General features: G+C 33.8%; 4 protein-coding genes, 1 non-coding gene and 1 pseudogene across 5 annotated transcripts; 5 read left to right on the top strand and 1 right to left on the bottom strand.

The window, feature by feature from the left end:
- The first annotated feature begins 20947 nt into the window (after nucleotides 1-20947).
- On the top strand, nucleotides 20948-21448 carry LOC18050838. The gene has a single exon (XM_006447332.2). The coding sequence runs from the start codon at nucleotides 21014-21016 to the stop codon at nucleotides 21275-21277; it is 264 nt and encodes an 87-aa protein (XP_006447395.1). The 5' UTR covers nucleotides 20948-21013; the 3' UTR covers nucleotides 21278-21448.
- Nucleotides 21449-23669: 2221 nt separating this feature from the next.
- Nucleotides 23670-24494, top strand: LOC18050837. The gene has a single exon (XM_006447331.2). The coding sequence runs from the start codon at nucleotides 23825-23827 to the stop codon at nucleotides 24095-24097; it is 273 nt and encodes a 90-aa protein (XP_006447394.1). The 5' UTR covers nucleotides 23670-23824; the 3' UTR covers nucleotides 24098-24494.
- Nucleotides 24495-29011: 4517 nt separating this feature from the next.
- Nucleotides 29012-29115, bottom strand: LOC112101309. The gene has a single exon (XR_002907435.1). It is a non-coding gene; the product is annotated as a small nucleolar RNA R71 (small nucleolar RNA).
- A 10232-nt stretch (nucleotides 29116-39347) lies between these two features.
- LOC18050836 lies at nucleotides 39348-39728 on the top strand. Its single transcript, XM_006447330.2, has one exon. It carries the CDS (start codon nucleotides 39348-39350, stop codon nucleotides 39726-39728), a length of 381 nt encoding a protein of 126 aa, XP_006447393.2.
- Nucleotides 39729-60022: 20294 nt separating this feature from the next.
- LOC18050835 lies at nucleotides 60023-60695 on the top strand (annotated as a pseudogene).
- Nucleotides 60696-64110: 3415 nt separating this feature from the next.
- Nucleotides 64111-64606, top strand: LOC18050834. The gene has a single exon (XM_006447328.2). It carries the CDS (start codon nucleotides 64208-64210, stop codon nucleotides 64493-64495), a length of 288 nt encoding a protein of 95 aa, XP_006447391.1. The 5' UTR covers nucleotides 64111-64207; the 3' UTR covers nucleotides 64496-64606.
- The last annotated feature ends 4279 nt before the right edge of the window (nucleotides 64607-68885 follow it).

Here is a 68885-nt window from a genome sequence, read left to right as displayed (position 1 = left end):
GGATGGATGTTGATGGCTGGCTTATGGTCACAACATGTGGGTGTTCATATGTTAGAGAGGATTGATAGAAAATAAGAAGAACAGCAGAAGTCGTAGTTGCTTGTGGTGGCAGTGAAGGTGGCTATTGGCAGTTAGGGTTTTGTTGATTTCTATTTTTTTTAAAATTGATGGAATTAATGGATGATGGAGGAAAAATTTGTGTATGGAGGGTGGTTGGCGGTCGGGAAAGCTCTGTTTGGTATAGAGACAAGCTCTAATACCACTTGATGCAGTGTGGAAGCAATGCTATATGTCGTTCTAATGTACGTTCTTGGAACTCAAGAAAGAATAACTCTCAAAGAGAGGAAACATCAAATTAATGACAAAGATAAACCCAAAGAGATTAATTTAAAATATTATTAATGAAAAGCTTAAATATGTTATAATAAATTATGAATAATAAGCTTACATATATTAGTAACCAACTTAATCTTAATTCTTCTCAACTAAGAAAAATAATCTAAAATCTTCATTAGATTTGAATTACAAATATGACTCAAATGAGCTAAATAAATCAAGATAAATCGGGATGAAATATTGAATCATGAGTTGACTCAATATTGTAATTTTTAATATATTCTATCCTATATGCTTCCTATATCATCAGGGGTCTCAATTTTGCATGTTTTCATACTCTATTATTATATATATTAGTATTTTAAAACTATATCAATCTCTTTCATCAACGCTTAGAAATTAAAATAGATAGGCTCCATTACTTAAATATTAATATATTCACTTTTCTATTACTTGCACCGAATAATTAAGTTAAAATAAAATTTTTATAATTAAAACTCTACTAAGTTATAAGTTTTCTGAACAATTAAATTAGGTTGGTCCCAACATTATGATTCCAAAGGAGTTAATTGTACATCAGAATGAGTGCAACTCAAAAGTTATTGAATTATTGAATTATGTGTTACTGACAATCAATTTTGACTCTCAACTTGCATGCAATTAATATGTGTCGACTTTTCAAAATGAGTGCGTGCTAACGTGCTTGGGAAGATCTTTATAACTCGACTTTCCAAAATTCCTGAAGTTAAAGTTTCGAAACGATCTGGCCACCGCAATTCTCACTCGTTTCATAATCATCTCAGCCTTGCCCCACAAATATGGTGATCAAGGCCGGATGAATCAGCATGTCATAAAATATTCATTGGTTCAAGAAATGCTTATCTCACTGTCTATGTTTTGATTGCCATACCAAAAACTGTAAGGCTTGTTCACCTCAACATCAGGCTGGAATGTACTTATTTCGTAACTCATTAGTAGATTTAGTAGTTTGGGCGTAACAAAGTTTATGTACGTAGCAGCAATTGAAAAAGCTGACAGCAATCGCCTGCAGAAAGAGAATAAAGGGTAAAAAAAAAAAAAAGAGAAGAAAAAAAGCAACTTGCAAGCATTGTTATGTGTCAATCTTATCTGATTGACTCAAACGTGTCCCATGTTATCCATCTATTCACATGGGTTGTGCCTTTCTTGTCCAATGTTTATGGAAGGAATGTGCTAGTATCTTTCAAATATCTTCAGTATGCTCTTTAACTTATTACTAGTATTATTTCTTGACTACAAAGTAAGAGTAAGCCATAATGGCAAGGAACGGGCAGATGAATATTTTTTGGTAAAGAAAGTCGGGGCTGTCTTGTAAAGTCTCCAGAAAAAAATATTGAGAAAGATAATTAAAGCTTGGTTTTCTCTGATTAAAGCTTGGTTTTCTCTGTCTTACACTATTGAATTAAAATGCATTTGTTTGACCGAATCTGGCCACTAACATGTACTAGAGTAGACATTCCTGTGAAATTGCATGTTACTGGTGAACCCACTTGAATTAATTAAAGCCTTGATTGACTATAAATAGGATAGCTAGATTGTAATACGTGTTCATTGTTCAAAATTTTATATTCAAGTCTCCAATTAGAGCAATGTGACCAAGTTTATTTAATTTCATTGTCCTTGTACAACTCCGGAGTAATCGAACCGGGTTAAAAGGTAGCAGAATTTAATAAATTTCTGTGGAATGGATTTTGCCAAGTGGATAAATAAGCTCTTTTGATTGATAAATTCATGTCTAGGAGATGCTGCTTTCGGGAGATGTTTTCTGAAACCAGGAATCAACTTGACAAAACCACCATCTTTTTCCGAGTTGTTCATTCACTATATATAGAAGTACTATTTTTTCAAGTTATTACAGAGCTTCAGACTCTTTACTAGTATCTTCTTTCTCATTTCTTCACTCAAACGTAGCCAATTAAACACGCATAAAATCTGAAGAAAAGCACCTAAATTGGTTTCTGAAACTGGAAATGATAAGGAACATAAGCAGGGAACTCTTCCAGGGCATCAGGGACCAAGCTCCTAAAAGTGATTCAGCAATCAAATCCGCCAATGACTCAGCTTGTTCTTCTAAGCAAATGAAGATATTTTCAGGTACTTCTAATCCCAGAAATTATAGCCGAGTTGCTAAAGGCAGTGAGGAAAACAAGCTTAAACAAGCTGAGGAGTCATTCAGGACTGTGATGTATCTTAGTTGCTGGGGTCCTAACTGATGTCTAATCTCAGTTTCCTTTGAAAAGTTTTAGTGCCATTAGACTAAAGCTTCATTTTCATAAGGGGACGCAGCTTATTGTACATAAATATGCGATTAATAATGTATATGATCTTGAGATTTTAGTTACCTTGTGATGTACTCCATCTGCATTAATGTGAGAACTTAAACAGAACGAGTCAATAAGTACCTAATGCTCAAGTCCTTTCCAGCAAAGCACATTCCCTTGGTTAAAATTACCAAACATACCATAATACCTGGAGTTTGTTCGGTTTGAGGCCATATCATGAATCATAGGAAGCCCAACATTGCTCATTAATACAAGTGATATTGCCAAGTATTGACTAGTTTAAAATTTCATTCGTCCCACATAATTCGCTGCAGTTAGAAAGCATCGAGCAGCTAAGTTAAATTCTACTACATGACTATATTTCTTCATTGTCTTTGAGACAGAAGTAGCAACACACTTTTAGCTTACGTGTGTTTAAAATCCACAAGACAAAAGGACAAAGCTTTTGCCTAAGCCAATCAGGCAATCACTGCAGGAACACGAGCACTGATCTTCCCTATATATACCTCGAAACTTGCAACTCCATTGTACAAGTGATGTATTATCTTATCAAGAATCATGAAGCAAAAGAAGAGAAGAGAAGAGAAAAATTTGAAGGCAATTATATTTGTTCAAAATGAGTGCAAAAGGCAAAGCTTGGATGGTGGCAGCAAGTGTTGGAGCTGTTGAGGCTTTGAAAGACCAAGGCTTCGTTAGAAGGAATTACTCTCTGAGATTTCTTAAGCAACGTGCTGAGACCAATCTCAGATCGATGGTTCAAGCCAATAAACTTTCTTTATCCTCCGCTATGGCTTTGAGTAAAGTAAGAGATGATAAAATGAACGAATCTGTAGAGTCCCTTAGAAAAGTCATGTACTCGAGCTGCTAGGGTGCTAGTTGACACAAGTTGAAGCTAGAGTTAAATTGGATTCTTCTTAAAGCTTATAGGCATCAACATGATTTTATCTACTATGTATTGATATACCAGTATAAAATCCTAGGGTTCGAGATTGTAATTTTCTGTGACGAAGCTTTAGAACATGATGAGAAATTTGTCCTCAATAGAATCTGAAAATTGTAAATATTATTCTGACCTAGAAAGTTTCCTAATTTGGAAATACGTATTTGATCGGGTGATGGGATTGTTTTCCTTTCTTTGTGTGTTAATTCACATACATTTTTTCATTTGTTAATGGCTTGCTCTTATTAATCGCATTTAGTTCACTGATTATAAATGGGGTGTTTGTTTCAAGGCAAGGAACTGGACCAGCTTCCAATTTATCAATCTGTATGGGATCCAAATACTCAAATTAAGGGGTTTAGTTCAAAATTTTAATTTAATTTGAGGTATTTAATTTTTTGCCGTTCACTTAAATATGCCTAAAGTATCAAAAATTCAAATTCTATTATTTTTTAAATATTAAAAAAATAGTCATAATAAATTATTTATTTTAAATGATAGACCTCATCGTAGCCACGTGTACAATTGAGTTGTCATGGGTGACAACTCATAAATTTACTATATGTTATATTATATATAACATAGTCTAAAAATTATATGGCTATCCCTAAAACTACTAAATAGTATATATTCTTACTATTAAACTATGAGTATGTTGTTATATAAAAAAATATGCTTAAATTATTTTTATTTAATTCTTTTATAAAGGGTTTGAGACACATTTAAAAGAAAAAAATTATGGCCTAGAAGGGGTTGAAACCCTCATTGACTTTAGTTGGTCCGCTCATTTGCCCTTAACTCTAGGCCTTATCAAAGCATGCCATAATTTCTAGTATTTTAAAGATTGTGGGACTTCTCATTCCGAGAATCGATAATCAATTTACTTGATTGACTACTTTATGCATATCAGAACAAACAATTTGTGCACAAGCGTTGATCATGAATCTTTCTGAACATTATTTTAAGAAAATAGCTACAGGATAAGAGATCGCTTGAGCTTATATTGAGTCCAGTGAGGACTATAAGTTGAAACTTTATAGAAATGATGAAGAATGCTGTTTGGAAGCAGAGAAAATGAAAGAAAACTTTTCTTTGTTTCAAATCTTATTTTTGCTAATGAGAGTACAGCTTTCCAAATGTTTATAGGCTTTTCTAAACATTATAAATTGTAACAGTAAACTAATCAATTAAATTAAACTGATATAATTAATTAGATATGGAACATGTCTAACAAATTTATGCTGAGTTGTCAAGTTGCAACACTGGATCTACTGATGTGGCTTTAACTTTTCTTCTTTTTAAGATAGTGAGCTGCCTTAACAGCTCCCGTCACATTCAAGGAGCATAAATGTACGATTAGTTTAGTTATGCCTCTTAAGTTTGGCGCTTAAGTAATTGAAATGAATATAATAAATGACAAAGGCTTATTCATGTTGTGTGTGCTGTCCACTCTTCATTTGAGACTGTAACAAATGAATTTTTTAAACATCATTTATTCCCTTGGGCATAAGGCTTTAGAAGCCCATTATTTAAAGCCCATTATCCTTAATTTACTAAAAAAAACCAAGCCCACCATTAAATTTATATAAACATAAAGCAAAAGATAAATAAATAAATAAATTACCATTTTTTCAAAGAAAAGCTCATGGCCAAGAGAACCAAAAATGGGGAATTTTTAAGTTTTAGGATTTTGGCAAAAATTAAGGCTTGGGCCTTGTAAATCTTGATTTAAGGAACTTTTATTGGAGTTGTTTTTAACCCTAAATTCGTTTGGGAAGATCCATTGAAGGAGAATTTGAAAGTGGAAACTACAGAGAGAGAGAGAGAGGGAGAATGTGTTTGGAGTGAGAAAGGTGTAATTCAAGTAAATAAGATGTCACTAAAGGGAGTAAGATTTCTATCACTCTATCTTTATTTATGTTAAATTTCATGGGAATGAAGTTAATTTCAAGATTTGTATACTTTATTCAAAGCTATGGATTCCAAAAACGAGGTAAAGTTGGTCCCAAGCGAATTTGTGTAATACTGTAATTGTTGGATTGTTTTAGGAACACAAGCATACCAACAAGACATTGTAGAGCCAAAAACTCATAGCCCTCATTGTTTTCCTGATTTAGTATGTATATAATTTATAATTATGTATTATGTTTAGGTAATTTATGGTTATTAATTAGATTATTGATAATGTGGATGATTTATTAGCATTATAAGATATGAAAATTTAATTATTGAGGTGGAGTATGGAAGTTTAAGCGTAAAGAGAGATTTAAGGATGGAGGGTATTCTATTAATTTTGGGTTGCAAATATGGATTTAAGAGTTGTAGATTTCGTGATAAATATCACTAGTGAAATTACGCCATATAATGCTAGTCTTGAGTTTTCTCATAGTTGTAAAGTAACTATGATGTTTCATTGATTTAGGAGGAGCCACGAACATGAGTCAATCTGCAGATGTCGACGAAAGCCAAGCTTGAGCGTTGTCGTACTAAGTGGAATATACTAAATTTATATTTTATATTTTCTTATGAATATAATTTTAGAAAAGTAAATCATGTTTACAAAGAATGTTTAATGCTTAGACTGAGTTTTCTAGAAATATATTTATTTGCATGTTGATGTGTTTCTTATAGGATATGATAAATTATTTTCTTTAATAGTTTTGATTATAAATGTATAAGAATATTTTATGAAAAGGAATATATTTTTAAAGTATATTTAAAATGCTTATGTATATGCGAATAAAAGTTTGTTTTCAAAATTATTAGACAATACCCTTCTTCCCAACAAACAGGGATAAGTATAAAGATACAGTTACACTTAGATACAATTATAGATATTCACAGGGCTTTGGGCCAAGTTCTTGGGTGGTTTCGCCCTTTGTGGTTTCTTTTATGTATGTAGTATGATGAGATAGCAAATCAACAGTCTATCCGTTATAGTTTCGGGCATGATAGTATACTTTCAATATGTTATTGCACTGCCTCTATGAGTTTCAGGTATGACAAGATTATTTCGTTGGGTACTTATTTAATTATGCATATATGTTCTCTTGATATGAATTTCAGGATTATTATGCACATGATTATGTATTCCTTTTTAATGATAGTTATTTGATTTAAAGTTTAAATATTTTTACTATACGCGGTCATATTTTTATACATATTATGATTAAAATTGTATATTACAATAGCATACTTAATTTGAAGTATACTTTCAAAACCTATTATCTACTCGCTCATCTCATTTTACTATACTTTCCCCCAACATAAGATTATAGTACCAGTTGACCCTGACATTATAGTTATTTTAAGTTTTGGCCATGTGATTGTGTTAGGAGACATAGATGATATTATTAAGATATTTTGATCATTTATTTTACATTGCATGATGATATTATGAAATAATGATTATGGATGTTTAAGTTGCATTAGCTACAATATATTCTTTTAATACACTGGGGATATTGGGTGATATTTGGACGAGACATTTAAGTATACCAGTTACTATGATGTGTGGTATTATGGTTGATGAGGCTGATTGACACGAGTCAACAACTTAAAAGTGGTTGATTCTCCTAAGTGTAAGGGTGCCTATTTATAATATAACCTAATGAGTTCTGGTTAAATCACATGGAATTTCAAAATCTGGCTATTAATTACTAAATAAAAGTAATTGCAAAAAAAGAAGTTAACAAGGAATAATCTAAATTAAACAAGTCCTAAGGTTACAGGACCCACTCTTGGTACTCAAATGATGGTTATAATACTCTTTTCATATTTATATTTTGCATTTGCTTTACCAGTTTGAAAATTATGTGACTTAGTTCTCAATTAATCACTCTATGAATTAATATAAGGATTAAGTACATCATATACCATACCTATTTTGGAGAGCTATCACCACCATATTGGTGTGTCGACATTATATTTAAATTCTCACATAGATCCAAGGAGATCTAGATCTACTAATTAACAAGAAATGAGAATAACTTGTAGAGATTACAACTTATAAACATGAAACTAAAAAAACTAAACTTAAAACTTACTTGAGAGAGTAATTAATTATACAATATGAATCCTTGAGTTTCACCCTTTAACTTGGCTTAGAAAATTAATTACTTGTGTTGGCAAGCAAAACACTCATTTTATTTAATAAACTAGTAAAATATAATATAAGGAAATTGAAAACACAAGAGAAGACAAAAGAAAAATCTCTGCTTATTAACTGCACTTTCCCCTAAAATTCACTCTAGATTTACACTAAATTTCTCTACAAAACTCCCACCTAAAAAATCCACCACCAATTTTGTACAGATTTCTCAAGATAAATTTTTGAGAGCTCTTGCCTATTTTGAGTTGATCAAGTGTGAGCATTTACAAAACATTTTTTTGTGAGCTTGCAACCACAACCTCTACATGAAATTTACTAATACAATCCAAGGGTCTAAAACTACAACCATTATGGATAATTGGATTCAATATAATCAATAGCCAATGCCCATTTTTCAAGGTGATTAATCTACCAAATTAATGAGTGTTAAATCTAGTGCAACAAGGTGCACATGAGTTCAGACACGTGGCATAATCTCAGCTATTCAGAATTAATATTGGATTAGAGGGTTAAAGATAACACTAGATAATTTATATTTAGTAAAAGTTAAAATTATCATTTTTCACTTATAGTTTTGAAAATACTAACAATTTCATACATTTACAGATCTAATCTTTAACCCCATTTTATGAAGTGCCTACTTTTATTTGTTTTTAAACATGATTTTTGTATTTTGTTGGTAAATTCTTAGATTTATGATGCTTGGATTGGGAAAATGAACGTGAACAACTGAGGTCATGCCATATGTCTGAACTCACATGCACCTTGTTAAACTAGATTTAACACTCATCAATTTGGTAGATCAATCACTTGACAAATGAGCCAAATGGAAGGTCCAACTTTGATTTCTTTTGTAGCCATAGATTATGTTAAAGGAAAGGGCTACTTCTCCCGACTTGTGCCCCGACTCAAGCTGCAAATTGAAACTCACCGTTTTAATTAAAATGAAAACGCACTGTTTGGAATTAATCACTGCACTGAATTTTATTCTCATAAGTTACTGTTTGGCCTGGGCACAAAAATTATTTTTGTTATGATTTATTTTCAAATTGTTGCAGAGTGCTTTTGTTTTAATGCTCTTTTTTCCTTTCATTTTCTTCTCTTGTTTTTTTGTTTCGTAGTTTCATCATTCAATTAATCACAATGTCATCTAGCACAAGTGAAATTCGAAACTCACTGTAATTGTATAGCATATGTGGTAATCAGATGGAGTTATTAACATCACGTACAACAAAGAATCCAAATCGCAAATCTTGGCTTTCTAAAGGATGTAAGAATTTTCAATGGGCAGAAGATCGTAAACCAAGTGAAAAGAAAATTGACTTGTTAGTGGAGGATGTTTGGAAGTTGCATTGGAGATTGAGTGTTTATCCGTTAAATTTCAATTATTTCATAAACAAATCGAGCATATACAAGAATGTGAAATGCAAAGACAATTGTATGACGACGAACTTCGAAGGAGACAGACACCAAGATATAATTATATTAAAATACTTGTGATTGTTGTGATATGTTATATATTCAAGTGTTATTTTTAAGTTGTTTTAATTTGTACTATGTAACAAGAAAATACTCGTAGACATGTAATAATGTTTTCTTTCGAAATATAAGTTTATGATTTATTTCACTTTATTATGTTAGAAATTCTATTTATTTAAATTGTTGCTGCAACAACATAAATATAAACTGAATTTATAGATGTTAATTAACTCAATAACTAAATTCAACAACTGAATATCCTGTTTGGATTCAAACAATGACAAAAACAAAACAATACATTAAAATGCAAGCTAGCTTTGATGATGTGCTTGGATCATTAGTCGAAAACTCCGTCCAATTAAAATCCTCAAAATCTTATTGTAGTAATTGTTGGAAGTTTACATGATGAACTCCTCCATAATTTATCAAAGGCTAATAGTAAGGGGGGGAAATGCATGTTGTGGGAGTGTCTGTTGGGGTAGTTGTTGTACAAAAAATAAAAAAAAACACAAATTAATAAACAACTAACAATGAAACAACACTAACAACAGGTAGATAAAAAAAAATTACCATAGCCATATTGCTCTCTTGTGTTGGGATTATAATAGTTGTCTCAAAAGATAAATCGTGTGCTTTTAAGTCCTACGAAAGTAAGCAAGCCACATTTAAAGTTTGTATTAAATTAATTAAAAATAAATTTATATTAAAATAATTTGTATTAAATTAATTAAAAATGAATGTAATATAATTACCTCTGCAATTGTACTCAATGAAGTATTATTCGACTTATGTTTTAGCTTTTTAAATTGCTTTTCCTTTCTTTGAGAAAGTGGATGACCTTTACGATGAGATACTATTGGATCCTGTATGATTTCTGTACAACTTCCTGCCCCACCAACAGTAGTTGTATCTTCGCTTTCACAACGAACATTCAGAGATACATCCTTTATTATTTTTTCGATCCAAGTCAAAACATTTTTATGACTTTCTTCATTTTTTGAAGCTACATCAACAACATCATAAAAAGCAGCACACTTGTCTTTATATCGCTAATGTTCAATACTCAAACTCCTCACATCATAACTGACTTTCACTCAACTATAGCATCTCTGCATATCTTTCCTCCATCTCCGTATGATATACTTCTTAGGAAGTAATTTTATACGGTTACGTATCAACACTACAATGGCATGTCTGCGAACAATCCCTTTACATTCAAACACTGAACATGCACAAGGAATTTCACCTTTATCTTTTTTAAAAATAATTTTAAAAGTCTTCTCTTTACTCTTTCTATAATTTTTGATAACTTCATATTCTGATCCCCCACAACTGAAAACCTCATAATACATCTTATCCATGAGCTCCTATTGAAATTCTTGAAACTTGAAAATAATGTATACTTCCTCAACTTATTTTTCCATTGCGAAACTGATACGACATGGCATCCGTTGGCTGAAGCACCCAACATCTACTTGCCATTCTTTTTCAATTTTACTTTCATTGCTTTCTCATATTTCTCCACAAACTGCTTCAAAGTTGTTTTTGAGTTAACATACCTATCAAAGAAAACATTTATACTCTCATTACATTGGGAAGTTGATATGCCAACCCAAAAAGTAGTTTTAACAAAACATGGAACCCAACGATATCTTTCTCATATAAACCATTTAACCACTGATTATCACCAAGATCATATTTATCTAACATGTCATGCCAAGCTTCCTCAAATTTAATAGGAGTCTGTGAATCATAAACAACAACATCCAATGAAACTCTAATGGTATGATATTTTGCATACCTTCCCAACTTCTCAGGCACCTTCTTCAGAATATGCCACAAACACCATCAATACCTAATATTTGAAAAAATAATCTTAATTACATTTTTCATAGCTTTGTTTTGGTCTGTGATGATTCCAAGAGGAGGAGAGCTGGACATACATGATAGTCATGTGTCAAATAACCATATAAATGTCTTTGTGTCCTCATGCGAAATCAACCCACATCCTAATAAAATAGAATGACCGTGATGATTAACTCCAACAAAAGAAGCAAATGACATGTCATATTTATTTATAAGGTATGTGGTGTCAAATGTAACAATATCTCTAAAGTCTTTGTAGGTTGCTCTGCTTCTTGGATCTGCCCAAAATACATTTTTTAACCGACTCTCCTCATCCAAGTCAAGACTGAAGAAAAATCCATCATTTTTTGCTTGTATTTTCTTAAAATATTTCTGAATTGCAGTAGCATCCCCTTCTCCAAGCCTTAATCACCTCACTTTATCAATATGATTTCTAGCATCTTTTTCTAAGAATGAGACATTTTCAAAGCCACCAGCCTCAACAACAATAGACTTGAAACTTTGAGTCATTTTAATTCCTACTTCTTCATTTATTTCAAGATGTTTTTTCACATAAGGACTAATGGTACAGTCGCATCGATAATACCTACTCTTGCTTGGACTTACGGCATGGTTGTGTTCAAGGAATAAATTTCCAATTACCCATTTTCCAGTAACAAATTCCACGTCCTCCAATTTTAGCATTGCATCCAACTTTCCAATTAGGTTAAAGCCGCAAAACATGTTTGGATTTGCTTTTTGACTTGCCGTTTCGCCCAGACGTAAATGTCACATATCTTATATTCCCATCATCCCTCTTTGTACAAGATCTCCGCATAACTAGAAACCCCTCTTGTTGGCCATAAGTTTTGTAATATTCAAACATTTCATCCGGACTATTGAAACACATCCTAACCTTGGGCTCAACAACGTTTTCCACCAATTTTTCATTATTTCCTTTAAAATCAGCCTCCTGTAAATCTTGCAATTCCTCCACTTCATCAACCTCAGCCATTATTGTTGCAAATTATAATAATTCAGAATATTATTAATTAATAATCCCAAATTCATTAAGTTTAGAAACAAATTGAAATAGAAACTTAACATTATTAATTAATTATCCCAAATTCGTTAAATTAGAAACAATAATATATATACAAATGCTCACAATTCAACTCACAAATCAAAATGAAACAACTCAAGATTCATTAAATTTAGAAACAATTTCAGAATGTTATTAACTAGTTATCCCAAATTCATTAAATTTATAAACAATAATATAGAAACAAATGCTAATATAGATACAAATGCTCATGATTCAGCTCACAATCATTAAATTTAGGAACAATAATATACAAACAAATGCTTACATTTCAAAATGGGATAGGTCAATCTTCAATTCAAAATGAACCAGCTCAAGATTCAAGTAAAACAAACGTTGAGGAACCAATACGTTACCTTATGCCAAAACCCATGTACAAATTGAAGCTTACTTTGAAGAATCAGTTGGAGTTTTGCAATTTAGGGGTTTTGCACTCAACTTTGAGGAACCAGTTGGGGGCTTTGCAATTTAAGAGTTATGTACTTAAGGTTTTGTAACTAGAGTGTTGTGGTTGAAAGAAAATCGTAGGACAAAGCATGTGCTCGCACTCGTGTGCTTGAAACGGATTGAAAGAGAACGGTGAACGACGTCGTGTGCTTTGAAACAGATTGAAAGAGAACGATGTCATGTGCTTTGAAACAGATTGAAGAAGAGCGATGTCGTTTGGATTGAAACAAATTGCTCAACACAGCGCTGGCAACTGAAATTAAAAGGAAAAGATCAAGACAAAACGACTTCATTTTTGTGGAATTTTTGGGTTTGACTTGGGGGAAATAACAATGATGTATGTTAAATCCAACTATCCATAATGGTTGTAGTTTTATGCCTTGGATTGTATTAGTAAAGTTCATTTAAAGGTTGTGGGTGCAAGCTCACAGAAAATATTATGTAAATGCCCATACCTGATTAACTCAAAATTTGTCCAAATAAAGGCAAAAGCTCTCACAAATTTTTGTAAAAATTTTCTAGAAATATTTGAGAAATGGGTTTTAAAATGAAATTAGGCGTAAATCTAGAGTAAATTTTAGGGAAAAATCTCTTCTCTTCTCCTTTATTTTCAATTTTCTTATGTTGTATATTATAAATTTGCTAAATAAAATGTGTCTTTTACTTATTCAAGTAAGTGGCTAGTTTTCCAAGCTAAGGTGAAAGGTGAAGCTCAATAATTCAAATCATAAATTTAATTACTCTCTAAAATGAGTTTTAATTTTATTGTTTTTAATAACATGTTTATGATTTGTATTTTCTACCAATCATTTTCGTTCCATAGTTAATTGTAGATCTATATCCCCTTTGAATCTATGCTAGTGTTTAAACACAATGTCAATGCGTCAATACGGTAGTAGGAACACTTCAATATGTCGTGGTACATTATGTACAAAATCCCCATAATTATTCATAGAGTGGTTGGTTAAGAATTAAGTCACAAATTATTTAAATTGGTATGAAAAATAAAAAAATATAAATATGAGAGAATATTATACTATTCTTTCTTAATTTCCTTTTCTACAATTATTTTTATTTAGTAATTGACTTTTCTACATAATATTAAAATTGAATTATTCATTTCAAGTGCCCTACGGATATTTTTGGGAGAGTTTCTTGAACTGAAATGGTTAACCGATAATTTTTAGGCGACAATCTGATTACACAAAATTTTCAAACTGTTTCATAATAGTAACTTGCCACATAATCAAATGGTTATCCGTTTCAATATTAGCGGCAATCCAATATTTCCTAAAAGGTAAATAACAACTATTTTTTCTTGCTCAAACTATAAAAAACCAAATCAAATTCATTTAAAAGCTTTCTTTTTCTATTCTTTTCTTTAACTTATTCTTCAATCGATGTGAAGCCTAATCTTATTCATACAAATCATTTTGAGCTTTCACTTGCTTATTCATATACATTGTGTTCTTGTGAGGGTGAAGACATCAATAAGGAGCCCCGTTCTAGCAGATGGAAGAGTAGAAGGGGAAGGAAGTGAGGCTGAACCAAGGAAAGAAGGAAGCATATGTAAGTTCAAACCTAGAATAGAATGCTTTGTGTGTGATTCACAGGTACAATCAGCAATGACCCTACTCTGTACCCATTTTGATTGCTCCCCCCAAAAGCTCCCCTTGCGGCCCATCAAGTGTTTCATTTTCTTGGGGGGAAGGACTCTATTATCACGGTTAAGCATGAGCAAAGACTGCCTGCTGCTCCTCTGTAAACCGAGAGCTAGCCTCCCTCCCAACCCTTTTGAGAATAGTAGGGGTTGGATTTCTGGGTTTCTATTCTCCTTTGAGCAGTGATTAATCTTTGTTAACTTTAATTCTACATAAAAAAAAATTAGTTCTTGTAAGTACGGTAATACTTGAGAAAGAGGTGTATGATTATTATTATTTGTCAAGATTTATTAAAAACTCTTGACATCTTAGAAGTCAATTATAAAACATCTTAAAGCCTTAGATTATAAGGTTTGGATAGTGCAATTCTCAAGCACAATGTGCTTGGCGGAGTGGACATAGGTGAGTTTTGTCAAACTATGTAAAAATCTTATGTTTGTTTTTTTTTTCTCTTACCTCTTTAAATTTACTCATTATTGCTTCTATTGTTATTAGTTAGTTGAAACAACTATTGGCATTGGATTGTGACACAATTATCCCATCTTGGGTTGCTTAGCTAGAATTTCGTCAAGGCAATGTTCTCTTGTTAGGACTTAAATGTTTAGAGAAAAATATCTATGACAATCCAAAATGATTTAACCTTTAGGGAAGGTCAATCTACCAATAGACCTCCATATTTTAATGGCAATGATTACCAATATTAGAAAACTAGGATGATAATTTATCTACAAACACTAAATTTTGAGATCTGGGAAGTTGTTTGAGATGATCCATTTATACCTATGATGAAAAATGAATAAGGATAAGAAATACCAAAATGTTCACGTTAATGGCATCAACCAGAAAAGAGAAAAGCTTCTGTCATTTCCAAAGCCATGAATGCTCTATTTTGTACCTTAGATAAAAAGAAATTTCATAGAGTCTTGAGTTGCTCTAATGTTTATAAAATTTAGAGAAAACTTGAAGTTGTCTATAAAGGAACTAATCAAGTTAAAGAGTTTAAAATTAGTAGATATACCTGATAATATGAATTATTTCAAATGGAGCAAAATGAAAGTGTTCATGCCGTGTGCACTCAATTCACAGATATTGTAAATACGCTAGAAGGCCTAAGAAAGACTTTTTCAAAAAGTGAAAAGGTGAAGAAATCTTGAGGTCATTACCAAAAGATTGGAGACCAAAAAGAACGACCATAGAAGAAGCTAAAGATCTTAATACTTTATCTTATGATAATTTAATTGGCTTACTTATATCCTATAAAGAAAATTTAGCTATTGAAAAAGGACATAAAGACAAGAAGAAGAAGAACGTTATATTGAAAGCTTCTAGACTTGGAAGTAATGAAGAAAGTGAATTTGAAATAAAGATATTGCAACGATTACTAGAAAATTAAAAGATTTTTCAAGAGGCCAAGTGGCAAAAGAAAGTTTAAGGACTTCAAAATAAAAAATGGAAGAAAAAGGTAATTGTTCGCTTTGAATGCAAGAAGGCAGGTCATATAAAATTAGAATGTCATTTTTTCAACAACTCTAAATTAAAAACAAAAGCTATAGTGGCTATATGGGATGATAGTGATGAAGAGCAAGCACATGAGGTGTCAAACGTAGCACTTATGGTCATAGGAGATGAATCATTAAATGAGCTTGATGAAGTAAATGATCTTCCTTGTTATGATGAATTATTTGAAGCTTTTAAAGAATTGTATAGTGATACAAAAAAATTGGATTGAAAAATGCATCTATTAAAAAGAAAATTTTAGATTTCTCAAATGAAAATAATTCTTTAAATAAAAAGGTTAAGTGTCTTGAAATAGAGAATAGATCTTACATAATAAAATCAATTCGTTTAAAGAAAAGCTTAAATATTTCATTTGAGCATGAGAGTTTAGCTATTGGTGATTTAACTAAGGAGAATGACACTCTTAAGAAAAAGAGCGATGAGCTAAATGATATTGTTTTAAAGTTTACAAATGGTCTAAAGAATTTAGAAAAGTTGTTTGGCTCTCAAAAATGTGTTTTTGACAAATGAGCCATCGGGTATAAGGCTAACTTGAAACAAAATATTACAAGAAGTATTTTGTTATGGCTATCCCAATTAATGAACATCTAATCATTTGCAATTATTGTAATGGAAATGGTCATATGGGCTATACATGTTCAATTAGGAAAAATACTTATCTTGGTATTAAAAAGGGGGTAAAAGCCTATTTAGTCTCTACATTTTAAGATTAGTATCCATTTAGTCTCTATATTTTTAAAAATGCCTCGAAACGTCCCTGCTGTTAAAGTATTGATACCCTTACCGTTACTTTTTATTTCTTTTGGCTTACTTTTACAATATTACCCTTTTATAATATTTTTTTGTTTGAACATTAACAAAAAGAAAATAATTAAATTACTAATTTAACCCTAAAAAATTAAAAATTATATTAATTTTTAATTGTCAAAAATTAAATTATTACTTTTTATTTCTTTTGACTTATTTTTACAATATTACCCTTTTATAATAATTTTTTTGTTAGGACATTAATAATTTTTTTGTTTCAGAATTATACACTCCTGAACAAGGGGTGCATAACCCATATTTTGTCAGGGGGTGTTTCCCTGTGATCTCTGATGATATTTGCTTAAGCTTGATGTCTGTTGTAACAGATGAGGAAGTTAGACGGACTATTTTCAGTATGAGTCCTTTCAAAGCTCCTGGAGTTGATGGCTTTCATGCTGGTTTTTACCAAGCGCAATGGAGTACAGTTGGTATGTCGTTGTGTTCTTTCATTAAGAATATTTTTAATTTTAATCATATCCCTGCAGAGATCAACAGAACCTTGCTGGTCCTCATCCCTAAAGTTGATCATCCAATAAGCCTCAAGATATTTCGACCGATCAGCCTTTGTACAGTTCCATATAAGACGGTGAGAAAAATTATTGCAAACAGGCTACAGGCTCTTCTTCCAGATCTCATTGGCCCCCAACAAACTAGTTTTGTACCGGGTCGACATATTACAGAGAATATTGTTATTGCTCAAGAGGTGATTCATACAATAAAGAAAAAGATAGGGGGTACAAGAATGATAGTGGTTAAAGTTGATTTGGAAAAGGCATATGACCGGTTGAGTTAGTGCTTTATTCAGGAAACTTTAAAGGAAGTTATTCATCTCATAATGGAGTGCTTGTCCACAACCCAAATGAATGTTTTGTGGAACGGAGCAATGACTGAAGATTTTCGGCCAGGGAGAGGAATTAGACAAGGAGACCCCCTTTCGCCTTATATTTTTGTGCTATGTATTGAAAGATTAAGCCATGGTATTATTCAGGTGGTTAATCAAGGTAGATGGAAGCCTATTCGGCTGATTAGAATTGGCACCCCTCTAAGTCATTTGTTTTTTGCGGATGACCTACTTCTGTTCTTGGAAGCAAATTACGCCCAAGTTGATGTGTTGAATGACGTGTTGGAGAATTTCTACAAGAGCTCGGGCGCTAAAGTTAGTAAACAAAAGACCCAAATTTTCTTCTCCAAAAACGTCCCGGTCACTTTAGCTAGTGGAATTGGCAAGGCTTTAGCCTTCTCGATTACAAATAATTTGGGAAGATATCTTGGCATGCCTCTTCTACATGATCGGGTTTCTAAGAAAACGTATCAGAGTATTATTGACAAAATTGATCAGCGGCTATCAGGATGGGCAGCAAAGCACTTGTCTTTGGCAGGGCGAGTTACTCTTGCTTAATCGGTGCTTCAAGTAATTATGATTTACGCTATGCAGATCACGTATATCCCGTCTAGTGCCAAAGTTAAAATTGATCAACTTTGTCGAAGATTCATATGGAGTGGGGCTGGATCTCAACGTAAGTTAAGCCTGGTTAACTGGAACAACATTTGTAGACCCAAGAGTAATGGAGGGCTCGGCTTCAAGGACAGGGAAATTATGAACAAAGACTTATTAATGAAAGTGGCTTGGGATGTATTCATAAATCCTAGCAAGTTGTGCTCCCAAGTTTTGATCTCTAAATATGTTGTGCCTAGTGATATGCCTATTACTAATGTTCCAACTAAAAATGGTTCATATTTATGGCGTTCTATAGGTAAGATTTGGAAAGATTTCCAGAAGGGTTTGCGTTGGAGTATTGGAAATGGCCAAAGGGTGAAGTTTTGGGATGATATTTGGGTTACTAATGGTGATCCCTTAATCAACTATACGGTGGCTTCAATTCCTGATAGCATGCAAAATATGTCGGTGGCGGAATGTGTTGATCAAAATAGGAATTGGTTGTGGAACAAATTCAGCTCTTTGTTGAATAACCATGCTGTTTTAAGGATTGCTTCCATGGTTCCTCCATCAGCAACGAGAGGTGATGATAGGGTGTATTGGGGTGCTTCAAATACGGGAATTTTTACAGTCCAATCAGCTTATTATGTGCTTACAAATCTTTCTCCCGTTGAAGACAGTCAAGACTAGCGGCATTTGTGGCAATGGAAGAGGCCTTAAAGCGTAAGAATTTTTTTATGGTTATTATGCCATGATCGATTGAAGACGGGATATGAGCTTGCTAGAAGGCATCTAGACATTGATCCATTATGTGGGAGGTGCCATGCAGAAGTTGAGAGTTCTCTGCATGCAATCCGGGATTGTGCATATTCGATAGGTGTTTGGAGGAAGCTTGTTCTCGTGCCTAGACAGCATGCCTTTTTTAGTTATCCTCTTCGGCAATGGATCATGACGAATCTTAGGAGAAGGTCCTGTGATATGGGGAGTTTATATTGGCATGTTATGTTTGGTGTTTCTGCTTGGAGAATTTGGTACTGGAGGAATTAGGTGATGTTTAACAATAAGAGCTGGAATGGTGATTTGATCGTTCGGGATATTAAGGCAAGGGCTGAGAAAATTTGTTCTACCCTCTCAAGCATAGTCTATCGAAGAAATTAAAGGATTCAGAAATGGATTCGTTGGGCTCCTCCACCATGGCCTTTTTTGTGCTTAAATACGGATGGTGCAAGAAAAGGAAATGGAGATGCGGGTGCAGGTGCAGGTGGTCTGTTGCGAGACTGTCATGGTGGATTCATTCATGGATTCAGCGTAAATCTTGGAGTGTGTTCGGTTATAAAGGGTGAACTTTAGGGCGTTTTGCATGGGTTAAGAATGGTATGGGACCTTGGCTATAGACGTATCCAAGTTGGAATAGATAACTGTAGTGTGGTGCAGCTTATAAAGGAGAATAATGCTAATGTCAACGAACTTTCGACTATAATCGAGATGATTAAGGAGCTCATGAGGAAGGATTAGAGTATTCAAATTGATCACATTTACCGCGAAGCAAATTCGGTGGCTGATTTCCTTGCTACGCATGCTTTGAGATTGCCTGTTGGAGTGCATTTTTTTAATTATGTCCCTTTAGGTTTGAGCTCTATTTTGTATTTGGATATGTATGAGGTGGTACACCCCCGTTTTGTGCCCCTCTAGCTCTTCTCTTTTAGAGCCCTCTTTTTATCAAAAAAATAAAAATAAACGTGAGAGACGATTAAATCCAGAATTAAAAGAACCAATGAGACTATATAAATCTAATCTCCCTTAGTAAAAAGTACCCATAAATAGAAATATTAAACTCCTTAAAAAGAAGGGGGCGAGACATAAATTCTAATAGTGGAATTAACATATTCTTTCTCATGAATGGAAAGAGAAAAACACTCTCTGACTCAAGATTATATTTTTCTTTTTAATTTTCATATATTTTTTAAAGAATCAAATGTTGACTTGAATATTACAGTGTCTTTTACAAGTAACAAATCGTCACTTGAATTTTTAGACAGGTCACATCTTAATGGAGACTAGAGTGGGTCATGACCCCTATAAAATTTTAATTTTTTAAAAATATACATAATATCCCCTAAATTATAATAAAAATTAAAAATATCTCTAAACTATATATACATTATTCACTCCGCCCCCGTAACTAAAGTTTTCAACTTTTATCCCTGCTTTTAGAGCCTTGGAAGCTGGAAGATGGTAGAGATAATCGGTCATTTCTAGGTAGTAAAGGAAATTTGCTCCTTCATTTCCCAAGCCAGAATCAGCTCTAGCTTTTATTGGTGTCGACCACCTGCAATAGACACAGCTCCTCGTCTCCAACAATTCTTAGTTCTTACAAAAGATCAGACCCATATTCCACGTTGCAGTTTCTCATTTGAACATCTGTTTTGACAAATAACAAGTGTCGCCTAAATATTGGAGGGCGTGCAACGTGGCGACTCCTGAATGTAACACCATGCATAGTACTGTCTCCGAGGGAAAAGCCAAACCCGCCGATCGGTTATGAATGAGAGGGAGACAGACATCACACACACACACACACACCAATCCTTCTCTGTTGTGGATGCAGGAATATTTTTAAAATGCGAATTTTTAGATATATTATATTTTTATTATTTTTATTTAATTAATTAATTAATACTATGTATAAAATGAATTTTCAGAGAATAATTAAATTATATGTAAAGGGACAGGAAGTGGTCCGGTGGATAGTACAAGATTCCGTGTCGCTGGAGCCCTCCAATTTTGTCTCTTGCTTTCTGAAATTTACAAAACCGCTGCTTTTAGCCTGTATTAAAAACCCACAACAGGACAAATCCTGCCTCTTGGTTCACAAAACCAGCAGCCATCACTACACTATATATATGTACATCACAACTGATTACCGCAAGGAGCAAGTCACTTTATTGGGTAACTTGAAGCAAAGAAGAAGGAAAATTAATTAGAAGGCAAAAATATTTTAGTTCAAAATGAACGCAAAAGGCAAAGCTTGGATTGTGGCTGCAATTGGAGCTGTGGAGGCATTGAAAGATCAAGGATTCGCCAGGTGGAACTACCCTTTGAGGTCTCTTAAGCAACATGCTGAGACCAATCTCAGATCGTTGGTTCAAGCCAACAAACTTTCTTCATCCTCTGCAATGGCGTTGAGTAAAGTGAAAGATGAGAAGAAAATCAAAGAATCGGAAGAGTCTCTGAGAAAAGTCATGTACTTGAGCTGCTGGGGTCCCAATTAAAAGTGTTTTTACCAAATCCTAGAGAGTAGAATTACTGTTGAGGTTGTAGTTTTTTCTGTGGGGAAGCTTTAGAAAATGATATGAAGTAAAAAAAAAAAAGTGTATATTTCGCCATGGAAGCAGAGAATTGTAAATATCAGTTCAATGAAAAAGTTTCCTCATGTTTGATCAGATGAAGGACTGCAATTTCTTTTAGTTTGAATATTTATTTTCAGCCTCTGTTCATTTGTTTAGTTATTAGTTTCTTATTAATATCATTCAGCTCATTAAGAAGGATGTGCTAATCCTGAGGCTTTAAAGTGGTTAACCAGCTTCTAGCTTATCAATCTTTCCATGCCAATAGCTGAGTGTTAGCAATTTACATGTCTGACAGAAACTTCTTAACGCTCTATCCTGTAAGTAATGATTCTGCCCATCAGTTTAAATTATGTGCTTAATAATTATCTTCATTTGGTGTATCACTTTTAACAGATAACTGGCCATTTTAAGGGTTTTAAAAAAAAAGGAAAAAAAAATTATCCCCATAATTTGGAAAGCTTAAAATCGTAATCTTCTATTATTTAACAAATCTCCTAACAAGCTGACACTTATTTTTAAAGGTGAATTCATGATAAATAGTTTCCTTATCTCAAATCTAACTCCTTGCTAGGGGTGGCCGAGAACCGAAACTGATTGTTTGAACAGAATACGTACGAACCGAATAATAGAACCAAACTGAAAATAATTTGGTTCGATTTGATTCTATAATTCGGTTTGGTTTAAGTTAAGAATTTTAATAATTCTTTTTATATTTGTTAAAATTTTAGACTTCTTATTTAAATTTGAATTTTTTTCTTAATTTAATTCAATTATAACCACGATTTACACAAAACACTAATGTAAAATAATTTTAGGGTTAATGACACTTGGGTGATACATTTTTTGATAAATGTAAAAAAGCCGATAGAATTTTTAAAAATAGATAGATATGAAACAAATTGTTCTGTTAATTTTAATGAAATTGATTGTCTTTTGGTGAAATAACTTTTCTACTCCTCTGATTTTGTTTAAATAGTAGCATTAATGTCACCTAGGTAACACATTTTTAAATATTTTTCACACAAGTGACAATTATTTGAAAGTACTTCTACAGATGATAAACCATTAACTTTTGTTGTTAACTCACTGATTTTCAATTTTGTTTTTATAAAAAATGTGAATTAAATCTAAATTTAGGCCTTTTTGGGGTTAAATCAAACTAATATTTAAAAAAAAATCTCATTGAATCAAATTGATTCTTTAACATAAAAGAAACAAATCTCTCATGAATCGTAAAGCATGATATAAATCCAATATTTTTTTTTATATCATTAGCATTAATTTTACAAATATTAAGCTCAAATATTCAAGAATTCAATATGATGGCTTAGTGAATGTTTGCTCTTTCAAAGTCCTGTTCATAGCAACCAATCTCTCTGTCCAATCCAATAGCAACAAAGATGTCCAATATATTTTTCAACAAAACTCTATCAATATATTTTTCTCATGTACTCTATCAATTACAGTATCTTTGTATCGTTAAAGTTAACAGCAGAATTTAACGGTTTGCCACCTATAACAGTATTTTCGAAACAATTTTTACTTGTGCGATAGATGTCGAAGCATGTATTACTCAAGTGACACTAACCCCTTTCTTCTTTATTATTTGAATCAATTATTCCTATTTAACCATTTTCTCCTTACAATTAATAGTAAAAATTAACGATTTGTCACTTATCTGCCTATTTTTAAAAAATTCTACGAACTTTTTGATATTTGTCAAAAAATGTATCACCTAAATGACATTAACCCATAATTTTAAAATAAATAAATATTATAATTTATAGATAATAATACTTTTATTTTAAATAGTGAATCAATCAATTTTCCACTTTGAATCGAAAGGAATGAGAACCAATTGATTTTTAAATTTATGAGTCATTTGACTTTTTACCTTAGATTTCAGCCGAATCAAATTGAGTAATTTCAGCCCGGTTCAACAAAACCGAACCGCATGCTCACTCCTAGCACATATATGCCAAAAACGTAAGGCAGTGGAGCCATCATTTTAGCAGCAATCTTGTAGAAAACAAGTGGTTTTTAACATGTGGCTCCCGCATTCCGCTGGCTTAAATGGATTTAAAAACAAAAAAGAAAAACTGCGTGCCCATGCATTATTGAAACTGAGGTGGAAACTGGAAAGTGATCTTATCTTTGTGAAATAGAAATCGAAAACCCGAAATAGTCCCCCAATAAATTAATCTTACAGTTGATCCCATAAGGGTAGAAATGTCTCACCATCCCAAAACCGGCTGCAGAAAGCTAAAAAAGCCTATGGTTTTGTGTCACGACTTTCAGCTCTAATACACACTACACTTGCACATACTCATCTGCAGGTTCCTCTATTCTATATAAACAAGCCCTCCCTCCTCTTTCTTTATTTCATCAAAAAGAAAAATTCTAATTAATCACTCGTATCTTCAAGAAAAGAGCCATTTAATTTGTTATCTCAATAGAAATTGGAAGAAGATGAGTTCGACGAGCAGAGCTTGGATGGTAGCAGCAAGTGTTGCAGCAGTGGAGGTTTTGAAGGATCAAGGATTCTGCAGATGGAACTACCCCATTAGATTAATACACCAACATGCCAAGAACAGTCTCAGATCAGTCTCTCAAGCCAAGAAGCTTTCAACTTCATCCTCTGCTTTGGTTTCAAGTAACAATAAAGTGAGAGAAGAGAAAGCAAAGCAATCAGAGGAGTCCATGAGAAAAGTCATTTACTTGAGTTCTTGGGGTCCATATTAAACCAAATACTACAAATTAAAACATATGTGAATCACTTGGGCATGAAGAAACTCTCAAAGAATGACAAGTGGAAAGAAGACGGAGGCACATGCAGTGAAAGTCCATCACTAGTATTACATACAGGATTAATCACATAAGATGGCAAAATCTGGAGCCATGTTTTTCTATATTGATGAAACTCATGTATTTGTTCTGCCAGATGGCTGTAAATGTTGCAAGAATCGTGTATGAATTCCTCAGTCAGCCCCAAAAAATGTAATATCTTCGATGACCGAGGTAATTAGTACCAATAACTTATTCGAATTTGTTTTTCCCCTTGTTGGCAGAACCGGTACTCTCGGTATTGGTAGGCAAAATATTGTGACACAAGTAAAAAAAAAAATGTTACATTATTATTGTTCAAGCCTTCGGCCATTAGTACGGCCAGCTCATGACATAGTCCTTTGTCAGTAATATGCGTTAAAGGCCAACTGAATGGTGTTTGCTTTTAGGGAATTATTGTATTTAAATAGTATTTTAATATTTATAAAATGATAAAATTATCAACATTCATAAATTAATTTAATGAATATAGTCCAAGAAATAAAATAGTTAAGGAACACATTCTCAAGTTTGTCGAGAATATGAAACGTGTATCCTTTGTACTATACTTCTAAAATAGTTCCTAGTGGTGGATTTATGATTGGACGTTATAAATTCCTATAAACACTAGTATGTGTTATGACTTCTTATGGTATGTGATACTAAAATGGATGGTGAGTTTCATATCATTGAAATGAGATGTCAAGTCAAACACATAGGTACTTGTTGCAAGAACAAGTTTACTGAACTTGACCAAATAATAATAAGCCATATGGTTTTGAGTGTTAATGGCTTATTACACATTGTGATAGACACTATGTTTAGTAGTGGTCTATATTCTGGACAGTGTTTGTACTTTACTCTTTTTAGTCATTTTCTCCTACCTCACGAAATTGTTTCTAAAACTACAAGTGAAGTAAACAAACTTCAATCTTTTTTCTTGATTTTCGTTTTTGAATGAAGTCGATCCAAGGCTTCTAGAGCTTCTGCCATCCATTTTAATTTTACCGCGTAAAAGTTGCGTTTTCAGAAACCTCATGGACAAATATATATTAAAATAGTAAATATATCATATTAATATCTAGGTCTTTTCAATCATGTTTGTATGAGCTATTGGTTTATTTGTTGATTTGGTTGATTTCTACAGATTTAAATGGTTGTAATATTTTTAAATAGGGACTTGCATGTCCCTCCCTCTATTAAGATCTCATTGTATCCCCTTACCCCTAAATTTGTACCTCGATTCTTCTAAATATGTAATTTCTACAAGATGATTGTAAAAGGAGGGACGACGTATTTACGATGCCTTGGAGCAAGAAGACTTAATGGATCTTGCACCACTTCCATTGATGTTTTGGCCTCTCAGATAGAAACTAATAATTGTAATAATTTGAGGCATAAGATGTCTCATAATCATTATTGCTTGCTTGATACCTATGTGGACTTTAAAACTAATTTTGGCTCAAATTGGTTTTATTAGAATATTCCATGATCATCCTTGATGAGTTTGTCTGTAATATGCATGAGATGTATATTAGGATGCTTAGACATATTTGAATATTGAAAATGGAATAACATGCTAAAAAGTGAGACCATAATAATGACCAAATACTCCCTATTAAAATAAACATAATTATTGTTAAGTTGTAATGATGGATGTTAAGAATATCTATTATGGCCTACTAATACCAATGGAATGTTTAAAATATTTTATGCTTGGGCTAGTTGTCATGGATACATGGGCTACCCATTCATTAAAATGTTGAAAGCAAACTATATATCATATGATGATGCATAATTCATACATTAAGCTATCAAGAACTGTCAAGTGAGGTTAGTAAGATGTTTTGAAATATGCAAGGGTATTAGGGTAAACCTAACTAAATCATTTATACTAAGAACTGTTAGGTGAGCAAGGGTATTAGGGTAAACCTAACTAAATCATTTATACTAAGAACTGTTAGGTGAGGTATTAATGATTTAGAGGCCGAAGGATAATCGGTACATACATGAGATGCATTTGGTAAGAGTTACCTACTCATTATAATAAGTAAGCCAAGAATTGTTAGGTGAGGTAAACTTAAGCTAATGAGAATCCGATTCCTACTAGAAACTTTTACCAATGAGAGTTTTTGTTTCTTGCATATGGGAATGTAATGAAATGATAAAATAGTGGGAGGTGCTATTTGGTTTAAAGACCAAAATCAAATAGATAATAATAAAATAAAATGCTAATAATTTAACTTATATTTTCTGCAAAAATATTTAATAATGAATAATCTATTGGCACGAATTCTGGATAACTATCGTTTGACGGGACCCAATTACATTGATTGATTTAAAAATTTAAGAATTATTCTTAATTATGAGAAAATTAGCTATGTTCTTGATACACCTAAACCAAATATAATTCTTGAGGAAGCAAGTGAGGTAGAACGTGTCACTTATCAGAAGTGGCAAGATGATGACCTCAGTGCTAAAAGCTATATATTGGCATCGATGTCCAATGAGCTACAAAGACAACATGAAAATATGCCTGATGCAAGTTCCATGATACTTCATCTGCAAGAGTTGTATGGTGAACAATGTTGAGTGTTAGAAAATGCATATTTATAAAGGAGAAAACCGTCATTTTACATTTCAAGTCTTACTAACAACCCTTACTTTTATGTATTTAACATTCTTGTGATTTAATTACGTGTGTTTTATTTTAATTAAGTAATTTATGTATTTTAGGGGCATTATAGTCATTTCACAATAAATGAGAGATCAGACGGCAAAACGGACATCACTTTTGAACTCAGGACGGTCGAAAACCTTAGGAGGAGCATAAAAGGAAAAATGACACTATTCACATGGACGGTACTATTCACGTATACGGGACTATATACGTTACTGTTCACGGCACTGTTCACATAGACGGATCGATGATGTGGCATTGACCGATGATGTGGCATTGACTGATGAGGTGTCACGATCCTGTTGGACTAAAATTCTTATGTACTGTTGATGGTGACGTGGCAGCATATCAGTGGACGAAAAATCTCGCGTACGGTGCATGCATCACACAGGATTATTTTCAACCAAACCGCGTTACTGTTCATCCGGGCCAAACCGCGTTACTATTCAAAGTCGGGTCAAACCGTGTTACTGTTCATCCGCGTGGTCAAACCGTGGACTGTTGACTGATGACGTGGCGCAATCCTGAGCGTCCAAACTGTTTTTAATCCGATGGCCATGATTTACTCCATGTATCTATAAAAAGGGGGCCTCTCCCCCCTAATTTGATATCTCTGAATCCATTTTTGGGATCCATTTTCTGTAATTCCCTCTCCATCTTGTATTTTCTTCGTATTTTAATAAATTCCCATTTTGCCCCTAGTTCAATTATGAGTGGCTAATTTTCTTTCAAGCTTGGGTTGAAGGTGAAGTCTCAACATGTGTCATGGGCTTAATTTGGTAAATTTATTTTCTCTTCCCCTCTAATTTTTGTGGATGTTTTGACTTCTCGTCGACAAATAATAATAGTCTTGTCTAGATACCGCCTTGGTTACACCGGCTCTCTAGTATAAGGTTATTATTATTTGGCACGATAAGCCCTTAGCACCATATTGATTAGAGCGTGGTTCATGAGGTGTGGATTCCCCCCTCATGATTTAATTGGCATTAATACGGATTATTTAGCCCATGATGCATGTTGATACGGATTCAGATACTCAAGTACGTCATTTCAATAGAATTCTCTTCAATTTATTCTCACCATTTCAATACCAATTTTAGAATTTATTCTCTCCATTTTAATTTAAGTTTTAGCATATTCCAATCATTTCCACCACAAATCCAATCACCCATTCACAAAATTAATTCTACACAATTAAAATCCACCTCCTCGTGGGATCGACACTCGTCACCATTAATCTATACTACAACAGATTCGTGCGCTTGCGAGTACATTAAAATTTGCACAACAAGTTTTTGGCGCCGTTGCCGGGGAGGTAAGTAATTTTAATTCATAGAATTAAATTTTTTTTAATAATTTCTTTTATTTGTTTTCTTCTATTTTTTTAATTAAAAAAAAAGAAAAAAAGTGAATCTACATTTAAAGGTTAGTATTTCTTTTCTTTTTCTCTTCTTTAAAATTCTGTGATTTAATTTTCAATTTATTTTTCTTTGTAATTTTTTTTTATTTTTTTTAATTTTATTAATTTAATTTTTAGTTAATTTATTTCACGTATTTGTTTTTGTGTATTTTTTTTAGTAAGGTTATAATAGCGCAATAAGGTTAGTATTGTAATTTCTCCCTCTTCTTTATTTTTATTTGTTTTGTTCCCATCTTTATTTTTATTTTATTTGTTTTGCATGCATGGTTGTTGGTCATTATTACCTAATCTTGAACCTATAGACCTTGAACTAGAAAGAACACTTCGCACACACAAACAAATTAAAAATAAAATGGATTTGCAACCACAGGAGAGGCCATTTAAGGACTATTTTAGTCCCTTAGCTAATTTGAGCACATCATGCATAAGATACCCAAATGTAGCTGCTAGGAGTTTTGAACTAAAACCTAGTGTGCTAAATTGTCTCCCCACATTCTATGGCCTAGAAAATGAGGACCCATATAATCATTTGAATGATTTTCATGCTATTTGTCAAACATTTAAATATGAGAATTTTTCAGATGATGATGTTAAACTCAGATTATTCTCATTTTCTTTAAAAGATAGAGCTCGTTCATGGCTTAATACATTACCTGCTAATAGCATTGCATCATGGGAACAAATGGTAACTAAATTTTTAAATAAATATTTCCCAGTGCATAAAACCAATGCTATTCGCAGGGAAATCTCAGAGTTTACCCAGAGAGAGGACGAGCAGTTTTTCGAAACATGGGAGCGATTCAATGGGCTACTCTTGAAGTGTCCACATCATGGGTACGAGAAATGGCACCAATGCCAATACTTTTTGGAGGGATTATTACCGAATGTGCAAGAATGGCTAATGGCAACAAGTGGAGGAGAGCTAATGTCAAAAAGTGCATCAGAGATTTGGGAATTCTTCCAGCGACAAGCGGATAATTTCCAACAACGGAGTCGATCACTCAGGAATACTAGACGAAATAAGGGAGTAAATGAGGTTCAAATTGGCGAGTCAACTTCGGGAATCAAAGAAGTCAAGGAGATGGTTGAAGGTCTTGCTCGACAAATAGCATCGTTATCGACTGCTAAATCAACAGAACCACATGACCATGACTCATACTCAGATCAAGCCAATGCCATAGGTGTAATGAGAAAGCCATCAAATTACAACCCATACTCCAACACATATAACCCTGGATGGAGAGACCACCCCAATTTTTCATGGTCTCAAGGATTCCAACAGAATGGACCAGCAGCTCCACCTCCACCAATGCAACAAATTCCTCAAGTTCCTCAAGCCTCTCAGCCACCATTTAGACCATACAATCAGAATCAGAACCACTCTCAACCTAGACCATGGGAGGATGCATTCCAGAACTTCAGGAATGTTACTCACTCCACGATTGAGCAACAGAACCGCACCATTGATGGACTACAAAATGAGTTGAGAGCAGGCTTCAACTCACAAGCTCAATCTGTTTCAAGCCTCGAAAAGATGGTGGGACAACTTGCTTCTTCAGTTCAGACATTGGCAATGACTGTTGAGAAAGGCAAATTTCCAAGTCAACCAGTGCCTAATCCTAAAGGAGTATATGAAGCAAGTACCAGTTCACCACAGCAGCATGGAGAGGTCAAAGCAGTCATGACCTTGAGAAAAGGAAAAGAAGTCGACAATAAAGTGGAGATGCCGGTGACAAAAGAAAATCAAATTGTACCTGTGAATGTTGAGGAATCATCACCGGAGGAGAAAGAAGAAACCAACACACGGGAATATGTTCCCAAAGCTCCATTTCCTCAGAGGTTAGCTAAAGGAAAAAAGGGAAAATCCACAGGTGAGATTCTTGAAATCTTCAAACAGGTAAGTGTTAACATCCCTTTACTTGATGCTATTAAGCAAGTTCCATCTTATGCCAAGTTTCTTAAAGACCTTTGTACTAAAAAGAGAAACATGCATGTTCAAAAGAAGGCATTTTTAACAGAAAACATTAGTTCTATTCTCCAACATAAAATTCCTTTAAAATGCAAAGACCCAGGCTCCCCCACTATCTCATGTAGCATAGGGAACCACACAATTGAGAATGCTTTGTTGGATTTAGGAGCTAGTGTAAATCTGTTACCTTATTCAGTGTTTGTGAAACTTGGACTTGGAGAATTACACCCAACTCCAGTGGTGTTACAACTTGCAGATCGGTCCACAAAAATACCTCATGGTATTGTGGAGGACGTGCTTATCCAGGTAGACAAGTTCTATTTTCCTGTTGATTTCATTGTAATTGACACTCAACCAATACAGGATTCAAGGAAGCACATCCCCATTATTCTAGGCCGACCTTTCTTGGCAACTGCGGATGCTCACATTCAATGCAGGACTGGAAATATGCAATTGTCTTTCGGCAACATGACTATGGAGCTGAACATCTTCAACATTACCAAACAACCTCACAGTGCAGATGATGGAATTGTTGATGTGGATTTAATTGAAGCATTAGTTGATGACACTTTTCTTTCAAACCTTAGTGATGATCCTTTACAAACATGTTTAACTCACTTTGGTTTGGATTTTGATATTGACAGATCGGTCGATGAGGTCAACGCCCTGCTTGACTCAGCACCATCTATGGATACTAATAAATGGAAGTCAAGAGTTGAACAACTAGCACCATCAGAGAAGCAACTCATTCCATTATCAGAATCACCACCGAAACTCGAGCTCAAACCATTGCCCAACACTTTGGAATATGCGTTTTTGGGAGAAGAAAGCACTCTGCCGGTAATCATCTCATCATCCCTCAATGACGAACAAAAAGGTAAGTTGTTAGATGTTTTGAAAGAGCACAAAGGGGCATTAGGATGGACCATAGCGGACATAAAAAGTATAAACCCAGTAGACTGCATACATTACATTCACCTTGATGAAAATGCTAAATCTACTAGGGAAATGCAACGTCGGTTAAATCCTAATATGAAAGAAGTTGTTAGAACAGAAGTCCTTAAGCTATTAGACGCATGTATCATTTACCCAATTTCTGATAGTTCATGGGTCAGTCCTGTACAAGTTGTCCCCAAAAAGTCAGGAGTCACAGTAGTTACGAATGCTGATAATGAATTGATACCCACTAGAGTGACTACAGGATGGCGTGTATGCATTGATTATAGAAAGTTAAATTCTGTCACACGTAAAGACCATTTTCCTTTTTCATTTATTGATCAAATGCTTGATAGATTAGCAGGCCATGAATTTTATTGCTTTCTAGATGGCTACTCAGGATATAATCAGATTCCCATAGCACCAAAAGATCAAGAGAAAACTACTTTCACTTGCCCTTTTGGCACATTTGCATATAGGAGAATGCCATTTGGATTATGTAATGCACCTGCTACATTTCAACGATGCATGTTGAGCATTTTTTCTGATATGGTTGAACGATTCCTTGAAGTCTTTATGGATGACTTTTCTGTCTTTGGTGACTCGTTTGATCAATGTTTACATCATCTAACACTAGTTCTGCAGAGATGTATCGAGAAGAACTTGGTCTTAAATTGGGAGAAGTGTCATTTTATGGTAAAACAAGGTATTGTTCTCGGTCACATCATTTCGAGCAAAGGTATTGAGGTTGACAAAGCCAAGGTAGATCTCATTTCTAATCTTCCTCCACCCAAAACAGTCAGAGAAGTAAGATCTTTCCTTGGGCATGCTGGTTTCTATAGACGTTCCATTAAAGATTTTAGCAAAGTTTCTAGACCCTTATGCAATTTACTTGCTAAGGATGCACCTTTTATCTTTAATGATTCATGTCTTGTGGCATTTGAAAAATTAAAGCATTTGTTGACATCATCACCCATCATTCAGCCCCCAAACTGGAGCTTACCATTTGAGCTCATGTGTGATGCATCTGACTATGCAGTAGGAGCAGTATTAGGACAAAGAGTTGATCGAATTCCCCACGTTATTTACTATGCTAGTATGACATTAAATGATGCACAGTTGAACTATTCAACTACTGAAAAAGAAATGCTAGCAGTAGTGTTTGCATTGGAAAAATTTCGATCATATCTCATTGGTTGTAAAATAATTATATTCACGGATCATGCTGCTCTTAAATATCTTCTCACAAAGAAAGATGCAAAAGCTAGACTAATTCGTTGGGTGTTACTTTTGTAGGAATTTGACTTGGAATTCAAAGATAAGAAAGGGACAGAAAATGTTGTGGCGGACTACCTCTCTCGTCTCCATTTTGACACAACTACAGAGCCCTTACCATTAAATGAGTCATTCCCTGATGAACAATTGATGAATGTGGAAGTATTACCGTGGTATGCTGACATCGTGAATTATCTTGTTACAGGTCAACTTCCAGAGCATTGGACCAAGCAAGATAAGGCTAAATTCTTTGCAGAGATAAAGAATTTCTTTTGGGATGACCCGTATTTGTTCAAGTATTGTGCAGACCAAATTGTTAGACGATGCGTCCCAGAAAGTGAAATTTCAAATATCCTTTCATTCTGCCATGAACAAGCTTGTGGAGGCCATTTCAGTGCTAAGAAAACAGCGACTAAAGTTTTACAGTGTGGTTTCTATTGGCCAACTATATTTCGAGATGCTTACACTTTCTGTTCTTCATGTGATAGGTGTCAACGAATGGGGAGCATTACACGAAGGAACATGATGCCACTAAATCCAATTTTAGTGGTTGAGATTTTTGACGTATGGGGTATCGACTTCATGGGACCCTTTCCCCCGTCTTTTGGTCATCAATACATATTGGTTGCTGTTGACTATGTATCAAAATGGGTAGAAGCAATTCCATGTAAGACCAATGATCACAAGGTGGTGATAGCATTTTTGAAAAGCAACATTGTTTCATGCTTTGGATTCCCACGAGCGATAATCAGTGATGGTGGTGCCCACTTTTGTAACAAAGCATTCAAAGCTCTTTTGACAAAGTATTCAATCACACACAAAGTGGCAACTCCGTATCATCCGCAAACCAGTGGCCAAGTTGAGATATCTAATCGAGAAATAAAGCACATATTAGAAAAAACGGTGAGGCCTGACAGGAAAGATTGGTCATTAAGACTTGATGATGCATTATGGGCATATAGAACAGCTTTCAAGACCCCGATTGGGATGTCACCCTACAGGCTAGTGTATGGAAAAGCTTGCCACCTACCTGTGGAACTCGAGCATCGTGCGTATTGGGCCATCAAGAAATTCAATTTTGACATGCAGCAAGCCAGCTCAGAAAGAAGATTACAGCTGGCAGAACTTGAAGAAATTTGCAATGATGCATACGAAAATGCCAAGATTTACAAGCAACGAATGAAAGTCTTCCATGATAAGCAAATTATGAGGAAATCGTTCACTCCAGGTCAGAAAGTGCTTTTATTCAATTTTCGCTTGCACCTATTCCCAGGTAAGTTACGCTCTCGTTGGTCTGGTCCCTTTATTGTTCATACTGTTTTTCCACATGGGGCAATTGAAATTAAGGACCCAAAGAACGGTGTCACGTTTAAAGTTAATGGTCAAAGATTAAAGTCATATCTAGAGTACCAACCACATGACGAAGACACCGAAATAAATTTGAGTGACCCACCAAATTTGAATTGATTTTTTTTTCTTTTCGTTGATTTGATTTTTCTTTCTTTCTTTTTATTATTATTCTTTTGCTAATTGAAATTGTTTTTGCATAAGTGTGTTTATTTTACCATTAAGTTTTCTCTTATCATTTTTAATCATGAGTCTCATACTTAGACCGTTCCTCCTAAACATTCTTAAACCACTTCAACGTGTCAAAACTCATCTCAAAAGACAGATTCAATTTTGTAAAACACATCGCATTTGGGCTCTACAACCACCAGAGTTAGTAGCCTATGTTGAGGGTTTAGAAAGCCAACTCAGAGACATTGAGAGAAGTGTTTACGACATCCAGTTGGAGCTTGAGGTAAATTCAATAAGAGGACGATTTTAATTTTCTTTGTGTGTTTTAATTTTTTTTTTCTGTTTGTGTGCTTTAGTTTGTTACCCCGGTGAAGTGGCGGATAACAGTACTCCGTGACAATCAAGTCGGTTACTTCAGTTTCCCATAATAACTGATATTCTGAGGCGAAGGTATGGACAGAAACGAGATTCTAGCGAAGCTTCACAAGCGATTCCCTTCACTTCCTCAGAATGCCCTCCTTACGATCTATAAAGCTCGGTCCGAACGCATGCGATTACTCATGAGGAATAACATACCTGCTGACATCCGTTGGTTAATCGAGGCTAAAGTACGATCGGCAGGTGAGTTACCTTCAAAATTTATTGCATACATGCCTGGTTGTGGTAAAGGAAATTATGCAAGAAAACGACGAGCTCGAAGAATTTCTGTTGCTTGTTATAAGTGTGCCAGAATGAGTTGCAATAAAAACCCATGTTCTTTAGGAATGATGTCTGATAACAGGGAAGATAAGATTCAATTCATTAGGGATGGCTTGAATAAGGAGTCATTGGATGATATCCTTTTGTCTCTTGAAACGCATCCCAGTGGGTATGTGCAAGGAGCGATTCTCCAGTTATGGCCATTATTCCAGAAAGAGCATGCACGATATAGTCTCGGAAATCTGACTATAAACGACCCTGTTTGCCAGTTTATAAGAAAACTGGATAGGAAGCCTATCCTCGACCCATAGAGGGCGTTCAAGCCGTTTCTGGACGTAAAACCAGAGGAAGATGTAAGCCACAGTCGCAACTACCTGTAAATATCCTTTTACTTTATTGTTATTTTATTTCACTATTGTCTTATTGTTTGCATTATTGTCTTTAATAATTTTATTACTGTTTGCTTTTTCCTTTTTACTGTTTTCTTTTTGACTTGCGAGCCACGTGCTTTACGCGTTATTTGACACTGACATATTACCTCATACACAACCATGACCCACTATCACCAAGACTCTTAAATGTGATTTCTTTTTTGTCAAGCACTCACAAATTGTTTTTGAGAAGTATCACAATGTCAGCTACTCCCAATAGACAATTCAAGAACATTTGTGTGCTTTCTGGATTTACATATGGCAAACATAAAGAGTTCGTTGAGGCAGCCATAGATCTTGGTCGAAGTATAGCAGCGAGAAAATTACACTTGGTGTATGGAGGAGGTAATCGAGGGTTATCAAAAATGGTCTCAGAAGCAGCTTTTATCAGAGGAAGTCAAGTGTTAGGCATCATCCCAAGAGTCTTAAAACCATTGGGCAGTTCATCTGACTCATCAACTGGAGAAGAGTTAGTCGTCTCAGGTATGCAAGAAAGAATAACTGAAATGCTTAATTATGCTGATGCTTTTATTTTCCTTCCAGGAGATCTTGCAACACTAGAGGCACTTATGACGCTAGCATCTTGGGCCCATCTGCACATCCACCAAAAACCCATCGGTTTGTTAAATGTCAATAACTTTTATGATGGCTTTATCGCATTTCTTAACCATGCAATAAAAAACTATTTCATTCCTTCTAATGTGAAAAAACTTTTTATTTGTGCTCACACTGCTAATGAGCTACTTGATATGTTACAAGCTTATAAACCGGAGCCAGACCCCTGGACTTTTGTGTTGGAGCGCCCAAATAATGATGGTAACAGTAGCCGCAGTAAGAAGTACAAATTAGATTTAACTCTCCGCTTGTAAATATTGTTTTCTGTGTTGCACCACCCAGGTGATGTCTTCTAAACTCTACTTCTTTCCTTTCAAACATTGAGGACAATGTTTCGTTCTGGTTGGGGGGAGGGAATAGTCGACAATTGTGGAATCTTGGTTAAGTTTTTACTAATTTTTTGTGGAATCTTGGTTAAGTTTTTACTAATTTTTTGTTGTAGAAACTAACTGTTGCTAACTTTTTGTGTTGAAGATGGCTGAATATGGAGTGTAGTGACTCTAGAAACGCATCTTCATCGTTTAAAAAAAATTTAAAAAAAAAACTTTAAAAAAAAATTCAGACATTTTCTTTTTTCTTTATTATGTATTTATGTTTATTTTTCTTCTTTTTAATTTCTCCTCTATAAATATACATTTTTCAACTTTTGAGTCGAAGATGGCTGAATATGGAGTGTAGTTCCTCTAGAAACGCATCTTCTTTTAAAAAATAAAAAAAATATTTTCGTTTTCTATAATTTTACGTGTAACTTTTCTAATTAGTTTTTATGCATAATTTTCACATTTCTGCATGCATATTTTCCTTTCATGTTTAGAATAGGTTGAGGGGTAGAATGTTGTTTAAAAAAAATAAAATTTTAACATTAGATAACATGATTAATTTCAAATTTTAGTATTTGTATTATCTTTGGTCTTAAGTGATGTTACATTATGTTTGCTACTCTACATGTTGATGTCGGAGACAAATATGCATTGCTTGAAGGAATGAACATGTCATAATAAGTACCAAGTGAGTTTTTGAGCCTATTATTTTTCTTGGAGAATAACCCTTTTGCCCATTCTCTATACAGCTTAGCAATTTATTATTTTATACACGATCTCTAAATTTCTTTTGAGTTAACCCTAAAAAAAAAAAATTGTAAAATAAAAAAAAAATTGTGTTGCTACATTAGGAGGCCCATCTAACTAGTAGACATGGATAATTATTTAGAGCCCTAAAAGACGATGGAAATGCCATCTTTGATCCGTTTGAGCTTTTCTAGCCATCCCTTTTATTAAATATCCATAGTTACCCTTTTGAGCCTTAAAAAAATAATAAAAAAATAAAAAAAAAACCTTTTCTTTGTCAACTTATCATCTTGACCCACTCCGATTTGGAGTATTACCCGATATCTTATAAGTTCCATCACTTATTTATGTTTGAGAAAATGTAAATAATTATGTTGTTCAGTGAAGTTATAGCAAAAAAAAAAAACAACAAAACAAAAGTTGTTGTTTCAAAAGATTAAAAATAAAAATAATAGGTGAAATCCACCTTGCAACTTCCAAAAAAAAAAAAAAATTCTGCATTTTTCTCAAACATACACTTTATTTTCCTTATTTCCTTTCTTTGTTAGCCATGTCCCTAGCCTATGTTACGTCCTAATAAAAGTCCTTCTTGATTTTAGGGAACTATAGTTTGAAGTAGAAGCTAGTTATATGGGCTAAAAAGATGTAGTGATGCATAATTAAAAAAAAAAAAAGATAAATAAAGTGGGTTGACTTACATTTTATTTGACTTGAGATCGTATTATTTCTAAGCTGAGGGCATATTAATTTCATCTTGGTGAGAGCATGTGATATCACTTCTTTATTATTTTCTCTCTCAATTACCATTCATTGGAGTGACTATTTTTATTGGGTTTAATTTATTTGTGAGAGTGTCACTACTTCCAGTGAGATTTTGGGGTTTGACATGTCATTCTTGAAAGTAGCTATAACAAAGTCTACTGGGCTAATTTATGTGGATGGTTGATGTGGGTGTGATGTTGCTTTAGACTGGAGATAATGCTTATACTTTTATTTGATTGCTATCATTAATCTGATTGAATAAACACAAGTGTTTCTAAAAAAAAAAAAAAAAATCATTTTGAATTTGAATTTTTTTTTCGCTTTATTTGCTAGGGACTAGCAATAAGCTGGTTGGGGGTGTGTTGAGTGTTAGAAAATGCATATTTATAAAGGAGAAAACCGTCATTTTACATTTCAAGTCTTACTAACAACCCTTACTTTTATGTATTTAACATTCTTGTGATTTAATTACGTGTGTTTTATTTTAATTAAGTAATTTATGTATTTTAGGGGCATTATAGTCATTTCACAATAAATGAGAGATCAGACGGCAAAACGGACATCACTTTTGAACTCAGGACGGTCGAAAACCTTAGGAGGAGCATAAAAGGAAAAATGACACTATTCACATGTACGGTACTATTCACGTATACGGGACTGTATACGTTACTGTTCACGGCACTGTTCACATAGACGGATCGATGATGTGGCATTGACCGATGATGTGGCATTGACTGATGAGGTGTCACGATCCTGTTGGACTAAAATTCTTATGTACTGTTGATGGTGACGTGGCAGCATATCAGTGGACGAAAAATCTCGCGTACGGTGCATGCATCACACAGGATTATTTTCAACCAAACCGCGTTACTGTTCATCCGGGCCAAACCGCGTTACTATTCAAAGTCGGGTCAAACCGTGTTACTGTTCATCCGCGTGGTCAAACCGTGGACTGTTGACTGATGACGTGGCGCAATCCTGAGCGTCCAAACTGTTTTTAATCCGATGGCCATGATTTACTCCATGTATCTATAAAAAGGGGGCCTCTCCCCCCTAATTTGATATCTCTGAATCCATTTTTGGGATCCATTTTCTGTAATTCCCTCTCCATCTTGTATTTTCTTCGTATTTTAATAAATTCCCATTTTGCCCCTAGTTCAATTATGAGTGGCTAATTTTCTTTCAAGCTTGGGTTGAAGGTGAAGTCTCAACATGTGTCATGGGCTTAATTTGGTAAATTTATTTTCTCTTCCCCTCTAATTTTTGTGGATGTTTTGACTTCTCGTCGACAAATAATAATAGTCTTGTCTAGATACCGCCTTGGTTACACCGGCTCTCTAGTATAAGGTTATTATTATTTGGCACGATAAGCCCTTAGCACCATATTGATTAGAGCGTGGTTCATGAGGTGTGGATTCCCCCCTCATGATTTAATTGGCATTAATACGGATTATTTAGCCCATGATGCATGTTGATACGGATCCAGATACTCAAGTACGTCATTTCAATAGAATTCTCTTCAATTTATTCTCACCATTTCAATACCAATTTTAGAATTTATTCTCTCCATTTTAATTTAAGTTTTAGCATATTCCAATCATTTCCACCACAAATCCAATCACCCATTCACAAAATTAATTCTACACAATTAAAATCCACCTCCTCGTGAGATCGACACTCGTCACCATTAATCTATACTACAACAGATTCGTGCGCTTGCGAGTACATTAAAATTTGCACAACAAACAAAGCAGGACAATTAGATATGAGATATCTAAGAAACTGTTTAGAATGAGAATGACTGAAGGGTCGGTCAATGAGTATGTACTCAAAATGATTGACTACATAGAGCAACAAAAAGCTCTTAATTTTTCAATGGATGGGGAATTAGCTATTGACCTTATCCTACAGTCCTTGCCAGACTCATTCTCTCAATTTATCATGAATTTTAACATGAATAAAATGGAGTGCAGTCTTGCTGAACTACTAAAGATGCTTAAGACTACTGAAACTTGCATAAAGAAGCCAAAAGATGTCATGGCTATAGAAGGGCCCTCAGCTAAAAAAGGTAAAAAGAAAAAGTTTCAACCCAAGGCTAAAGGTGGGATTAAGAAGGGGAAAGCTAATAAGCTTAATGACAAGGGAAAATGTTTCCATTGCGGTAAGGATGGGCATTGAAAAAGGAACTGCAAGGCTTATGATAAGTGCATATTTTTCATATATTTTGCTATTAATTTCTCTATCTTTTTCTTATTTTGGTCTTAAATATTGTAGTTATTTTAGTTAATTTTTAATTTAGTAAATTATATTTTTATTGTGTTAATTTTATCTTAGTTTTTTTTTATTTTGTTATTTTAGGTATTTTCTGGGATTAAAGAGAAATTAAATCAGAGCATTCAGGAAAGAAATCTGATTGATAGAATTATAATAGGAAAACAATTGAAGATTGGGAGACAAAAGTGCACAAGAGATCAAGAATTGGAGAAATAAAGAATATTTTTTCCAATTAGAGCTTGTACGGGCCAAGCAAAATTAACTTTGCACATGGAGCTAAAATTGGAAAATGGAAGTCAAAAAGGAAGCCAAGCCAATTACAAGCTAAGCCATCACATGGAGCTAAAATTGGAAAAAGGAGATTGCCATCTAGCACGTGAGAGGAAGAAAAGAATAAAGCCTTTTGGCTTTAAGCAAGGCCAATCAAAAGAGTTTGTGAATGAAGACAAAAAACAAAAGCAAATATTTTGCATGACAATTTAAATGGCAAGCACATTATGAAAGTGGCGGTTTTGGCTTAGATTTAATTCTTTGCATGCAAGGATTTAAAAGCCACACTTGAAGCCTTATATAAGGGCCAAGCGGAAGCAACACGGGGGGATTTTTTTCAGCAGCCACATACAAAAGAATTTGCAGCCGTAAGGGAGAAGAAAAAAATAGAGGAGGAAACCATTTGAATTAATCTCTATATCTGGTTTTATTAACTCTTTTATTCCCAATTTATTTATGATAGGCTAGATTTTCTATTTGGTTGAGGGTGAATTCAAAACTCTAAACATGCTATCCAATTAAATTTAATTTCTATCATTCAATTTATTTAATTGAGATTGTTTGTGTTCTTCTATAATTAATGTTTATGATTTTATTCTTGTCTTGTTTGAGTGGCCAATTAGATAGGACTTGAATAAATTCTATTGCTAGATTAAAATTCTTGATCCGTAATTGTCTTGATATTTTAATTATTAGTAGCAGGTTGGAATCAGTGATTTCAATTGGAGAACATAACCTAAGTTAAATAATCCGAACTTGTGTGTTTATTGCCTAGATCAACCTAATATCTTTCTCTGCTTAATGCTTCCATTATCTTAAATTTAAAGAGCTTGTTTTAAATTATTTAATGGTTAGAGATTAGGTGAAGAGCTTGTTTTGCCTAACGATACACTAAGGAAAGATTGAGACTAACAGAGCTTATTGTTGTCTACGGTTGATAGTTTCAATATAGATTGATGATAGAATTGATATATTATGTGCATGTTTGGTGGTGGCGAATGATCCTTTAACCAAAGTTTTTCTCATTGTTATTTCTTTATCCTTTAATTAGAGTTTTTATTACATTTTTGTTTTCATAGTTTTATTTCTTTATTTCTTGCAATCTAGTTAAAGATTCAAACCCCCCCCCCTTTTATTTATAATTGGCATTTTCTTTAATTAGATTAATTAATTTTAATTATTTCTACTATTATTTTATTTTAAGCCATGTTTTAGAGTTGATAATAAATACAGCTAGCATAGTCTCTGTGGGATCGATCCTTACTCGCTTTGTACTAAATATTTATACTAGTAGTAAGGTTTTAAATTTGGTGCACCCTAACGACACTACCAGCTTACCTCAGCAAGTTGAAAGTCAAGCTTAAAGAGAATCCTTCTGAAGGTTTGCTCATTATTGAAACTAATATTGCAATTATTCATTCTACTTCTTGGATTTTAGATTCTGCTGCAACCACACATATTTGTATGTCAATGTAGGATCTGAAAAGAAGTAGAAGACTTAAACAAGGAGAGGTGTCTCTTAGAGTGGGAAATAGAGCAATGATTGTTGCCTCAGCTATAGGGACATTTTTCTTTAAAATGTCATCTAGGCATGTAATAAGTTTGAATGATTGTTTACTTGTTCCTTTTATTGTAAGGAACATAATTTCAATTTCGTGTTTATACAAAGACAACTATGAATTTTATTTCAAAAATAAAATTTGTAAAATTTATCATGAGAATAAATATGTTGCACATGGTACTTTAGATAATGATCTTTATGTACTAAACATGAAAGAAAATAATGAGCATGTTGTGAATGTAAATACCATAACACATAAACGTGAAAGAGAAGAAATAAGCCCCAAATGTAAGTGGCATTTAAGGCTAAGTCACATTGGAGAAGATAGAGTCACAAAATTGGCTAAAGATGGACTAATAGATCCATTTGGTTTAGAACTTTATCCAACTTATAAATCCTGTCTTTAAGGAAAAATGACCAGGGCACCCTCCGTTGGATGAAGTACAAGGGCCACTGATTTACTTGAATTCATACATACTGATGTATGTAGGTCATTTAATAAAATGGCAAGGGATGGATATTACTACTTCATAACTTTTATCGACAATCACTCAAGGTATAGTTCAGTGTACTTAATGAAGCATAAATCTAAAGCCTTTGAAAAGTTCAAAGAATATCGAAATTAAGTAGAGAAATAGATGGGAAAGGTTATTAAAAACCTACGATCAGATCGATGTGGTGAATATCTCAGTGGAGAATTCTAGTCTTACCTTAAAGAAAATGGTATTGTTTCACAATAGACACCTCCAAGTACACCAGAGCTTAATAGAGTATCTGAAATAAGAAATCACACACTGTTAGATATGGTGCGATCAATGGTGAGTTATATTGACTTACCAATTTTTCTTTGGGGATATGCTCTCCTTACTGCAAAATATGTACTAAACAGAGTACCTTCCAAGTCTGTACCTAAAATACCATATGAGATATAGCATGGTAAACAACCAAGCCTAAATCATCTTAGGATTTGGGGATGTCCTGCTTTTATTAAGAGACTCAAAAGTGAGAAGCTTGAAGCTAAAGAGGATAGTGGGAGGTTTATTGGATACCCAAAGGAAACTTTGGGTTACTACTTCTACATCCAATATGGCCAATACCTAGTAGAAATGCAATATTTCTTGAAAAATAATTTATTCAAGAAGGTGGACAAGGAAGAAAATTAGAATTTATTGAGAATTCTAATGAAGATAAATCCAATGAAGAGCTTGTTGAAGTACAAACACAAGGAACACAGCAACTACGTAGATCTAGTAGGGTAATTCACCCACCAGAAAGATATAGTTTACTTCATCAGATGAACAATATATTTTTATTGGGGGATACAGATCATAGAGATGATCCTACTAGTTACGAAGAGGCAATATCAGATATAGACTCTAAGAAATGGCTTAAAGCCATGGATTTAGAGATGGACTCTATGAGAACCAACCAAGTATGGACTTTAGTGGATCCACCCGAAGATATTATACTTATCGGATGCAAGTGGATCTTCAATAGGAATATAGGCTTAGATGGAAAGGTAGAGACCTATAAAGTAAGGTTGGTAGCTAAAGGTTATCGTCAAATAAATGTATAGACTATGAGGAAACCTTTTCACCAATAGCCTTGCTGAAGTCTATCAGAATCTTATTGGCTGTAACAACATATTATGATTATGAGATTTGGTAAATAGATGTCAAAACTGCATTTCTTAATGAGTACATTGAGGAAGATATCTATATGATACAACCTCGTGGTTTTGAATTTAAGACAGATCCTCATAAAGTATGCAAGCTAACAAATTCCATTTATAGGCTAAAACAAGCCTCTAGGAGCTAGAACATCTGATTCGATGATGCAATCAAATCGTTTGGTTTCATCAAGAATGAGGATGAACCATGTGTTTATAAAAAGGTCAGTGGGAGTGCAATAATTTTCCTTATGCTATATGTAGATGACATATTGCTTATGGGAAATGACATTGGATAAATGTCTTCTGTCAAAATTTGGCTTTCTCAAAACGTCTCCATGAAAGACCTAGCAGATGCAATGTATATCTTGGGAATCAAGATTTATAGAGATAGATCCATAAGATTGATAGGTCTATATCAAGATAAGTACATAGAAAATATATTAAAGAAATTTAATATGTGGGATTCCAAAAGAGATTTTATACCCTTCAAACATGGAATTCATCTCTCTAAGAGCATGAGTCCTAAAACTTATGATGAGAGAGAGCGAATGAATAAGATTCCATATGCTTCTGCAATAGGAAGTCTTATGTATGTTATACTATGTACTAAACCAGATATAGTTCATGTAGTGAGTATCACTAGCAGATACCAAAGTAATTTGAGTGAGGAACATTGGACCGCAGTTAAGAATATCTTTAAGTACTAAAGAATGACTAAAGATTTGTTCTTAACATATGGAGAAGGTGATCTAAAAATAGAAGGCTTCACAAATTCAGATTTTCAGTCAGATGTAGATGACAAAAATTCTACATCAAGATTTTTATTCACTATCAATGGTGGAGTAGTGAGTTGGAAAAGTTCTAAGCAAGCAACTACTGCAGATTCCACCACTGAAGCGAAATATATAACTGCATCAGATGCAGCAAAAGAAATTGTTTGGATAAGGAAGTTTATTCAAAAACTTGGAACCATTACGTTGCCAATCTCATTATATTGTGACAATAATGGGGCTACAGCGCAAGCTAAGGAAACAAGGTCTCACCAGAAGTCCAAACACATTGAAAGAAGATATCACATTATCAGAGAAATCATTAGAAATGGTGATGTAACCATGCAAAAAGTAGCTTCCGCCAATAACATTGCGGATCCTCTGACTAAAGCACTGACTCAACAGCAGTTAGATCGTCATTTTGAGAAGATGGGTATGAGATACCATAGCGATTGGCTTTAGTGCAAGTTGTTAGTAAAATGCCCTAAAGGCCAATCAAATGGTGTTTGCTTTTCGGGAATTATTGTATTTGAATAGCATTTTGATATTTATAAAATGACAAAGTTATCAATACTCATAAATTAATTTAGTAAATATAGTTCAAGAAGTAAAATAGTTAAGGAACACATTCTCGAGTTTTTCGAAAATATGAAACGTGTATACTTTGTACTATACTTCTAAAATAGTTCCTAGTGGTGGATTTATGATTGAACGTTATAAATTTCTATAAACACTAGTATGTGTTATGACTCCTTATGGTATGTGATACTAAAATGGATGGTGAGTTTCATATCATTGACATGAACAAGTTGTTGCAAGAACAAGTTTACTGAACTTGACCAAATAATAATAAGCCATATGGTTTTGAGTGTTAATGGCTTATTATACATTGTGATAGACACAATGTTTAGTAGTGGTCTATATCCTAGACAGTATTCGTACCTTACTCTTTTCAGCCATTTTCTTCTACCTCACGGAGTTGTTTCTGAAACTACAAGTGAAGTAAACAAACTTCAATATTTCTTCTTGATTTTCGTTTTTGAATAAAGTTGATCCGAGGTTTCTAGAGCTTCCGCCATCTATTTTAATTTTACTGCACAAAAGTTGCATTTTCAGGAATCTCATGGAGAAATGTTGTCCTTCATCCTTAATGATCACAATTATTCAATAGGGATATTATCATTTTCCCACTAAATGTATTCTGACACATCATGTCAGTACCACGGTTTAGTAAAACTATCAATTTACCACCAAACATTTAAACTGTTAGCATTTTCCCACCATTCTATTAAAACTCAGTTAATATGTAACAGAAAATTTATAAAAGGTCAATTTTACCCCTGGAGCAGAAAAGACGATGTAATTAACCTTTTATGAATTTTGTAATTAAGTCATCATTTGTTGTTCTTCCTTCTTAAAGGGCAAAAATTACCCTTTATGAATTTTATAAAATTGACTGTGTGGTGCTAGGTACCTCATAAATTGATTTAATTTATTTAATTTTTAAAGGGCAAATTTATTTATTAAATTGACGAGCTAAAGACAATTTATTCTACTACTAAAAATCAATTTATGAAAGGGAAAAAAAAAGAATGTGCAAAAGAAGCAATTTAATCTTTGATATGATGATAATAATTTTACACAAAAAATTAAATAAATAATTTTACGCTCCAGGGGTAAAATTGACCTTTTATAAATTTTTTGTTACATATAAACTGAGTTTTAACGGAATGGTGGGAAAATGCTAATAGTTTAAATATTTTGTGGTAAATTTATGGTTTTACCAAACCGTGGTACTGACATGATGTGTCAGAATACCTTTGGTGGGAAAATGATAATATCCTTATTCAATAAGATATTTCGTAAATTTGGTCACGGGACATGCCAAGAACAATTAGGCTCCTGTTATTTATTTATCAAAATAAGTATTGGACCAAAAATAGAATAGGCCAGCCAAGTTGTATAAAATTCTCAACAACACAGTAGCAATTGTAAATGTCTAGGCAAATCTACACTTATATATTCTAGAATCTATATTTAGGTAAGTTGTATAAATTGTATGGAAGACTCTAGACCTAAGTAAGCCATTCCATAAATAGGGCATGGGCCTTGCCATTTTGCTCAACACCTAGCAACTCAGGCATCCTTATAAAGCTCTCTTGTATTCTTTTTTTCTAGTAATAAAACTTACTTTGGCCATATTGTTCTCTCTAATCTCTATCTTTCTTGCAAGCATCCTCACTTACCTAGCTTGAGAAGTTCAATAGACTTATTCAGCAATTTTAATGCTAGAAATTGTCTAAATACCGCACAGATTGCTGAGTAATATACTCATCTCATGACATATGATCTAAATAAATATGGTCCGGGTTAATTTCTAGTTACCCCTTAATGAATTGACAATCTTCAAATTACCCCGCTTACTATTGAAAATATCAATTTACCCCCCAAAACACGTTATCTTTAACCATTGACCATCGTTGACTCATGAAAGTACGAAAGTATCCTTACTCTAACGGAATATTCTTGTAACGACTTTGTAAGGTCAACAAAAATAATTGATATATGTTAAGTCATCAAAAATGTAAAAAGTTAACAATTAAAATATTAATATGTAAATAGTGAATAAATGATTAAAAAATTAAAATATTGAAATAACTTAAAGGGCCTGAAAAAGTAATTAGTTTCCCTGAATTAGACATATTAGTAAGGGAAATTACAAGCTATGCAATCGTATGCAAATTATGATAAATGGCATAAAATTATACACGTTTCCAACTAGTTCAAAATTCAAATTAATTGTGCACAACATTGCTTCATAAATTTACAGAGACCCCTGCACACAACCCACGAGCCCTAAAGCATCAAAATTCAGTTATTGTTGCAAAAGTTTTAACAAAGCAGTCAGAATGCCATCCTCTAAGGGAAGCTCCGGTAACATTTTTGATAAAGAGGAGGAAGAGAAGTTGCAAGTGAATGATAAGGTCATCAAGTTTAGAAACAAATCGTGTACTGACTGTGGTGAATGAGCCACAATCAAAATTTCAAAATCTGCTGCAAATCCTAAGAGGCTTTATTATAAGTGTGAGAGGCCGGGTTGAGATTACTTTAGATGGAGGGAACCATCTAGCTTTGAGTACAAGGTAATTGTAAGAGGGTTGGGTAAGTTGCAAGATGAAGAAGAGAACCAAACTTTGCATCACGAAAATAAGAAGCTGACAATAATGACCACCATGCTTATTGCAAAATCAAAGAAAATGAAGAGCTTGTTGTATACCATCATCATAATGCAGTTACTGTGTATCATGTACATTTATCATTTTGGCAGAAAATAAATATTAAATAAATAAATAGGATGACTAGTGTTAAATAAGTAGAGCACGAACATAAATAATGAAAATGATGTATTTCATTATCAAGAGTTGTACTTTATTACATTGATAGTACATGAGTTGTTGTACATGAGCTGTTGCACATAAGATAATCAAAATGATGTATTTCATTATCAAAAGTTGTAGTTCATTACACTGATAGTACATGAGTTGTTATTTCTATATATATGTATGTTGCAATGAATATTTCATAAAAAATCAGGTGAATGCCTGCACATTTCTACTGCTCCTTGTCCTACCTTTGTCCAAAATATTAATTGCAACACACCCAAAACTTGAGGTTAAATTTCCTGCTTCCAACTGTCATATTAATTTACTACCATAAGACACTATCATAAAAAGTTACACAAAATGACCAGTATCATTTGTTGGTGGTGAATATGTAATTACTGAAGGAATGATGCTGCCGTATGCCTTTACCTGTAGCAACAATACTTTACAAACAATTAAACACAATTCAGGAAATTTAATACATCATTGCAAGGCATTTGAACCCAACAGCATATTGAACAACTTACAGCAAATGTGAATGACTTATTTGCCCTTCAGATTTCCCTTTGTCTTTGTTGTAGAAGGGGATGATCGTGAAGTGCCTCTTGTACTATCTATTTCTTATGTAATTTGAATTCCTTTTGCAGGTGGTGTTCCGAATGCAGTTTCTAATCTTTGTCCAACAGGTTGTCTGTTAGCTAAACCCCTCACTAGCATTTATATTTTGATCAGAAAATACAACACATTCATGAATATATATATATATATATATATATATATATATATATGAGAAACTTATAACACATGTATGTAACAAATTGTAAGTGCTGAAAATAAAATAAGTTTCAACTGACAGTAGAGCTTCAATTTATACTAGAAATGCATGTAAAGTATGTCAACTAACATGATAAAAAAACCAAACGTGGCCCTAAAATTATTCATCAGGTAGGTACCATAACTGACTCTTAAATAAAAGGAAGGCTAACAAACTTGAACTAAAATTAAATAAGAGCAGTGAATAACTCAAAACTGAAGCTATAATAGTTGCTGCACAAATTTTAAACAAAGTTACTCATGTCACATTGACCTTACACCTACGCTAAAATATATTAAAAACTACCTTACATTGATAAACAAAAAAAAAAATCAGTAACTTGATGTTCTGGATATTTAACATATGTCATACCTTTGAATATAAATGTTAAACAAACTTGATGCAGCGTGAGCACTCCTTACAGCAATAGATGGTTGTGTTGGTGTTGTTGATGGTGTCGGTGTGGGTGTTCTACTTGATAGGGTAGCAGAATCACTTGGTTGTGTAGGTGTATTTGTCCCTGGCCTTAAGGCAAAAGCATTCATTCCTAGATTTGATGCACCAGAGCTTAAAGTTACCGCTAAAGTTTTTCGACGCGTATAAATAGTTAAGAATGTTATAAAATGTTATTAGCTGATAATGAAAAGCGGGTCATAATTGATAATAAACATCATTACAAGCTTTACCATCATTGTTTTGGTCTTCTTGCTTGCATTAGCTGGATTATGAGGACAGCATCTTGTATTGTGGCCAATGCCTCTGCATTATGTGCATGAAACTGTAAATTTTCTCATGTGGGATAGCGCTTCACCAGCCTCCCTTCTTCTACAAGTCCTGGGCCTACCAGGTGGTCTTGATATATTCAGAGGCAAAATTTCATCGGCCTCTATGTGTGGCCACTTAGACTTGCCTAGTAAAAGATGAATGATACCTGAATAACATCTTAGATAAGTCTCTTTTGTGAAGCAAGCAACAATATATGTCTCATAAGTAGCCCTTAAATGAGCAATACAAGGCATCGCATGATTGCATGGTAGACCATTAATTTGCCACAGCCCATAATCACACGTATGCTCCTTTAAATTAACCACAAACGACTTCTTATTATTGGCCATATATGACTTGCTGGTATAATAACATGACAGAACCTTCACATCCTTCAGTAATTTGTTCATCTTCTTATTTATGCAAGAAAGAACTTCAGTGCGCCATCCCTGAGATTCCAACTTTCTTTCTATGATTGCTTGCATCATCTTCTTCATTATATGCTCCATCAGGGTGATTATTGGTGCCTTACTCATATCTCCAAGCCATGCATTCCAACTCTCAGTCATGTTTGTTATATGATCACATTTAACTGATTTATCAAAACCATGAACTGACCACTATTTTGGGTTGATTTTCCTTAGCCAATCGAAAGCATCTGCATCAACCTTCGTTATATTGTTCATTTCATCCGTAAAATCATCCTTATTTACAGACATGACAACCTTCCAGTACTCGTCTCGCAGCTGTACATTAAGAAACCTTTGCGTTAGGTTGGAAAATACATGTCTCACACATGTCTCGGACAGTACCTGTTAAGGAAAAAATAACTCAAAATGTTAATCATGCCCAACCCCTGAGAAGTGACAAAACTGTAAATCAAGCTACCCCTTTATCACTTTGACCACAGTTTATTAGATCATCATATAGAGCTGTAAATGTGCAGAAAACGTTTCAAGTGTATGATAATATATATACATTAATAAAAGTGACAATAATTTACTTTTTAAAGATTGAACGTAACTATTGTGTGATCCATAGAACTCTAAGTTTAAGGCATTCAATAAATCATTTTGTTTATCCATCATGAAGGTTAACTCCCTTGAATTAGCCAAGTACTCCTTCAAATGCCCCAGAAACGATGTCTAACTATCAATGTTCTCATATTCATATATATATACTGCCAATGGAAATACCCCTTAGTTTACATCAAGCTTAACTGCTGATAACAGGACACCCTCAAATGGTCCCATTAAATGACAGCTATCAAGACCAATAAATGGTCTGCAACCCGCCTTGAAACCATCTCTAAGTCTGGGAAACTAATAACAAACCTCTGGAACCTACACTTCTCTGCAGGGGTGCCTGATTTTGTAACTTTAAGCATTGTTAGTGCACTTGGCGTATGTTGTTTTATAATGTGAGCATAGTCCCAAAGGTTCTTAAAGCTCCGAACATAATCTCAACTACCTGCTGACTCAAGAATTTTTTTTTTCGCCCTATAAACCTTCTGTAGACTGACCTCAACTCCATAAATTTATTTGATGTCAATGACCATATTTTCTACAGAAATTGAAGGATTGGCAGTGATTTTTTTATGGTACTTCCTCACAATCCAACCCGCTATTGCCTCTGGATTTTTCACAATCCCCTTACATGTATAGATATTATGAAAACTTTTGATTTAGAAGCATTCACTGTGTCTCTACAATGAAGTATATACCTTGAAAGGACACCTGGATGCATAACAACGACATAATATCCTTATTCTCTCTAATTTCACTCTTCTACCTCGAAAACCTTCTTGAATACAAAAATCTTAAAGAGCCCATGTAGAAAACTTCATATTTCTAAGAACCATTCCAATCCTAAACTTTACTGGATCTGTACCGTCCTCAAACATTTAACCCCCCAATACGCGAGACATTGCACGGAATGGATGCTCATCATCTGATGATTGCATTGGACCAAAATCAGCATTATCACTTTCATAACCCTCTAACAAGCCATCATCGTTATCACTGCCATCATCATCATCAAATTTACCATTGTTGTCGTGTCTTACTTCTTCATTATTGTCATCATTTTCTGAATCAAACCATAATGAAACTCGTCTTCAACATGAGAATGAGGCACATCATCCGTTGTTGTTTGTGTTGAAGAGCCTGATGAACTTTTAGTTCGCCTTGTCTTTATTAGCTTAGGCTTGGTCTGAACAAACTCACTGTCTACAGAATTTAATTTTCTTTTCTTTCCACTTCTCTTCGAAGGCTTAGTAAGAGCATGTTGTTTCTTCTGCCTTCGCTGTATAATCTTTTAAGAAGCCCTTATCTAGACAGAAGCAGTTTTTCTTTTGTTGGCATGCAAATGAGATGGCTGCACTTTACCACTTCTCCTCTTTACCGTATTTGACTCCTTTATAGTTGTCTCAGATGGTTCAGTTTAGTCAAATTGAGATGGAAATTCAGGATTTAATATAAGTCCCTAATTAGGAGTTAGTAATGTTTATTCTGGTGGTGTTAATTGCATAGGTTCAGCCATTGGTTGGAAAGATATTGATGTAGCAGAAGGTGCTGGTATTGTGGCAGGCTCTGAGACAGATTCACCCCTTTTGTGAATCATTGTCTTCAAAAAATTTAGACAATGATGGATTTTTACTGTTCGCACCCAACCCAAGGCCATCATCATCGTTTTCATCCTCCAACAGACCATTATACAAATCATCGATCACATCATTATCTTTTTCTAGTTCAGATGTATGAGTAGTTGCATATACTGGTGTTTGGTCAATTTTTAGGTTAATTGTTGGAGTATGCAATGGAGTTTGGTCATAATCTGACTGTGTCTCATTAAATTCACTGCTAAACTTTGTTGTCGACTAATCTTGTTGTAGATTCGATTTCATTAGTCTCTTAATCTTCTAAAGAACATGTTCTGCTGTTAATACATTGTCACCTGCCATATGTTATTCATCTTCATGTTCATGTGTTGTTTCAAATTAATGCATTGATTTAGGTGTTGGTTCAGAAAAATACATTAACTCATGTATTGGTTCAGATTGATGCATTGACTCAAGTGCTGGTTCAGATTGATGTATTGACTCAGGAGCAGATGTTGCCTCTGGATTGACAGGTTCAAGAGTGGGGGTTGATGGACTAACACGATCGAATCCAGGGCCAGGGGTAGGTCTTTTGCCTCTTCTTCTTTTCCTTGGAACACTTTTAATATTTTTACTATTGGTTTTACGAGGTGGTGCTTCAGCAGATTGTGGTGCTTCTACGGCAATAGTCTGAATATCATCATCGAATAATCTCTTTTGACCCACATACATCACATTCAACGATAGTACCTCCATGTAGAAGTTAATATCTGTGTATTTCTCGTTAAACAACTCTCATAGCTGATATATTTCATTATCATTCTCTATTGCTCCTTTTTTTTCCATTTCAAAGCAACGTAACCTGAAGCACAAACCTCTCACTGGGCCAGCTGGTTCTCCTAAAAGCTTGTCTCATTGCCCCATTGATCACTATTGCTCTACTTAGATAATCAAGATCTACAAGGTCAAGATCCCACCTTACACCTACAAAGTTAACACAAGCTGACATCTTGAATTCTTTTTCCTATATATCACAATACACAGATAAGCTTTAAAATCCACAATTCACACATATACAACTGCAAGTCATATACAACTTCATTACACAAATCATTCTTTACAATTGTGGAAAGATTAGTCAACAGTAAGGACAATGTTACCAATAACCTACAATGCTCATCAAAACCAACAAAAATAACAGAAATCTTGGTTTTCAATTTTCTGAGTATAGGAACAAGGAAAAAATTCCTATGTTTTTTACTACAAACAAAAATCCCCAAATTTATAAAAACTCAGGGTTTCCAATTATGCTTCAAAATCAATGATTAACGCCCTCATGCAATGTCATTAACCTATCATTATAACACCCAGAAATGACATAAGTATCGACATACAGTCCAAAACAAAAAATAACAGTAAAATGATAAAAAAAAGTTCCTTTTTTTTCACCTCAGTTGTCGGACGAGGCTGTTCAGACTCAAATTCTCCATTGGTATTGCTTAAGTTCATCTTACTCCTTCAAATGTCGTCCGTACAATTTGTTCAGTGCTGCTATGTTTTTTTGCCTGAGTAAAGTCTTGCAACTTACGACTGTATGCACAAACCCTTCGCTTTACTTTGGTGCAAAATCAAAGATTTTGTTTTTTTATATCACACCATTAATTTTTTTCCTTTTTGTTTCCTTTTAATTTTTTATTTTTAATTTTTAATTTTTTTATCATTTACACCGCACAGTAACACGGGGTTAGGTTAAAAAAAACTAACTGATTTAATGTTTCCTGCATATGCGTCACGTGCCCCTGTGCTTAACGGTCGTTATGGATTTGTATAACTACCATCTTACCCTTTACGCCATTTAAATTAACGGATAGATAACGAGTTTTGGGTTTTCAATAGTAAGGGGGGCAATTTGAAGATTGTCAATTCACTAGGAGGTAACTAGAAATTAACTTATATGGTCCCTATAAGGCCTATGAAGAGATTGATAAACTACCTAGGAGATTTAAGGCCCAAAAAGTTCAAAGGTTTCTAGGACCTTATCCTTGAACAAACCATTTAGGATAAACATCATAAATTTCAAGGTTCCAAGACTCATAGGATCCTCGTACAAACCACCTAGAATTAACCTTCTAGGTTTCAGAGTTCGAAGACTCTTAGGATCCCAAAATCCTATCACAAACCCCAAAGATTCCAAAGTTCTTATAATCTCAAGATTCTAGGACAAAACACCTAGGACAAACTTTCCAAGGTTCTAACCTTTATGTCTAGACATCAATTAGCACAGGCAAAAGAAAAAAGTGTCACAAGAACAATAACACTTGTCATTTAAGTAATTAGGGCCTAAGTCAAATCAATTAGGCTGATAAATATGCCCTCTATTCTCATTGAAATGTAAGAAAAATCGACTCAAGAAGAGAAATTCTAACTTTCTCTCTCTAAGTTCATGTTTCTAAAAAATCAATAATTGACTTTATCATCAAAGGGCTTACACCCGCAAGACGGTTCTCTAATTTTTTCCTTGACAAAAGCATCCTTATTATCTAGGAAAGTGGACTCCTATGAGAAAATTCAAAAGCCAATTAAGATAAAAAGAAAAAAAAAAGGAAGCTCAGTCCTAAGGGGAGTCATCCTTGGTTGGAATTACCATATAATAAGTTAGGATAAAATTTACTCCCAACAGATTGGCTTCGTCTGTAAGTCCTACCACATGGATGAATGTTGCAGTTATGGATAAGGAAGTTCATTTTCGACGAAAGAGATGACAACGAGATTTGGAGGATGATGACATGATGATAACCCATCCTCCTCTAAATCCTTAACTAAATCCACATCGGCACACCAGACACGAAGCACAACCTCGTGTTGTTTTATTTCAATAATAAGTAGATCAGTTGGCTCATAACACCAATAGAATGTTCAACCAATTCCAAGCTCAAGCTAAGAAAAAAGGAACTCAAGTAGAGGTAATGTGATTAATTCTAGCTCCTCTAGAACGAGATCTTAAGAAGAATTGAATAAAGGTTATCTCAGATATTCCTCAAACCATTGAAGATCTAAGGGAGTATGGCTAAAGAATAATTAAAGTAAGGGAAGAAAATTGATGGATGATTACAATAGAGAATGCAGAGACTTGAGCAAATGGTTCGAGAAATTGGATCACTAGATGATACAATAGTGAAACTCGAGCCACCTTTACTCTTGATATAATGATAACATACTATCCATCTAGGTTCAATTTACCCAGATGGAGCCCCATGATAGATAGATGGACCCTATTGAAATCTAGAACTGTATTACATCCTTATAAAATTACAAGGAGCATCACAAGCAATTCTTCGTCGAGCCTTTCCTCTTACCTTGGTAAGAGCAACACGAATATGGTTTCGAAGGTTAAGGTCACACTCCGTCAACCTTTCGAGATTTGAGTAGAGAATTTACCCCCCACTTCTAAAATGCTCGACAATGAGGAAAATCAATGACCTAACTCTTGACGTTGAACAACGAGAGGGGGAGTTCTTGAGAGATTACATCAGAAGGTTATAAAATGAGATCACCCAAGTAAGTGGTTATCATAGTAACATAGCACTTTCTGATATTGTGGAAAGACTTAGGATAGGAAAATTATGTTGGTCAGTTTAAAAAAAATCACTTACCTTTTACTTTGAAATGCTTGTAAGAGTTGAGAAATATGCCAATATTGAAGAAAGATTTCAAAATAAAAATTAAGATAAATGAGAACCAAGTAAAGGAAAGAAAAAAAAAGATGTCGGTGAGAAGGAAGACTGGTAGATCGGATCAATTTTCAAGGAGAGATCAATTTTGTCCTAGGGAACACTCTGAAGTTTAAGACACTCATCCTTGTTCAGCCTCTCGATTCACCAACTTTACAATGCTTAATACTCCCTGGGAGCAAATTCTTATATAGGTGAGAAGTCCAACCTTGTTTAGAACCCTACGTCCTATGAGAACAAATCCACCCCGAAACAATCTAAATAAGTATTGTCATTTCCATAAAGATTATAAACATAACAGCTACGAGTGTTTTAAGCTTAAGGAACAATAGAGAGCTTGATTTGACAAGGACAACTACAAGAGTATGTAAGAAATGCTAATGATGGAGTGAAGAGTGATTAACCATAATCTTTGAGGAAAAGAAAGGGAAAGAAGCAAGGGTATGAGTGTTTTAAGCTTAAGGAACAATAGAGAGCTTGATTTGACAAGGACAACTACAAGAGTATGTAAGAAATGCTAATGATGGAGTGAAGAGTGATTAACCATAATCTTTGAGGAAAAGAAAGGGAAAGAAGCAAGGGTACGGTGATCAAAACATATTTGATGTCAATTACATTTGAGAAGGACTAGTTGCGGAAGACTCGGGAAATTAAGGAAGAATTAAGCCCGTACCCCAAGCAAAACATAAACCGAAGGTCTTGAGGTTAATTTGACTAATCAATCCCAAGGATCAAGTGTTCGTAATATACCAATAATCTTCTCCGAAGATGTTCATCATCCTAATTGTAATCCTTTAATCGTCACCCTCCTTGTGATAAACAAATGCTTCCATCAGATTCTCATTGATAATTAGAGTTCGATTGATATTTTATTCATGTCAACCTTTGTTCAAATAAAGTTGGAACGATTGCGATTGAAACCTTACGCTACTCCACTTCATGGATTTGCTAGAGGAAGTATAGTTTCTAAGGGAATTATAAAGATCACAGTATCTTTTGGAAAAAGTCCAACCAAGGTAACCACTATAGTTAATTTTATTATATTTGATTAACTGAGTTCCTATAACGTTGTCTTAGGAAACGCAAACTCTTTATGCGATAAAAGCAACAACTTCAATTCATTGTTATCCTTTTATCTCCAAGTAATTTAGTTGTTTAAATAAAAATAAAAATAAAAAACCCTAGCTTTCGTTTGATAGCCGAAAAAAACTTAAGAAAATAAAAAGATAAAATCTCGTATCTTTCTTTTAGGTATAGGTTTTCTTAGGGGTATTGCTTTGAATCTTTTGTTAACGGAAGTATGTAAAGAAATGTGGGTAATTAATTTCTTTTCAAGTTAATTCATTGTATTTTTTTAGTAAATGAATGAGGTATTTTTCTTCATTTTTCTTCTTTTCTAGGTGTTGGTTTACATGGACTTTTTAATTTACTATTTCTGTGGGCTTTAAAAATATAAGTATCCGTTTGGTGTATCTATTTATGGGATTTGGAATATTTTATGACTGTTATGTGTGATTCCATCATATTCTCATTAGGGTCCTTGATTCATCCTTCTGAAAATGTGTAAGTGTGGATGCTATCACTTGAAAGAAAATATCATCTATTGTTGAGGTTTCTGCATAAACTGGCTTTCCTTATTTTCTTTTTTCTTTTTTTCTTTTTTTCTTTTTTTTTTTTTTTGAACAGCTTCAGCAGCTTCTTGTTGAAAACATATTTGCTTTCAATGAGAGTTTTTGGATACGATTTGTAGCAAGAACTGGTACCTACAAATCAGAGGATGGTAATGCATGGCTTTTTACTTGGCTATTCTAATTTTTTATTTAGATGCTGTAGTTGACTTCTTGCAGTCCTCCCACTTTGTAAGAAGTTTTAATTTTGTGCATACTTGATACACTGGCCTTGGTCAGAAATATTAATGCAAAGGGAAAAAAAAATCGTTTTCTCAAGATTTTTTTTTTGTTTTATTAAAATTTCTCTTTTATTTCGGGCACATTTGATACACTTTTCTGTTCACTATCCAATTTTTTTTTTCTTTTTTCCTTGCAGTTCTTTGTTGTTGGAAGTTTAAAGTAAGTTTTGGCCTCTAAATAATGTTATGATTCTTTCTATCTTTCTTTATTCAATATCTTTTTTATATTCGACTAATGTGTAATAATAATTCATTTAATTAGATTAAAATGAAAAAAAAATGAGGCCCTGTTGGAATTTTTTTTTCTTTTTAAGGTGGGCTGTTGTATTAAAATATATTGTAATGACATACTCTGCCAACATATGAGCTCTTGTAAATTAGACTATGACAGGTCATCGCATGGTCATTGATGGAGAAACTTTGAAGCTGTGTTATAGATTTGAAATGTAAATGCTTGATGACATTTTCTTTTCCTTGACCGTTAAATATTTTCTTAAGTAACTATCCTACGGTTTTTAAGTCTTTTATGGGGAAGAATTACATTTTGCATAGTTTAACAATTGCTTTGAGAATTTAGAATTTATAGATTTAAATTAAATATATTGCTTGTAATGTAGGACATCTAAAAGCTAATTGCCTTTTTATACCCACCAAGATATATTTACCATTTGATAAGTTACTTGAGCAGTCCCATTATGTAGAAAGCTTTCTTATGATAAATCTTTCCTATGCTTTGGAAGTAGAATGGTGATACTGTTTATTTGCGTGTTCTGGTGATACTGTTTATTTGCGTGTTCTTGCTTGCTGTAAAATGTTGAGGGATTTGCTAAGTTCTAATAAGTTTATTTTCTGATTTATTATTTATTATTTATTGATAATACTAAGTTATTGAATTTTTTAAATTGGAAAGAGACAGTTTAAGGGGGATCATATTGCTGAATTTCTAGAGAAAGCTTTGGTTACAAAAAGCGAGTTTATGGGTACCTCGATGGAAGAAGAAAATTTTATTTAGCGGAATAATAATGATCACACACAATGACGTCAATAAATGAATTTTGGTTGCAATAGAAAGATTGAATAGGAATTCTGGATGGCATCTATAAGATGCTGGTATTGGTGCACTTTGTACTTGTCTATCAATACTTATTTAATTCATCAGTACTGGATTTTTTTTTTTTTTCTTATGTATTTAGGATATTTAGAAATAAGAGTAGGATGAGATAGTTTTATTAAGGCATTGGGGATGTGTAATGTGTAAGAGTTGCCTTTAATTTAGATCTCTCACTTCAGACGATAAGACTAGTTGTTTGTTTTATACTACTAATGCTGCAAGCAAAGACCAAAGCGTAGAACTGAAGCGTAACTTAAGCATATAAAATTAAAATTAAACCATAAATTAAGATTGAAGAATACTAATCCAGATTAAAGCCTTACAGTATCAAAATTAAAGCCTAAACATCTGAAACCAGAAATTTGAGAGATTTCGAAACCCTTAAAGATGTTAAATTTAACGAAGTTAAAATTTGAAGCACTTGATAATTTCGGGGAAAACTATTTGTCATGTATCGTTAATGCAGATATTCAGTTTGATGCTATGGGCTTCAGCAGCACAATCAAGTCTGGCAATACTCAAAGAGTACACCACACAAATCAATGCAAATGTGAGCAACATAGTGGAGCCAGTTGATGGGTCACCTTCTAATTTAAATGAATTGTAAATTACTATAAATGTAACATGACCCGATGATCGTTCCATGTATTATTATTATTTTTTTAATATGATGGCAATTGTGATATAAAATAATCTACTGAATAATTTTGTCATTGATAAAAACTAAAAAGTGTTTGGAAGTTTCGCTAGTTTATAACGTCATATGGAGAAACAAATTAATAAATTAATTTTATAATAAGCAAAAATATCTCTGCCACTTTTATTTTACCGTACGTATATTTAACTATTACAAAAAATTAACATGTTCTTTACACTACATTTGTTCTTAAAGTTGTATCAATCAACCACTTTAATATTAAAAATAATTATTTTATTAATGATTTAAAAAATTATTTTATTCTATAAAGTTTTAAAAAATAAAAAATTATAATTATAAAAATACTTTAAATTAAAAAAATTCAAAATATAAGATGATAATTCTTAAATGAAATTATAATTATAAAAATTAACTTCTTGTAATTATAATTTTTTATAATCAGAATTTTATTTAATTTTTATAATTAAGTTAAGTGTAAAGAAGTTTACAAAAGTTAACATAAAGAGAAAAACTCCCGATAATTATTGTAAACTTTCACATAATTAATATCAAGAAACCTTTTTACAAAAATTAAATAAAATTATAAAGATAAAAAAATTAACATAATAATTTTTAAATGAAATAATATATTAAACTTGAGATTTATCAACTAATCTACAATTAAAGCAATTTTATCTAGTTGTTTACTTCACTGCAGAGCGACAGTTGCGTTCCCCAGGCTTCCAAAAATTCCAGGTGGTTTTCACTCCAAAACTCCGGGCTAATTTGAATTTTAGTAAGAGAAACCGCTAGCTCAGCTACCAGAATTGCTCTGTCCCGAAGTGCCTAAATCCCCATTTCGTCCCCACTTAATTGCGCTTTTGTAAGGACATAAAAGTAATTGTATTCTTCTACCTAATAATTGCCGTTAGCCCCAGCCAGTGGTTTTGTTTATTTTATCTTTTTCCATCTGTGTGCTCAATCAACCAAACCATTAACCAAGTCTATATAAATAAGAAACCCCGGCATATCGGTTACTCCATCAAAGCAAAAGCAGATCTTTAACAAGAGCTTACAAAGAGCAAAAGAGAGAAGGGCATCTGAAGAATATATAGAAAATTAAGAATGAGTTCAACAAGCAGAGCATGGATGGTAGCAGCAAGTGTTGCAGCAGTTGAGGCCATGAAAGATCAAGGGTTCTGTAGATGGAACTACACACTCAGATCATTACACCAACAAGCCAAGAACAGTATAAGATCATCAGTTTCTCAATCATCAAAGAAGCTTTCCTCTTCTTCTTCTTCATCTTCTGCTGCAGTGGTTTCAAGCAAATTGATGAGAGACCCCAAGCCAAGCAATCAGAGGAGTCTTTAAGGACAGTCGTGTACTTGAGCTGCTGGGGTCCTAATTGACTGGTCCCCATTCCCCAACGTGGTTTGGTGCTAAGAGATCAGTTTCATTTGTATATTGTAACATTAGAAGAGCAAATATTGCTCTATAAATCACATACTAATTCGAAAAATCTTTTGAAAATTTTTTGTCCTTTTTGCTGTGATTGATGCTTGTTTAAGATTTCATCAATCTCTGCCCCCGTATAATCTTACACTGGGGTACTAAAGCAAACAACAAGATTAAGCTAAAGACTTCAATTATAATTATTTTACCTTTTAATTTTTTATATCATTTTTATTTATTAATACTTTTATGGGTTTTTTTTTTCTCCCTTTTGGGAGAAGGTCTGAAGGATTTCTTACTTACGATCTATTGAACACAAACAGTCTATTGGCTATTGATTACATTTCTAAATCAGCTAGACCCAGTTGTTTAACGAGTCAAATCAAAGCTTAAGAACCTTTCTATGCTCATCTGTTAGTCCTATAAAGAGTGGAAATGCACAGAGAAAATACGAAGAACCATCAAGATATTATAAATTAAACTATATTTGCAGCAGAGCAAACCAGGAAATAATAATGCATGACCATGGTAGGTGTCTTAGAAAATATAAAAAATCATAATAGAGAGCATATTGAGAGAGTATGCTCCCAAGAATTAGGAGCAAGAATGAAGAGAAAGAGTCATGCTCTTTATGGTAGGTGTCGTAGAAAATACAGAAAATCATAATAGAGAACATATTGAGAGAGTATGCTTCCAAGAATGAGGAGTAAAAATGAAGAGCAAGAGTCATGCTCTTTAAGGAGTAGAAACCATGCCCTTATGTTTATTAGGGAGTAGGAACCATGTTCCTCCCTAAGAACAGGGAGCAAAATGATGGTTTCTAATAATAGGGGATAGTAAAATAAGTCATAGACCCTAACGCATGGGAGGTTCTTGACCTAAATTTAAATCATGGACCACATAGAAAAGGTTAAGTTTAAATAAAAGGGGCTATAGTTGAATAAACCCGGTCAAATAAAAGTCAATAATGAAGAATATTATTTGGTCCAGAAGCAAGTTAGTTAAAGTTCGACACAGGTAGGATCAATGAAAAGATAAGGAATATCTTATAATTTAAATCCTAAAAAACCTAAAAAAATAAAGGAGAGTTAAGGTGAATTTGAGCGAGAAAGGGATTTTATTTGCAGAGGACTATAAAAATAAATGTCTCTCTTAGTATGAGGGGGAGGCACTGAAAAAGTAGCGAAGAGAGGCATAATTGAATTATAATTGTGATTTTAATAAAAAATTTATTTATTCTGCCTGTGGACGTAAATTAAAAGTTGAACCATGTTAATTCTTTGTGTTTGTTATTATATTTATAGTTGTACCAGACGACTCTTAAAAAATTTGCATACGGTCCATGTATAGCTATACCATAGCAAACAGTAGACGGCTCCTTGAATATGAGCAAACGGACTTTGCTTCGTAGATGCTTGGTCATAACACTTTACACCCCAAACAGCTTGTAATGTAGGACATCAAAAAGCTAATTTTCTTTTTATACCGACCAAGATATATTTCACGATTTGATCAGTTATTTCAGCAGTCCCATTTGATTTATTTATCATATATCATTTATGTAGAAGGCTTTCTTATAGTAAATCTTTCCTATGCTTTCCAAGTAGAATGGTGATAATGTTTATTTGTGTGTTCTTACTTGCTGTGAAATGTTGACAGATTTGCTAAGTTCTAATAAGTTTATTTTTTTGATTTATTATTTATTATTTATTGACAATACTAAGTTTAGATTCTTAGTGTGTGTGTATTGAATTTTTTAAATTGGAAAGAGAGAGTTCAAGGGGATCATATTGCTGAATTTCAAGACAAAGCTTTAGTTACAAAAGGTGAGTTTATGGGTACCTCGATGGAAGAAGAAAAATTTATGTAGCGGAATAATAATGATCACATGCAATGACGTCATACAAATCCAGCACTAATTAACCAAAATTCATTTTGGTTAATTAGTGTTGGATTTATTTTTTTTCTCATGTATTTAGAATATTTAGTAATAAGAGTAGGATGAGATAGTTTTATTAAGGCATTTGGGATGTGTGATGTGTGACGTGTGATGTGTAATGTGTAACAGTTGCCTTTAATTTAGGATATTCAGACGATAAGAATAGTTGTTTATTTTATACTACTAATGCTACAAGTAAATATCAATGCGTAGAATTGAAGCGTAACTAAAGCATATAAAATTAAGATTGAACCATAAATCAAGATTGAAGCATACAAATCCAGATTGAAGCCTTACAGTATCAAAATTAAAGCCTAAACATCTGAAACCAGAAATTTGAGAGATTTTGAAGCCCTTAAAGATTTTAAATTTAATGAAGTTAAAGTTTGAAGCCTTTGATATTTTTGGGGAAAATTATTTGTCATGTATCCTTAATGCAGATATTCAGTTTGATGCTATGGGCTTCTGTAGCACAATCAAGTCGGGCAATAATGCATCTACTCAAGAGTACGCCACACAAATCATTGCAAATGTGAGTACCATAGTGAAGCCAGTTGATGGGTCACCTTCTAATTTGACTGAACTGTAAATTACTACAAATGTATAATCACCTGATGATCGTTCCATGTATTATTATTATTTTTAATATGATGGCAATTATGATATAAAATAATCTACTGAATAATTTTATCATTGATAACAGTGCATGGAAGTTTCGCCAATTTACAAGGTCATACACAACATGTTGAATGAATCACGGAGAAACAAATTCAAAAATTAATTTTATAATAAGTAAAATTATCTCTATATCACTTTTATTTTGTCATATATACATTTAACTATTATAAAATTTTGACATATTTTTTACACTATCTTTACTTCTAAACTTATATCCTTCAATCATTTTGATATTAAAAATTATCATTTTATTACTAAATGAATTAAAAACTATTTTATTCTATTAAATTTTAAAAAATAAAAAAAAATTATAATTATAAAAATAGCCTAAATTCAAAAAAAATCTCAAAATATAAGATGATAATTTTTAAATGAAATTATAATTATAAAAAATTAACTTCTTGTAATTATAATTTTATTTAATTTTTATAATTAAATTAGTATAGAGAAGTTTACAAAAATTAACATAAAGAGAAAAACTCCTATAATTATTATAAACTTTCCCATAATTAATATCAAGAAATTTCCCTACACAAATTAAATAAAGTTATAAAGATAAAAAATTAACATAACAATTTTTAAATGAACTTTTAATTATAAAAAATAATATATTAAATTTGAGATTTATCAACTAATCTACAATTAAAGCAATTTTATCTAGTTGTTTACTTCACTGCAGAGCGACAGTTACGTTCCCCAGGCTTCCAAAAATCCCAGGTGGTTTTCACTCCAAAACTCCGGGCTAATTTGAATTTTAGTAAGTGAAACCGCTAGCTCAGCTACCAGAATTGTTCTGTCTCGAAGTGCCTAAATCCCCATTTCGTCCCCATTTAGTTCGTGCTTTTGTAAGGACATAAAAGTAATTGTGCTCTACCAAATAATTGCCGCTAGCCAGACAGAGCCCACTGGTTTTGTTTATTTCATCTTTTTCCATCTGTGTGCTCAATCAACTAAACCACTAACCAAGTGTATATAAATATGAAACCCCCGCGTATCGTTTACTCCATCAAAGCAAAAGCAGATCTTTTAAAAGAGTTCACAAAGAGCAAAAGAGAGAAGGGCATCTGAAGAATATATAGAAAATTAAGAATGAGTTCAACAAGCAGAGCATGGATGGTAGCAGCAAGTGTTGCAGCAGTTGAGGCCATGAAAGATCAAGGGTTCTGTAGATGGAACTACACGCTCAGATCATTACACCAACATGCCAAGAACAGTATAAGATCATCAGTTTCTGAATCATCAAAGAAGCTTTCCTCTTCTTCTTCTTTATCTTCTGCTGCAGTGGTTTCAAGCAAATTGATGAGAGACCCCAAGGCCAAGCAATCAGAGGAGTCTTTAAGGACAGTCATGTACTTGAGCTGCTGGGGTCCTAATTGACTGGTCCCCATTCCCCAACTTGGTTTGGTGCGAAGAGATCATTTTGATTTGTATATTGTAAATATTGCTCTATATATCACTTACTAATTCGAAAAATCTTTTGAACAAATTTGTCCTTTTTGCTGTGGTTGATGCTTGTTTAAGATTTCATCAATCTCTGCCCCCATATAATCTTACACTGGAGTACTAAAGCAAACAACAAGATTAAGCTAAAGACTTCAGTTTTAGTTTTTTTACTTTTTACCTTTTTTATCATTTTTATTTATTAATATTTTTAGTGGGTTTTTTTAAAATTTTCTTGGGAGAAGGTCTAAACGATTTCTTACGTACAATCTATTGAACAAAAACAATCTGTTGGCCTTTGATTTGACATTTCTAAACCAGTTAGAACCTGTTGTTTAATGAGTCAAATCATAACTTAAGAATCTTACTATGTTCGCCTGTTAGTTGTATAAAGAGTGGAAATTCACTGAGAAAATACGAAACACCATCAACATATATTAAATAAATATAAATTATATTTGCAGCAAAGGAGACCAGCACAATTTGATCTTTTATAATTACTACTATAATAATATAGTATGAGCATGGTAGGAATTTTGAAGACAAATAATTGTAGGACTTGCGGAGAAAGGAAATTGATAGCAAATGCATCCAATTTCAGCTTCCATGAAAGTCTGCCAATAACAATGATGGTTTTCAGTAACTCACAATGGTCTTCACTCAAATGAGATGAGATGTGCTTTAAAAGTTAAGACAAGCTACTTGCGAATCCCCACGCTTTTGATGAAAACTTAAAATACCACTGTTTAGATAAGTACCTTAAATCACTCCCCGAGTACCTTTTTTTTAATTTTATAAAAAAAATAAATATTGATTTAGTTCATATATTTTGATTTAAGTGTTTGTTTAGTTTTTATATGTTAAAAAAAATCTCAAAATATCTTACAGTTAAATACCTTGTATTTTTATTCTTATTTTTCTTAGCTTTGTCAATAATATCTTGCAACAATATTCTTGATATTAATTTATTTATTTTTAAAAAAATTAATTTTAACAAATTAACCAATAATTAGTAGTATGAAAGAATTAGTATTTTTTGTATCTATACAACAATCTTGTTAATAATTAATTATAAACAAATCAACATCAACCAACTTAAAGCAATGTTTAATATCCTTGTAACAATGTTACTAATAATTATTTTATAGAATTTGTTTTTACAAAATTAATCCTAAAAATAAGATAGTAATATAAAAATTTGGCTAATTTAATAAATTATCATTTTTATTTTCATTAACATCTCCAATAATATTGTTACAAGGGTATTATTATAAAAGGAAAGAAAAAGTAAAAGTAAAATTGTTTTTGGCTCTTATTTTAGAGAAAAAGAATTATGTTTTTTATGTGATTTTTTTTAAATGAAATTTTGTTTGGTAGTTTAGTTTGAAAAGTGAAGTACGTGGCGTTGTTATACCAGAACTACAACAGTTAAAACTGTTCTTTGGACCAGTAGTCCGCAAGCTCGGGTTTCCAGCCGATATACCTCTGTAATCAAAAACCTTTAAAACATTTTTCTCAGGTTATACAACCCAAAACAGACTTTCCTTTAGTCTAAAACAGGGTACCAAACCAGATAAGAAATGATCAAAAGTTTTCTGATGCACAGGATCCTTAGAAAAGGCAAGTGCAGAGCATACTTAAGGTGAGGACTGCCTCAGCACTTATAAGTGAACACACTTTACATCACCAACTGGTCTACAGGCTTCAAAATCATGCCTTAGATCTACCAGCTCCAAAACACCACTCTGACACCCTCATGGTGTTAGCAGAATCTGACCAGATCCCGACAATCATCCAGATTCCCCGACAAATTCCCCGTCATGAGCTCATCAAGCTTATGCCTCTTGAATGGATCTCCAACTATGAACAGTTCCACAACAATACAGCTCCAATTCAGACCTCTGACGGCATGTTTGAAAGACGACATGATGGAACAGTCAGAATGACTTTTAAACCACCCCCCAGTGCTCCACAAGAGCCTCCTAGGCTCTCCTTTACCTATTCTTCAATGATCACAGCTGTTCAGACAGCGCAGGAAGATCTGCCCATTACAGGGTTTAATTCTCAAGGCTACCCTGTTTATCCAGCCAAACACAATGGCCATTTCCTATGGGATGCCCCTGGTTCCGGCATGTGTGACCCAAATTGTCCCTGCTGGGATGATTGGGAAGAAGACGATGATTACGCAACCACAAGGAAAAAGAAACCCAAAAAGAAAAAACCTCCTGTTCCATGTCACCACTGTGACCCTAAACCACCATCAGATCCTCCACCTCCACCGGCTCCATTACCCATCTACCGAAAAGAACTCACATGGATTGCCAAACATTGCAAATCTGCGATTCCATCACCACTCTCACACCCAACACCTACCGTCCAACCACTGGCTTGTATGATGTTTTCCTCTACTTCTTCAGATTACTCTTCTTCCTTTCCTCCTTTGGAACCCCATACAGATTCTCAACGAAATGTTGTGTCCAAACCCTTTATCCCTTCACCTATTACCTCCACTGGCCACCTAGAACCTCCCAAACCTTTTGAATCAGTCCTCAACTGGCAAACCCAAAATGCTAGAGCACAGAATGATACTTTGGTCAATATCAATTCCAAAGTTGAGAAAATCAGTTTACGAACTGAACAGCTTGAGACAAAGGTTGACTCCATCTCTGCTCAGATGCAGCAGATCCACCAAAATCTCCAGTCCAGAATTGGCCAACTCGATTCAGAGTTACGAGCCATGCTAGCCCACAGATACAATGGTCCCGAATTTGACCAAAAGGAAAGGGAAATCAGGCGATTAAAAGCTGAACTTGCTCAGATTGAATCTGAAAAACAGAGACCTACCCTTTTCACCAGTTCACCTCTTATTCCTTCTATCGGTCCAACTTACCATCCTTTTGCCTCTATGCTCTCTCCTATTAAACAATATGACCCTTCCAAGTTATTTGGCATGACTCATACTCTTTTCAGAGACAATCCTTTGCCACCGCCACCTAAACCTAAACCCAAACCTAGACCACAGCCTCGACCTCCCCCTCTTCATCCTTCCTCTCTGACCATCCCTGGCCAACCATCTCCTACTTTTACACCGACCTCACCACCAGCTCCTTTATCAGTCCCTGCCCAATCAAAAGATAAAGAACCCATGAACCAATTTACTGCTCACGCAGTCGTCCATTCATCTACTGACGATCAAACTTCTGATTCAAATCTAGCTGTTTCAGATAGCCATACCGAAACCGACTCAGAATCTTCAGCATCCACCAGTGACTCTGAAAAGTCCTATGCTGATATTACCAAAATCCTGATGGCTCAACCTGATCAAGGCCAAACCTCTCATACAGAACCATATGTTGATATTCCCTCCGAAGTTGAAGAAGAAATGCCTGAATCTTCTGCCACAAACCAACCTTCTCCAGCCCAGCCCAATCCACCCAGTCAAAAATCGTCAAATGGTCCATGGTTCACATTTGATGATCTTCCATCTCATAAATGGCGTGACCGACTCAATGAAATGTCTGCCTGGATTGACCTGCAGATGCTAAGAACAGGAGCAACAACTCAATCAGTCCTTAGAGAATTTGCTACTCGTTTTACGGGTGCTCTAAGAGATTGGTTTGATTCGTTAGGACAATATCGCCAGTTACAGTTTGTTGACCTTCCAGAAGTTTCAAGTGCTCTTGCTGTACTTCATGATCAATTCCTTGGCGACCCTTCTGCAGTCTTTGAAGCTGCCAGACGAGACTACCTCAACATGAAATGCTGCTCCCTCAATGCTAAGGATCTTGACTTCCATTATAAGCGAATGTCCCTGCTGTTCTATAAGCTTAATGGATTCAATGAGCCGACATTAAAGCATGTCTTTCTGGCTTCCCTCCCCGAAGAACTCCAACCTGACATCCAGAGACAACTTACAGCATCCAATCTTTCCCTAGACAACATCTCCCTTGGCAAAATCTTCCAGCTTGCCAAAACCTGTCTTGACAAACTTTGCGAGCAAAAACAGTTTTTCAAAGAACTGTTGAAAGACAAAGAACCTTTCCGCAGTGCTTGCAAAAAGCCTTATTTGCAGATCAAATGCCACAAGAAAAAGGATTGCGATTGCAGTTCAAAGAAAAAACGGCATTTTCGGAAATTCAAAACTCCAGAATTTTCATCCAAACCTCGCAGATCCCGAAAGCCCTACCGGTTCTTCAGAAAGAAATCTTCCTCCTCCAGAGAATTCAAACGAAAGCAATCAAGCAGATGTTTCATCTGCAAGAGAAAAGGCCACTATGCCAAAGATTGTCCCAACAAAAGAGAAAAGGCCATCCGGTTGGTTGAACAT

This window comes from Citrus clementina, unplaced genomic scaffold (assembly GCF_000493195.1).
Source record: "Citrus clementina cultivar Clemenules unplaced genomic scaffold, Citrus_clementina_v1.0 scaffold_2, whole genome shotgun sequence".
Lineage (NCBI taxonomy): Eukaryota > Viridiplantae > Streptophyta > Magnoliopsida > Sapindales > Rutaceae > Citrus > Citrus x clementina.
Note: the sequence above shows the minus strand (reverse complement) of the source record. Positions and strands in the feature narration are given on the sequence as shown.

What these genes read in the sequence shown, in the direction of transcription:
- LOC18050838 (XM_006447332.2), top strand. Translation starts at nt 21,014, where the DNA reads ATGAACGCAAAAGGCAAAGCTTGGATTGTGGCTGCAATTGGAGCTGTG.
- LOC18050836 (XM_006447330.2), top strand. Translation starts at nt 39,348, where the DNA reads ATGACTGAAGGGTCGGTCAATGAGTATGTACTCAAAATGATTGACTAC.
- LOC18050837 (XM_006447331.2), top strand. Translation starts at nt 23,825, where the DNA reads ATGAGTTCGACGAGCAGAGCTTGGATGGTAGCAGCAAGTGTTGCAGCA.
- LOC18050834 (XM_006447328.2), top strand. Translation starts at nt 64,208, where the DNA reads ATGAGTTCAACAAGCAGAGCATGGATGGTAGCAGCAAGTGTTGCAGCA.